Here is a 69,362-nt window from a genome sequence, read left to right as displayed (position 1 = left end):
TGCCGTCTGTTGCCCCACCGCAGCTCAGGAACCCCATAGCTGCAAATCCATCCACTATGTCCTGCACATTGCCAAGAGTCACAGTCCTGTATAGCAAGAGGCAATTAACGACCCTACACACTTGCATGACACCGGTCCCCGCTGTGGATTTTCCAGCTCCAAAATGATTTCTTAACTGCGGCAGCTGTATGCCGCTGTAACTTGTGTTGACAAAACGTGGCAGTATAGACGTGAAGGAGAACCCAGCACGATCCTTGGGAAGTTGTGCCAATGGTCACTCACTGTTAAACATTTACCCCTTACTTCTCATCTGAATTTGTCCAGCTTCAAATTCTAGCCGTTGGACCGTGTTCGACCCGTCTCTGCTAGACTAAAGAGCTCATTAAATATTTCCCCCCAAGTAGATACTGGTAGACTGTGATCAAGTCACCCCTTAACCTTCCTTTTGTTAAGCTAAATAGGTTGAGTTCCTTGAGTCTGTCACTACAGGGCAGGTTTTCTAATCCTTTAAGCATTCTCATGGCTTTTCTCTGAGCTCTCTGCAATTTACCAACATCCTTCCTGAATTGTGGGCACCAGAACTGGACGCAGGATTCCGGCAGTGGTTGCACCAGTGCCAAATCCAGAGGTGAAATCACCTCTCTGCTCCTACTCAAGATTCCCCTGTTTCTGTGTCCCAGGATTGCATTAGGCCTTTTGGCCACAGCATCCCTCTGGGAGCTCATGCTCAGCTGATTCTCCACTCTCCTCCCCCGGTCTTTTTCAGAGTCGCCACTTCCCATCCTGCAAGTATGGCCTGCATTCTTTGTTCCCAGATGGATACATTTAGCCGGGCGTGTTTAGCTGTGTATGTTGCCCATATCGCTGTGCCCAGAGGTCATACTGATGGTGTAGGACCCAGGGTGGATTTGATTTAAATCAAATTGATTTAAATCACTAATCAGGAAGACTCAGTTTAATCATGGATTTCTACATAAAAGTGCATTCTTGGTGGTTGTTACAACCTTAATACATATTCTTCACAACTCAGGGATAGATGTAGGTTTCATTTTTAGAAGGTACACACTAGATTTTTAAAGTGATTTATTTTGAAAACTTTTCAGATGAGTTTTACAGCTATATCAGAAAATGAATGATTGTTTGGTTATTTCATTTACCAAAGGTAATTGGAGCAGATATTTATGAAGTCACTGGGAGGTGAACTACCTCCAATTCAACAGGTTAATCATTAATATTTGGAGAATTTTCTTGCTAGGCTGTATTAGGAGGAGAACATCACCAGACTGACATTGTAATTGTTTTATTTAACTAAAACAACAACGTTATATATTCTGGATTTTTTTCTTCAACAGCAAACATATACTATTTTAACAAAACAAGCATATGAATTTTTGAACTTAAACAGTCACGTTTTTTTAAATCCGGTTTGTTTGGTTTTTTTAATTGTTTTTTAACTAAAATAGTTAAATGAAATACACCTCTACCCCAATATAACGCTGACCTTGGGAGCCAAAAAATTGTACCGCGTTATAGGTGAAACCGCGTTATATCGAACTTGCTTTGATCTGCCGGAGTGCAGACGATTTCTCAATTTGGAATGAATTAGTCCAAAGGAAGAAAATATTCTTTCTACACCGGCTGAAGAAGCTACTGCTGTTAAAAGTGAGATTATCACTTCAACAGTCTCTGAATCCAAGTGCTTAAGTGACTTCCACCAGTTCACTGGTGTGACTTTCTTTAAAACATCATCAGCAAACATATATTTCTTGATTGGTTCTTATTCCCAAACTGGGTCTCTTTTACGGCCTGCTGCCATTATAGGTTTTCCCTGCTAGTAGAGAATGGTATGGTAAATCTCAAATCAATGAAGGCTACACTCAGAAAGAACAGGAGTACTTGTGGCACCTTAGAGACTAACAAATTTATTAGAGCATAAGCTTTCGTGGGCTACAACCCACTTCTTCGGATGCATACTCAGAAAGACCTCAAGCCTTCTGGAATATGCTGCTCAAACAGTTTCACTTTTGTTTCTACTGCCTGTCCCCCCCCCCCCCCCCCTTCTCACATTTATCTCCAGACTTCTTCTCCTTGTCCAGATCTATTCCGCCCCCAACAATCTTCTCGTCATTGAACTTTTTGAAACTTTGCACTTTTAGAGAGAGGTAAGGGATTGACTCTGTGTACACAAATTTGCAGAGGGACAATCGGGTTGAGGTCTGTTATTTCTCACCTCTATATATTATTTATTTATTTATTTATTTATTTTAAAACATTTTTGCTGTTAACAAGCATGTTATCTCTGGAGACACAAATTCACAGTTTGAGAACTGCAAAACTAAGCATCTCTGATGGTAGTTTCTAGACTGAGCACTGAGTCCCATTGGGTCGATAGAGATTATTTAGGTTAATCTTTCTACAGAAGCCCCTGGAACCCCATAAGATCGGGTCCCTAATCCATGAACTATTGGAACTCATGTACAAAACTTTTCTTAAACATGACATGAATATATTGTCTCATACTATAGAATTAGAATTTATAATCACTATTCCATGATGAGATATTTTTGGGCTATAATGGATCTTAATTAAAACTATCTTTAGATAGGCTTTTTCCTCAAAAAACATTCTATCAAAAAAATCCAATTTAAATAAAAAAAAATCATTGATTTTTTTTTTTTTTACCCACCCTGGTAGGACCTGGAAAGGAACTACAGAGAGGGGTACAATGCCTCTGCCTGCCTTCCCCTGCCGTAGGATTGGTCGGTTGCCAACCTGTGAGTCAGAATGACCCCAAATGGGGTAGTGAAAGTGTAATCCATTAGCCAGATTGGCCCAGCCTCTCCGAGTTCCCTGTTTTACTCTCTAAGGCAGGATGCCAAGAGCTCCGAGAAGGAGATTGGTTTCGTTCATTCTCTTCCCGGCCCCATCAGTAAGGGGCTGTTATTGTTCATGGGCTGGAAGCACGGGAGGGGATTCAGAAGGGAGAACCCAAATGAAAATTTTCAGCTTCCTGGCCGCCTGCTTGGGAAAGTGACACTGACAAGCGCCTTCCCGCCCAGTGCCAGAGAGGCAGAGAACCTGGGTGCTCGGCTTCTCCAGCCCCGGGGCCACTGGGGAGGCCAGAGCCCGCCTGGAAAGCGTTAGTCAGTTTCGCTTTCTACTCTCTCTCTCATGTTGATTTTCCCCAACAGAAAACTGACGTTTTTCAGCAACACGGACATTTTCCCCGCGGGAAATTTCGATTTTTGCCCGAATGGCCTTTTCCGTGGGGAAATTATTCCAACTGCAAACTCCCCACAAGCTCCACTCAATAACTTGGTGTCACCTCCCCTGTCCAGATCCTTGCTAAATTCATTAAACCCCTAGTGCACAGCCTCTTAACCACCTCTTAGCTTCCTATCCGCTGGCCAGATTTTGATCCAAGACGTTACTTTGCCTCTCACCCATGACAACGTAGGCTTGATTTCAGTGGAACTTAGGAGCCTAAATACCTTTGCAGATCTGGGCCTTGGCTTCTTTAGTATCCTCTTGTGCAGGGCCTGGTCAAAAGCCTTTTGAAAGTCTCGGCAAATATAGCACCTGTCTATAAAAAGGGGAATAACAACAACCCAGCGACTTAGAGACCAGTCAGCTTAACTCCAGTACCTGGACAGATAATGGAGGAAATAATCAAACAATCCATTTGTAAGCACCTAGGAGAAAATAAGGGGATATGTAACAGTCAACATGGATTTATCAAGAAGAAATCACGTCAAACCAACCTCATATTCTTCTTGGGCAGGGTAACACATCTTGTGGATAGAGGGGGAGCGGTAGATTTGGTATATGGGGTATATAGGGCTACCTAGGGAGGTGGTGGAATCTCCATCCTTAGAGGTTTTTAAGGCCCAGCTTGACAAAGCCCTGGCTGGGATGATTTAGTTGGGGTTGGTCCTGCTTTGAGCAGGGGATTGGACTAGATGACCTCCTGAGGTCTCTTCCAACCCTAATCTTCTATGATTCTATATCTCAACTTCGGTAAAGCTTTTGATACTGTCTCGCATGACCTTCTCATAACCAACCTAGAGAAATACAGCCTTAGTGAACCTGCTATGAGTTAGGTGCCCAACTGGCTGGAAAACTGTACTCGGAGAGTAGTTCTCAATGGTCCACAGTCGAGCTGGAAGGGCATATCGAGTGGGGTCCCGCAGGGATCTGTCCTGGGGCTGGTTCTAGTCAATATCTTCATAGATTATTTGGAGAGTGGCATAGAGCGTACATGTATAAAGTGGTGGATGATCCCAAGCTGGGAGGGGTTGCCAGCACTTTGGAGGACAGGATTAGAATGATCTTGACAAACTGGAGAAATGGGCTGAAATAGGGTGACAGAGCCGTAACTAGGCATTTTAGCACCTGGGGCGAGCAAGCCTATTTGCACCCCCTACCAGGGTTTTTTTTGGTCATTTTCTGCCCCCTTTTTCCACCCCTGGGGCTTTGTGTCCTGGGTGGCTGCCCCACCCTGGTTACGAACAAATTCAATAAGGACAAATGCAAAGTAGCACACTTGGGAAGGAACAATCAATTGCACACATAGAAAATGGGGAAATGCCTGCCTAGGAAAGAGTACTGCGGAAAGGGATCTGGGGGATTAGACTGGATCACAAACTAAAAATGAGCCCACAGTGTAACACTGTTGCAAAAAAAGCAAACATTCTGGGATGAATTAGCAGGAGTGTTGTAAGCAAGACATGAGACACAATCCTTCCATTCTACTCAGCACTGATAAGGTCACAGCTGGAGTATTGTGTCCAGTTCTGGGCGCCACATTTCAGGAAAGATGTGGCCAAATTGGAGAGAGTCCAGAGAAGAGCAACAAAAATGATTAACGGTCTAGAAAACATGACCTGTGAGGGAAGCGTGAAAAAAAATTGGGGTTTGTTTGGAGAATAGAAGACTGACAGGGACATAACAGTCTTCAAGTACCTAAAAGGTTGTTAGGGGTTATACATTGTTCTTCTTAACCTCTGAGGATAGGACAAGAAGCAATGGGCTTAAATTGCATCAAGGGAGGTTTAGGTTGGACATTAGGAAAAACTTCCTAACTGTCAGGGTGGTTAAGCACTGGAATAAATCGCCTAGGGAGGTTGTTGAATCTCCATCACTGGAGGATTTTAAGAACAGGTCAGACAAACACCTGTCGGGGATGGGCTAGATTAATATTTAGTCCTGCTTCAGTGCAGGAGACTGGACTAGCTGACCTATCAACAAGGTCCCTTCCAGTCCTACGATTCTATCATTCTAGGCCACATGCCCCTTAAATGCCTTTTATAAGTTTAGGCTCAAGATTTGCTACCCTCTGGTCCTGTGCAACGGTGGCTGTGTTTAGTGAGAAATTGCTTATTTTTGTTAGGCGCTTCTTCTAAACCCTTGGCTGGACCATCTGGGCCTGGGGACTTACTGTAATTGAAATGACCAGTTTGCTCTTCTGACACTTCTCTCTCTGAGAGCACTTCATCTTTGTTACCAGGGCCTGGGCAGAAATCCCCTCCCCCCCCCCCCCCCCCAGCATCTTCTGTGGTGAAGACGGATGCAAAGAAATAATTTCGCTTCTCAGCAGACTTGTTTTCTTTCCTTGTTTGCTGCCTTTGATCCCCACGATGCAGCTGACGCCTGATTCTTTTGCGACAGACTTGGAGAATCTCTTGTTTGTTTTTACACCTTTAGCTATGTGCTCTTTGAACTCCGCTTTGGCCCTTCCGACTCATCGCCGCCTGTAACGGATGCTCCCATTGGTAGGTTTCACTTGGGTCGGTTTTTCAACTGTCGAAGGATTTTTATTTGGCTCCAACAGCTTGAACCATTTAGCCAGAATGATTTAAGTCCCTGCCTTCCTGGCTCACTTTTGGTGTGGCTGCCTTCGGGGACACTATCAAAGGCTAGAGGCTGAAGGGGTGATCGCTAGCAGCCAGCCTGGATTCACCAGGAACAAATCCTGCCAAACCAGCTTGATTTCCTTCTTTGACAGGGTAGCTGGTTTGGTGGATGGGGGGAATGCAGTGGACATCATAACCTGGACTTTAGCCAGGCTTTTGACACAGTCCCACAGGACAGTCTCATAAGTAAGCTGGAGAAATGCAGGCTCGGCAGAGCTATCATTGAGTGGATACATAATTGGTTAAACAATCACAAACAAAGAGTAACTATTAATGGAATGATGTTGGATTGGAGGGAGGTCTCCAGTGGGGTTCCGCAGGGATCTGTTCTGGGTCTGGTGTTATTTAACATCTCTATTAAAGACCTGGATGTAGGACTAAAGAACATACTGATCAAATCTGCAGACGTCACAAAGCTAGAGGGGGTTGCAAACACTTTGGAGGATAGAGCTCGAATCAAAAGGATCTTGATAAATTGGAGAACTGGGGTATAGACAACAAAATGAAATTCAACAAAGACAATTGTGAGGTGCTACGCTTGGGGAAAAACCCCCAAATGCACAAATACAGAATGGGGGGTAACTGACTTGGCAGCAGCACCGTTGAGAAGGAGCTGGGAGTTGTGGTGGATCCCAACCTCAACATGAGTCAGCAACGCGATGCTGTTTCAAAAAAAGCAAATGCAATTTTGGGTTACATTAACAGAAGCATAGCCTGCAAGGTGATTGTACTGCTCCGCTCGCCACTGGTTAGGCCTGAGCTGGAGTACTGTGTCCAGTTTTGGTCACCAATGCATAGAAAGAATATAGAAGGCAAGTGACAAAGATGATCAGAGGGATGGAATGCAAACCAGATGAGCAAAGGCTGAAGGAACTGGGTATGTTTAGTCCGGAAAAGAGGAGATTAAGGGGGGACATGATAGTGTTCTTCAAATACTTGAAAGGCTGCCATAAGAAAGATGGAGAAAAATTTTTCTCTCTTGCCACAGAGGGCAGGACAAGGGGTGGTGGGTTCAAACTATAGCCCAGCAGATTTAGATTAAGTCTCAGGAAAAACTTCCTAACTGTAAGAATAGTAGGGCAATGGAACAGACGCCCAGGGAGGTCGTGGAAGCTCCTGGAGGTTTTCAAAAGGAGGCTGGAGCCACCTGTTCAAGGCATCAGTGGGCAGAAAGTTGTTGATTTGGGGGGAAATTGGAAAAACCAAAAGAGGGAGATGGGGGACACACAGAGCCCTTTGCACCTGGTTTCTTCTTGATCGGGACAGTTCTGCCCTAGAACATTCCCTGGGATTTTGGAATTGCTGGGCTGTGGATTTGAAGAGTTCTCACGTTACAGACAAGCGGACAGAGCAATGCTGTGGCGGTGAGTGTAAGGTCTTCGCAAACTCAGCCAACAAGCTGTTCCAAACAGCAGCCACTGAAAGTGCCAAGGAATCGTCCTCTCCACTGGGTCCTGCTGGGCTGTTTGATCAGTGCATGATCCTCTGTGCTCAGAATTTCTCTCTCTTGATTCTATGTCTCCCCCAGCTCCTCGTCAACTCCGTCTCTCCTGGATCGCTTGTCACCAGGTATCCCAGCCCCCACTGGGTTTTGTCTTGCCACCACGTTTCCGTAATGCCTGTAGCACCAAGCTCCGTCCATCGCCAGGCGTCTCGTCTACCGCAGTTTGGCTGCGAGCTTCTCCCATGAGGACCCAGACATTTATCGCTTTGATTCTTGGCCAGGTTTAGCATTGATCCAATTTTATTTGACACCTTAATCCAACTCCTGGGCCGGGCACATGCTTCCTTGCTTATGTAGGCTGAGCTGTACCCCCTGCTAGCTCTGAAGTGAGGGACCCAGCTGGGTGGCGGGGGGGCTGGCTGTAGTGGGGCGGAGGGGCCCAGCAGGAGGGATGGTCATAGTGGGGGGTGAGGGGTCCAGTTGGGTGTACAGCTCGGCCATAGCAATGAAGCGTGTGACCCCTGTGTGTAGACAGCAGCAGAGAGTCACCGCCTAGGCCCCCACTGTGGGCTAGGCCCTGATCAGCAGAGAAACATCCCTGCCCCAAACAGCTTTCTAAGTGACTCTCTTGCGTGGCCTCAGCCCTTCCCTGCTCCAGGCCAGCCGTGCTTTGCTCCCTACCCGGGACTGGGCACTCGGAGACGGCTGGCTGTGTTACTGCCGTCTTTAGCCACCGCCTCTGCCTGACTCAGGTGCTGCCACGCCGCCCGCCCGCCCCCAGCTCTTCCATCAAATGCACCCCTGACACATGCCAGCTGCCTGGCTCCACTTTGCTTCATGGGGGTCCCTTCCTCCTCCCCATGGACTGCCCCTGCCCCAAAATGTTCCCTGGAGGCCAATGAACGGAACCCTCCTCACCTGTTTTCCCAGCATGCAGGGGGACCTGACAGCCCCCTCTCCCTGACTGCACCTGCCGGCCGCCTGAGGCAGCTCCCCCAGCATGACACCCAGGTCGGCTCTTGGCTGCTCATCTCTTTACCCGTGAGGTCAGGATCTGCCAGGGGGGTTGTGCGGGTTGACAGGCCCTTGGAGGATCCAGCCAATATGGCAGGGTCCTGCTCTTCCTCCAGGGCAGGCCCCACAGCCTCTGGGCTCCAGCCCGCCTGCTTGGCACCCTGAGCTCTACCTCCGTTCGCTGTCCCTGCTCAGAGGTGGGGCGGGGGACCCTTCCGGTGGCTGGGTGTGAATGTTCTCGGATGCTGATACGGGGGCGCTTTCAGCAGGTTCCAACCAGCTCCTTAACGACCCCTCCATTGCGCCCCAGACCGCCAGGCAACCCCCACACCTCCCGTCTCCTGCGCCGGCCCAAAGCAGACTTACCCCTTCTCCCCGCACTGGGGAGCAGTGCAAAGCCTAGCAGGAAACTGAGGCACACATGGGATCCATAAAAATATTACCAAAAATTCCCTCTTCATCCTAGGAGCATTAGTCCCATTCTGCAGACAGGGAATCTGAAGCTAGGAGAAGGGAAATGACTCCCCCCAAGCTGGGAATCAATCTCTGGATCCAAGTCTAGTGCTCTAGTCATTACTGACACTGCCTCCCTATACAGTGGGGGGTTCGTGCTAATGTGTTTTAAGAGATTTGGGCCCAGCTCACCCAGAGCAACTCCTGCTCCCGCTGAGTCAGACCTGAAAACCAGGCACCATGGAGGGGTGGGACTGGAATTTCCCAGCACCCTCTGGGGCATCTCTCCAACTCCATATGCCAGCCTTCCAGGTGCTACAGAACTCTGGAAAGAGAGGCCCTCTGGGTGCCCCTGGTGCTGCTACTGGTCCTGGCTGGCATTGCCACAGGCCACCTCTTCCCATCCAGTAGCCAAGAAAGCAGCTGCGGCCGGGTGTGTGTGTAAGTCATTATTCAGGAGCGGAGCTGGCTAGAACGCGGGGGATGGCTCCCGAGACTTTTTGGTATCCCAGATGTGATCTGAGCCAGAACGGAAGCAAATTTACCAACTTTCTTGGCCAGCCAACGAGCCCATCAAATGTTGTTTTGTAAACACCAAACTAGGGTGGTCCTGGAAGGAACTAGGTGAAAGCTGGTCTCTCTCCCCGACAGACATGGGTCCAATAAAAGATCTTCCCTCCCCCACCTTGTCTCTCTTAGAATGTCAGTCACATCACAGGCATCTGCTCCGTGGCTGGGTTCCTGCCCTAGAGCTGGGAGCCTGGAGGCCCTGGGACTGGCTCCCAGGATCTGCAGCTCTGGGGCCTGCCCCTGGCTGGGGACCCCAGAGCTTTCAGACTCCCCACATGCTTCCAGCATCCCTGCCATGGAGTGTGGAGTTAGCAGCCCAAAAGACCCAACTCCAGCCAGGACGCCGGGGCAGTGGCAGACGCTGGGCTGAGGAGCTGTCGACCCTCGCATCCTGGCACTGTCCCAAGGGAAACGTGGCTGTGTTTGGCAAACGTCTGCAGTCGATTCAGTAAAACATTTCGCTTCCAGTTTTGTTGAAAACTGTCTGTGCAGCTCTATTCAGGGCTGGTCACCAGGGAAAACTCTCCTGGATCCTGGCCAAGTGGAGATGCCGGAGGGATCCAAACTAATGGATGGGAGAGAGAACGAGACCGGGCTTGGGCTGAGCCCATCTGCCTGCGAGGACATGGGCTCTGCAGCACTTTCACTGCTCAGTGGGAATGCATAGGGCAGAATGAGCCTGCGGAACCTCATTGCCACCAGATACTACTGAGGGCACAAGCTTGGGTGGCGGGAGGGGAGGAGCAGACTTTGTCTGGAGGCTGAGATGGCCGGGTACATCAGACACAATTTATAACAGGCCCAAGTCACTGGCTGGGTCAGAAGGGAACAGCCCCCAAGGCCAGGTTATTCCAGGACTAGCCACTAGGGGGCTTCATTGCACCTTTCTCTGAAGCAGACAGTCCCAGTCACCATCAGAGCCCAGATACCAGGGTAGATGGGCCCCTGGGCTGATCACACATGGATGTAAGCACAGTTAATACCCCTCTTTCCCCCAAGCCTGTCTCTTCGTGGGCGACACCGTGTCTTTGGTACGGGCTGTCTGTCAGCTGGCCCTTGCCGCTCAGTTTCCTGTCAGACGGCCAATCAGAGAATGGAAAAATGTGCCCCATGACGCAGCAAACAGCCTGCTCGGTGAGAGACGCCTTCTGGGCCGGCCACTCGGCACGTCTCATCAAACCCCGACTGCCAGAGTCACAGGATTCCCTAAGAAACTCAGTGGGATTGTCAACCAAACTGCCGTCTGGCTGGGGAGAAAAGCTGGGAAAGGCTCCAAAACTCGATAGCAAAGAAAATGAGTGCTCCCCCCACAGACCCATTCCCTCCTGCACCCCCCCACGTATCTCCCCTTCACATCCCTCCTTCATCCACATCCCCTCAACTGCCTCACCCATCCCCACCTCACATCCCTCACCCCCACCCATCCCCCTCTGACCCCCTACCTCACCCCCACCAATCCCCCCTCCCCCTTACCTCACCCCCACCCATCCCCCCTCACCCCACCTCACATCCCTCACCCCCACCCATCCCCCTCACCCCCTACCTCACCCCACATTCCTCACCCCCACCCATCGCCACTTCACCCCGCCTCACCCCCTACCTCACCCCCAACCATCCCCACCTCACCCCACCTCACAACCCTCACCCCCACCCATCCCCCTCACCCCCTACCTCACCCCACATTCCTCACCCCCACCCATCGCCACTTCACCCCGCCTCACCCCCTACCTCACCCCCTACCTCACCCCCAACCATCCCCACCTCACCCCACCTGACATCCCTCACCCCCACCCATCCCCCTCTGACCCCCTACCTCACCCCCACCCATCCCCTCCTCACCCACCTCACCCCCACCAATCCCCCCTCCCCCTTACCTCACCCCCACCCATCCCCCCTCACCCCACCTCACATCCCTCACCCCCACCCATCCCCCTCACCCCCTACCTCACCCCACATTCCTCACCCCCACCCATCGCCACTTCACCCCCTGTCTCACCCCCGCCTCACCCCCTACCTCACCCCCAACCATCCCCACCTCACCCCACCTCACAACCCTCACCCCCACCCATCCCCCTCACCCCCTACCTCACCCCACATTCCTCACCCCCACCCATCCCCACTCCCTCACATCCCTCACCCCACCCATTCTCCCCCTCACCCCCTACCTCACCCCACCTCACATCCCTCACACCCATGTGTCCCCCCATTGCACCCCTATACCCTAACACTCCTTCACCCACCCCACACATTTCTTCTTCTTCTTTTTTTTTTTAAACCCCTATGCTATTAAACCCATTTTCCAGCTCTGTTGAGGTTGGGGCTTGCCAAGGGGGCTGAGTGGGCCGGCTGGGAGGGGAGGAGGTGCAGATGGGTCACCAGAGCCTGGAAAGGAGCCAAATTCAGAACAACCAGCCTCTGACCAGCCACAACCACTGCCAATGCCATCCTCAAATCACCCAGCCTGGCCCTATGGGCCCTCCCAACCACTAGACCCCCCCCCTCCCCTCCAGAGCCAGGGAGAGAACCCAGGAGTCCTGGCTCTAGCCTCTCCCCACAGCCCACTAGACCCCACTCCCCTCCAGAGCCAGGGAGAGAACCCAGGAGTCCTGGCTCCAGCCTCCCCCCACAGCCCACTAGACCCCCCTCCCTTCCAGAGCCAGGGAGAGAACCCAGGAGTCCTGGCTCTAGCCTCTCCCCACAGCCCACTAGACCCCACTCCCCTCTAGAGCCAGAGAGAGAACCCAGAAGTCCTGGCTCCAGCCTCCCCCCACAGCCCACTAGACCCCCCTCCCCTCCAGAGCCAGGGAGAGAACCCAGGAGTCCTGGCTCCAGCCTCTGCCCACAGCCCACTAGACCCCACTCCCCTCCAGAGCCAGGGAGAGAACCCAGGAGTCCTGGCTCTAGCCTCTCCCCACAGCCCACTAGACCCCCCTCCCCTCCAGAGCCGAGGAGAGAACCCAGGAGTCCTGGCTCTAGCCTCTCCCCACAGCCCACTAGACCCCACTCCCCTCCAGAGCCAGGGAGAGAACCCAGGAGTCCTGGCTCCCAGCCCCCCTTTATGACCCTCCCGGTGCTGCTGGGCCCAGGCACTGGGAGGGGGGGATCCAGCCCCAGCCCCTCCAGCCGCTGATTCAGCCCCTGCGCCGCTGCCGTCATCGCCCGGCCTCTGGCTCGCTGCTATTTTTAGCCGGGCTGCGCCAGGAATAGCGCGGGGGCCGCTGCGCGCTGGGCCGGAGCCGCGTCAGCGCAGCTATTCTGGGCCCGGCCGGCGCCCCCCCGCCCCGCGGAACCCTGCGCCTGCCGCCCCTTGCCCCCCCTCCCCTGCCTCCAGATCTCTGCCCCCTCCCCATGTCTCCCCTGCCCATCCTCTGGCCCCTCCCCATCCCCTGCCCCCTCTCCCTATGTCCCCCCTCCCCTGCCTCCAGCCCTCTGCCCCCTCCCCATGTCTCCCTTGCCCCCTCCCCCTATGTCCCCCCTCCCCTGCCTCCAGCTCTCTGCCCCACCCCATGTCTCCCCTGCCCCCTCCCCATGTCCCTCCAACCCTCTGCCCCCTCCCCATGTACCCTCTCCCCTGCCTCCAGCCCTCTGCCCCCTCCCCATGTCTCCCCTGCCCAGCCTCTGTCCCCTCATCTCCCCCTCTCCTGCTCCCTCCCTCTATGTCTCCCCTCCCCTGCCTCCAGCCCTCTGCCCCCTCCCCATGTCTCCCCTGCCCAGCCTCTGGCCCCTCCCCCTCTCCTGCCCTCTCCCCATGTCCCCCCTCCCCTGCCTCCTGCCCTCTGCCCCCTCCCCATGTCTCCCCTTCCAGGCCACTGGCCCCTCCCCTCCCCTGCCCCCTTCCCCTGCCTCCAACCTCTGTCCCCTCATCTCCCCCTCCCATGCCTCATCCCCCTGCCCTGCCTCCCCATTGCCCCTCCCCCCATCTTCCCTTCCCTGTCCCTCTGCCCCTGTCTCCCCCTCCCCAGCCCTCTCCCCCTCCCCCCCCCCCCCCCCGCTGTGACCAATTCTCCAATGTCTCAGGAGGTTCTGCATGGTGCTTCTGGCCCCTCCCAGCGCGGTGCAGCCTGTTACACAGACTCCCCACTCCGCCCTCCCCCTCTCGGGGAGCACCGCCCCCCGCCGGAGCCCTGCGGGACCCACTCGCGCTGCGTCCCAGGCTGACAGTGACCCACGGAGGGTGGTTTTGCAACCAGTTGCTCCCCCGCTTTATCGTAATGGCCCTTAGGCTTCATTTCCCTAGTGAGGTCACGAGAACGTCGTGGGGCCGTGCGAGATCGCCACGTGCCAAAAGCCGTACTAAAGCCCAGCTACGTCACAGCTATGGGTCCCACCAGCTGCCAGGGGGGCCCGGAAGGCAGCGCAGCTGAACCGGATTCAGGTCATGAGCCGCCCTGCCTGGAGTGCAGGGGACTGGACTAAGTGAGTGCTCGCTGTCCCTTCCAGTCCTCCACCTCTGGGAGTCTGCGCTTGGAGGCCAGAGAAAAGGCTTGGCAGGGCGCGGCCGGCAGAACTCAGCCTGGGTAGCTGAGCAAAGGGAGGTGAGGCCATCACCCCGGCTAAGCACCTTTGTGAGGAGATCAACTTGGACCCAGGCGAGGCAGGACCAGAGCCCAGGGCCGGGAGCTGCAGCCGGACACGTTCGCACTGGGACCGAGGCCCAGATGTTCACCAGGCAGGGGGATTAACCCGGGGTGGAGGCTCCATCTCTGGGTGATCCCAGGCCAGTCTGGCTCCAAGCCAAGCCCGAGTGATTGGGCCCAGTGCAGAGGGGCCGGGTGAGATGTGATGCCCTGCGTTACGCTTGAGGCCAGGCTAGAGGGTTTCATGGGCCCATCTATCAGAGCGGGGGGGGGGGGGGGGCTTTTTTTGGCAACTAGCAACTTTGCTGAAAAATGCAGTTTTCAGGGCCCCCAAAATGATTTACAAATTCCAGTCACCTGGTAAATAGCTTTGGACAAAAAACTAAACAGGGTTTTTAAATGTTTCAAAAGGGTGTTTTGCTTAGGAGTTTATTTCCCACAGAGACAGCAGAGCCCATCCCCTCTAGCCGGGGGACACACGCACACACACACACACACACACACACACACACACACACACACACACACACACACACACACACAGCAGGACCCATCCCCTCCAGCAGGGGACAGCAGTGTTATGTGCGCTCACGCATGCCCACCCACACACTTGTAAAACAACTCAGCGTGGAAAACCAAACCCCAACCCATTCCAGGTGGTCTCAGGACCCAACAGCCAGCAGCCCCCAGCCCCCCGCCTGTGCAGTGCCATGGCTCCCACGGTATAGAGGAGGAAACTGAAGCAAGGGAAAAGCCTTGTCGGTGTCACAGCTGGGGCTAGAGCCCTGGAGTCCTGATTCCCAGCCCCCTGCTCTAACCACTAGGCCCCCCTCCCCAAGCAGGGGATAAAACCCAGGAGTCCTGGCTCCCAGCCCCCTGCTCTAACCACTAGGCCCCACTGCCCTTTGATTAGCACTGCTAAGAGGCACTTGGAGGAAAGGGGCCACTGGAGGAGGTACTGTCAGGGGTGAGTGACAGCCCCCCACCCCCAGGACCCTCCCATGAGGGCGACACTTTGCTCACTGTGACAGAGGCGTTGGGGATTGGCTGGTGTGAGGTCGCCACCTAATGGGTGATATCGGGAGTGCGGAGAGCAGCCAGCTCCCGCTCACCCAGAAACACGCCCCCCCACCCCCCCCTTCTCCAGGGAAAGGGGGGCTCGGCCCCTGCCTGAGACAGAGCGGAGTCCCACGAGCGCTTCTGCCCCCACTTTGCAGGGCGTGGCAGAGGCTCCCCCACCCTGGGTGCCCAGCTGTCCCATTCGTTGCCCCGTGCGACACCCAACTCTAGTGATCCGGGTGCCAGAGCTCTAGGGGGGACCTGCTTTCAAGGCCCCTCTTCCATCAGCCCCATGAGGGGCTCAGTGACAGGGTTAAATTGGCAGCAGTCTAGACCCTCCCCCCCCCCATGTAAGGAACTGATGAGGCACCCCCCCACACCTCCAGTGTCAGACTGGGAGAGCCAGGCCTGCCCACACCTCAGCCCTGTCTAGAGGGTTTGGCCCTGGGCAGAGGGCTTGGCTGCTCGTTCCAATGGGGGTGAACGCCAGCTCCCTGGGGCATTGCCCGTTCCTGGCACCCCAGACTCCACCCAGGGCCCTGATGGAGCCAGGCAGGTGGATGAGGGGGTAGCCAAGGCACAGTGGAAAAGGACATTTGGGTGCACGTCTGTGTGACAATGCGGTTCTGGCGGAACCCAACGGAGAGTGCCAACTCAGGACAAGTTGCTCGAACAGGGCAGTTATAGCCCAAGGCTGGGGGTTTTTCCACCTCTAAGGCAAACCAAACCAGCCAGACTAAGAGGACTTCGGTCTCACCCCACTGGCTAACCGCAAGTCTCACAAGCAATCTCCTTAGACACTCCAGTTTCCCAGTATCACCACCAGTGCCACTCGTTATGGGGACAAATGGTTATGAAAACCAAGACCCCAGTAAAAGAAAAAGGTTCTCCTGATCCCAAAGGACCAAGCCCCAGACCCAGGTCAATATACAAATCAGATCTTACCCACAAATCACGCTGTTGCCAATCCTTTAGAATCTAAAATCTAAAGGTTTATTCATAAAAGGAAAGAGATAGAGATGAGAGCTAGAACTGGTTAAATGGAATCAATTACATACAGTAATGGCAAAGTTCTTGGTTCAGGCTTGCAGCAGCGATAGAATAAACTGCAGGTTCAAATCAAGTCTCTGGAATACATCCCCAGCTGGGATGGGTCCTCAGTCCTTTGTTCAAAGCTTCAGCTTGTAGCAAAGTTCCTCCAGAGGTATGAAGCAGGATTGAAGACCAGATGGAGATGAGGCATCAGCCTTATATAGTCTTTTCCAGGTGTAAGAACACCTCTTTGTTCTTACTGTGGAAAATTACAGCAAAATGGAGTCTGGAGTCACATGGGCAAGTTCCTGCATACTTTGCTGAGTCTCAAGGCATATTTGCCTTCTCTCAATGGGTCCATTGTATAGCTGATGGTCCTTAATGGGCCATCAAGCAGGCTAGGCAGAGCTAACACTAGTTTGTCTGGGATGTCACCCAGCAGCAGAGCATAAGTTTGAAATACAGACAGTATAGAGCCAATATTCATAACTTCAACTACAAAATTGATACACCCATATAGACAGCCTAATCATAACCAGTAAACCATAACCTTGTCTTAGACACCCCATTTGACCCCCTTTATACAAGATTTGCGTGCCACTACAGGACCTTGATTGCAGGAATGATCTATATGGTCCCAGATTATATCAATAACGTCACAGCCTGATGTGGTGGGCATCATTCCAGCCAGGGAGGCGCTCCATCAGCTGCAGAGAGGGAGCATCTCCCAACCCCCAGCTCGACCCGATGTCCAGGCTAAGCCCAGTTTGGGACTCAGGATCAGCCCCTCATGGACATCGATGCCCCCTCTACGTTTGGTCACCAGCCACAGGAGACCTGGGCTCAGTTGCCTGCTCTGACACGGCCCTCCTGAGCGACCCCATTTCTGTGCCTCCAGCCCCATCTGTCCACTAGGGTCACAGCCCTGCCGGGAAGTGACCCACTTCACCCCAGATCCCTGAGCTCCTTGAACCCTCTGCACCCCAGATCCCTTAATTGGATGAAATTCACCCTGGGCTATTTAAGGAACTGACCGTGGCCATCTCAGAACCATTAGCAAAGCTCCTGGAGGGTGGGTCAGGTCCCAGAGGACTGGAGAAGGGAAAACACATCGTACTTATCTTCCAAACGGGAACAAAGACCCCAGGAATTCTAGACCATCTCAGAACCATTAGCAAAGCTCCTGGAGGGTGGGTCAGGTCCCAGAGGACTGGAGAAGGGAAAACACATCGTACTTATCTTCCAAACGGGAACAAAGACCCCAGGAATTCTAGACCATCTCAGAACCATTAGCAAAGCTCCTGGAGGGTGGGTCAGGTCCCAGAGGACTGGAGAAGGGAAAACACATCGTACTTATCTTCCAAACGGGAACAAAGACCCCAGGAATTCTAGACCAGGCAGCCTAACTCTGATACCTGGAACAAATTATTAAACCCTGTTCACACTGGGAGGATAATTCAGTGATAAGTTACAGCCAACATGGATTGGTCAAAAGCAAATCATGCCATAGGCACTGACTCCTGGGGTGCTCCGTGGCTGGACCACCCAGGGAAAAAAATAGTGGGAGCTCAGCACCCTCCAACCACAGCTGTTTGGCAGCACCCCATATCAGCTAATCAGGGGTGCCACCAAACAGCTGTTTAGCTGCTCAGGGAGGGGCTTGGGGGAGGGTGGAGAGCAGCAGAATGGTGGGAGGCGGGGGCTTTGGGGAGGGCAGAAAGAGGCGGAGTGAGGCTGGGGCCTTGGGGAGAGAAAACTAAAAAGTTGGCACCTTCAGCTGGGCCACTACAGGTCAGTTCCCCTTCTTGGGTGCCTCAAAGTCCATGCCACTTTCCTAGTGGCTGGTGTGGGGGGAGGGTGTACTAGCCGCTGCAAAAGTCACGGAGGTCACAGAAAGGCCTGGAATCCGTGACTTTCCATGACCTCTGTGACAAACTCGCGGCGTTACTTATAATCACTTCAAATCTATCTTTTGTCGTTAATAAACTTGGTTTTGCTCTATCTAAACCAGTGAGTTGGAGTGAAGTGTGTGGGAATCATAGCTCAAGGGGCAAAGGCTGTTGCATATTCCTCTCCACATTGAGGGAGGGGGCGAACTTTATGAGCTGACGCTGTACAGTTCCCTGTGCAGCGCAAGACAGTATTATTTTGGGGTTATACTCCAGAAGGGGTGCGTGCCTGGGAAGCTGGGAGCTGTAGCCTTTCTATGCAGGGGCTTGTCAGAGAGTCTGCATGCAACTGCAGCTGGGGGTGTGTGAATGCTGGGGAAAGTGCAGGCTGGAGGGAGCCCAGGCTGATGGGTCAGGGGGCTCAGCGGTACCCCAGTTCCAGGTGGCACCCTGGGGAAAACCCTGTCACAGTAATATCGGGTTGTTTAAGAAGGTGATCCTGTCCTAATAGCACCCATCATCACTAGATAAAGAAACAATTCTTAAGATGGTTAAAGAAAACTTTGTTTGATGGCATCCTGTCTGGCAAGAAATCACTTATCAACAAGCTGTGGTTGTGAAATCCCATTTCTCTATTGTTTTGTCTTTATGGCCCCACTTCCCTGTTGTTTGTCTGTCTGGTTCTTTGATTGTTTCTGCCTGTTGCATAACTAATTTTGCTGGGTGTAACTCAATTAAAGTGGTGGGGTAGGATTGGTTAAAAATTGTTTTACAATATGTTAGGATTGGTTAGAAAATTGTTTAATAATATTTTAGTAAAATGATTGGTTAAGGTCTAGCTAAGCAGGTCTCAAGTTTCACTATATAAACTGGGGTCCAAAAGGAAGTTCTTTGGGAACCAACTCCAGGACACAGCCCCAAGAACAGAGCTGCCAGACCTCAACACCCTGCCAACCACACCGTGCAAAAGTGGGACTCCCCCAGCCCAGATGATCTGATCCTGAAAAAGTTCATCTGCCTTATTGGGAGTGGTGAGCACTGTATGTGTAACGTGTGCAGTCTGTTTGCTGATTGTTAATAAACAGAGGTTAAGTAGGATATTACTGTGTAAGGTTCTTTCACTGGTAAAAGACTCTGCAAACCCACAGAGTGTAAGGTTATGCCCTGAGCCCTAGGAACACGGTAAGGGTGGTGCCTAAATTAAGAGGGTTACACTTTGAGCCCTAGGAACTGGGTAAAGGTGGGTGCCCCTAGAATGTGCAAGTAACAGAGAATTTTGTGCGGGTAACACCGGGACTCACCTGCCGCCCGCAGAGCCGGGTCGGGAGGAGCTGACGCAGAGCCTGCCTGCCTGCCCAATTGGGGCATGGCGGGGAGAGAGCCGAGGCCCTGGGAGGCTGAGAAGGTGGGACGGGCTCTCATGGGAGGCGAACCCGACCACCGACCCTGCTCCTCAAATGCCAGGCACTGTCAGGATCCCTCCTCCTCCAGCAGTAGCTGCTCTTCCCGCCCTGCCGGTGGCGGAGGCCAATGGCAGTTACTGCGGGAACCGGACATTTGGTGTCCAGTCAACATAACTGACTGGACACTTCATGGGTCTCCTTTTGACCAGACTTTCCAGTCAAAAACCAGACCCCTGGCAACCCTAGGACTGAGCAGACCTGGGCTGCTCGTTGTAGGGTCCCTGGGCTGGAACTCAGGGTAGCGGGTGGGCCCGGGCTCCCCTGCCGGCCATAGGGATAGTGGCCCTGAGTCTGAGGAGGGGCTGAGCACCGTATGGAGACGGCCTTTGGACAGGGGTCCTGCTGGACTCTGTAACCCCAGAAGGGGTGGACTAAATGTTGCGCTGGCCGGAGGGCCGAGGGCCTGGGAGTAAGGCTGTTGCAGAGCGAACAGCGAGGGGGCACCCACCGCAGCAAGAGCCCCATTCCCTGATCTAGACACAAAGAGGTTCTTTAGCGGTGAGTAGCAACCCCGTGACAATAGGTGGGGAACGCGGGCAAAGGCTCGCCACGAAACAAGGGGAGAATAGGGGCCGTCGGTTAGAAAATGGAGCCACCGTATGTGGAAGCCTTCACGGGAGGAAGGGCTGCGCTCCCAAGCTGCAAACGGAGGGGCAGGCTTGGTTACTTGAGTCCCCTTGTCAGCTCGGAGCAGCAGGAGCAGGTCCAGGCACAACCCCTGGAAAACCAGCACAGACAGAGGTGGGGCAGGTGGACCTGCGGAGACACCTGCTGCTCTTGGAGGTGTAACAGTGGTGCCTGATGGGGATCCTGCAGAGGGAAACCCCCACAGGCCAGGGGCATCCAGGAAGGGAACAGCAGCAGGGGCCAGGAGCCCAAAGGCACAGACTAGGGTATGTTTGGCCTGTGGCAGGCCCTTATATGGACCATGAGGAGCACGCCAGCCCCGGCGGGGTGGGGGTGGGCAGCTGGGTGAAAACACCGAAGAACGGCCTGCTGGCAGGGCAAGGCTGAGGGTGTGGTCTGGATGCCAAGAAGCCAGGTCAAAAGGTGCTGCCTTCACAGGAAACAGAGAGTGGGCAACGGAAAGGCTGCAGGGCTGCTACTAGTGAGGGAGGCTCCTGTGCGGATACGGACGGGCTACAGGGCGTGATTCCCAGAGACCCCCCAGGGCAGGCTCCTGTGCGGATACGGACGGGCTACAAGGTGTCCCTCACAGACAGACCCCAGCTGTAAGACCCTTTAATGCTCTGCCAGATATGGCCAGGTTCGCTGAAATAAGGTCAGGGTGCGCTGCGCCACCTGGTGGCAGAACCATACAGTACAGTTTAGCATCCCATTGCAGCGTGGACCCCAGGAGGGGTGGCCTGTCGCAGGACCGGGCAGGAGGCAGGACATGTGGAAGTGGCGGCAACGCCCACGGACCTCGTAGTTCACCCCGCAGCCCCTCGGAGGTCACGGAGGGCTGAAAACCAAGGGTGGTCGAGACAGAAGAACAGGCTGCAATTGGGCTTGGCCCAGACACAGGACTGGCCCCGGTGGGCACACAGCCCCGGCTGGGACGGGGTCGGGCGGTGGCAGCGGAGGATTCAGGTGACACTAGTCACCGCAGCCCAGGCCTTGCCAGCAGAGGCCCAAGTGTTCCTGCAGAAGCAGCACCGGGCATGAGGGAAGAAAATGGGCAAGGGCAGCTCGTGACGGGTAACCCAGAGCAGAAATGAGATGCCCTGTGGGCCCAGCAGAGGGCATCTTCCCCCACGGGCTAGTCCTGCGGGCAGGGTGTGTGATGGGCGTTACACCTGAGAAGGTTAACAAAGGGCTGAGAGGTCAGTTGTTCCCTGGCCTCTCCTGGGTGTGGGAGGGCCCAGGTGAATGGAGACGGGAGCCGAGCTGGGCAGGGCTGGGCCGCACTCGCCAGCCAGGAAGCTGCGAGCAGAAGGGGGCGACCAAGCCCTGACAGGCTGCCCTGGAGCAAGGAGTCAGCCAGAGGCTGGGAGGGGCGAGGGAGCCCTGGGGGGCAGAGTAGCTCCCATGACGGAGAGACTGGTAGGAGGCAGTCCAGGGAAACAGCAACAGGGATGGGGCCTGAGCAGACCTGGGCTGCTCGTTGTAGGGTCCCTGGGCTGGAAGCCGGGGTAGCGGGTGGGCCTGGGCCCCCCTGCCAGCCACGGGGATAGTGGTCCAGAGCCCGAGGAGGGGCTGAGCAACGTCTGGAGACGACCTTTGGACAGGGGTGCTGCTGGACTCCGTTACCCTGAAGGGATGGGCTAAATGGTGCACTGGCCGGGGGGCCGCGGGCCCGGGAGAAAGGCGCTTGCAGCGTGAGCAGTGAAGGGTTCCCTAGTACGGTGCGAGCGACGTTCCCGACTGAGCTGTTCTAGCAGTGAGCAGGACCCCTGCTGCAGGGCCAGTGACCCCCCCACTCTCCATTCCCTGCCTCCCCATGAACAAAGGCTGCGAAGCACCTACCAAGTAGCCCGAGGCACTCTGGGTAAGAGAAGCACGCAGCGTGCCAGGTTCTGACAAGCTGGAGCAGGGTGCGGGCACATGGGGCGGGGGGGGGGGGGGGAATCGCTCCCAGGGGGCAGCTGGCTGGGAGGGGGGAGCCATCGCTGTTCCCCTGGGTTGGTCTTTTTGAGGATGTTGGCGCCAAGCCCTGCAGTCGTCTCCCTGGGAGCAAGTTGCTCTGGGGTGGGTCTGGCATCGCTGGGCGCCAGATCAGCACCATGGAGAGACAAAACCAGCACCAGGTAAAGCCTCTGACACCCCCACCCCCATGCTCCAGCCCCGTGGCTTGCACCCGTCAGACAGAACCCCCAGAAGCTGGGGGAAGGTGCTTGAGGGGCTGCCCCATCCTGCTGCGAAAGAGCCACCCGCAGGGACCAGGCTACACTTTCCATCCCAGATACAAACCAGCCGCTGCTCCAGACCAGCGTCCTGGGCTGCCGGGAAGCCTCCGGCACAGGGAGACGCCCAGGGAAGTGGTGTCAGTGCTCGGATTAGAACCAGGAGGCTTGGGAGCCGTCACCTTTCTCATGGCCAGGCAGTGCAGGGGCTCAGGCTCTGGGCAGGGAGCGGTGTCTAGTGGTTAGAGCTCAGTTCACCACAGACAGCGGCATCACATGGTCACTGTGAAAGGCTGCCAGAGACCTGGGCTCTCTGCCCGGCTCAAGTGCCCCTGCACCAGCTGGTCCTGTCCTTGGCTCAGTGTGAAGTGGGGGGTCAGCAAAGGAAGCCACTTGGCTCCTGTCGGTGGGGTGGGGGGACAGGGCCTTACTCAGGAGTAAGGACTGTGCAGGGCCGGGGGCGGGAAGCTCCTAGATGCCACATTCCCAGCTTAGGGTGCCAGCTGCCACGGGGTTGGTGATGCCAAGTGCAGGGGGCACTTGAGATACAAACCATGGTGTAGCCCGTGGGCCATGACCCGGCCCTGCTGGTCCTGCTGGCCCCCACCCCCCGTCCCGCCGGTTCCCATCTCCCCTCGCTCTGCCCTGCTGGCCCCCACTCCCCGTCCCGCCGGTTCCCCACTCCCCTCGCTATGACCTGCTGGCCCCCACCCCCCTCCTGCCGGTTCCCCTCTCCCCTCGCTCTGCCCTGCTGGCCCCCACCTCCCCTCCTGCCGGTTCCCCGCTCCCCTCGCTATGACCTGCTGGCCCCAACCCCCCCTCCTACCGGTTCTCCGCTCCCCTCGCTCTGCCCTGCTGGCCCCAACCCCCCCTCCTACGGGTTCCCCGCTCCCCTCGCTCTGCCCTGCTGGCCCCCATCTCCCCTCCTGCCGGTTCCCATCTCCCCTCGCTCTGCCCTGTTGGCCCCAACCCCCCCTCCTACCGGTTCCCGTCTCCCCTCGCTCTGCCCTGCTGGCTCCACCTCCCCTCCTACCGGTTCCCCGCTCCCCTCGCTCTGCCCTGCTGGCCCCCACCCCCCTCCTACCGGTTCCCCGCTCCCCTCGCTCTGCCCTGCTGGCCCCCACCCCCCCTCCTACCGGTTCCCCGCTCCCCTCGCTCTGCCCTGCTGGCCCCCACCCCCCCTCCTACCGGTTCCCCGCTCCCCTCGCTCTGCCCTGCTGGCCCCCACCTCCCCTCCTGCCGGTTCCCCGCTCCCCTCGCTCTGCCCTGCTGGCCCCAACCCCCCCTCCTACGGGTTCCCCGCTCCCCTCGCTCTGCCCTGCTGGCCCCCACCTCCCCTCCTGCTGGTTCCCCGCTCCCCTCGCTCTGCCCTGCTGGCCCCAACCCCCCCTCCTACCCGTTCCCCGCTCCCCTCGCTCTGCCCTGCTGGCCCCCACCTCCCCTCCTGCCGGTTCCCCTCTCCCCTCGCTCTGCCCTGCTGGCCCCAACCCCCCCCTCCTACCGGTTCCCCGCTCCCCTCGCTCTGCCCTGCTGGCCCCAACCCCCCCTCCTACCGGTTCCCTGCTCCCCTCGCTCTGCCCTGCTGGCCCCAACCCCCCCCTCCTACCGGTTCCCCGCTCCCCTCGCTCTGCCCTGCTGGCTCCATCTCCCCTCCTGCCGGTTCCCCTCTCCCCTCGCTCTGCCCTGCTGGCCCCCACCTCCCCTCCTACCCGTTCCCCGCTCCCCTCGCTCTGCCCTGCTGGCCCCAACCCCCCCTCCTACCGGTTCCCCGCTCCCCTCGCTCTGCCCTGCTGGCCCCCACCTCCCCTCCTGCCGGTTCCCCGCTCCCCTCGCTCTGCCCTGCTGGCCCCAACCCCCCCCCTACCGGTTCCCCGCTCCCCTCGCTCTGCCCTGCTGGCCCCCACCTCCCCTCCTGCCGGTTCCCCTCTCCCCTCGCTCTGCCCTGCTGGCCCCCACCTCCCCTCCTGCCGGTTCCCCGCTCCCCTCGCTCTGCCCTGCTGGCCCCAACCCCCCCTCCTACCGGTTCCCCGCTCCCCTCGCTCTGCCCTGCTGGCCCCCACCTCCCCTCCTGCCGGTTCCCCGCTCCCCTCACTCTGCCCTGCTGGCCCCAACCCCCCCCCTACCGGTTCCCCGCTCCCCTCGCTCTGCCCTGCTGGCCCCAACCCCCCCTCCTACCCGTTCCCCGCTCCCCTCGCTCTGCCCTGCTGGCCCCAACCCCCCCTCCTACCGGTTCCCCGCTCCCCTCGCTCTGCCCTGCTGGCCCCCACCTCCCCTCCTGCCGGTTCCCCGCTCCCCTCGCTCTGCCCTCCTGGCCCCAACCCCCCCCCACCGGTTCCCCGCTCCCCTCGCTCTGCCCTGCTGGCCCCCACCTCCCCTCCTGCCGGTTCCCCGCTCCCCTCGCTCTGCCCTGCTGGCCCCAACCCCCCCCCACCGGTTCCCCGCTCCCCTCGCTCTGCCCTGCTGGCCCCCACCTCCCCTCCTGCCGGTTCCCCGCTCCCCTCGCTCTGCCCTGCTGGCCCCCACCCCCTCCTGCCGGTTCCCCTCTCCCCTCGCTCTGCCCTGCTGGCCCCCACCTCCCCTCCTGCCGGTTCCCCGCTCCCCTCGCTCTGCCCTGCTGGCCCCAACCCCCCCTCCTACCGGTTCCCCGCTCCCCTCGCTCTGCCCTGCTGGCCCCCACCTCCCCTCCTGCCGGTTCCCCGCTCCCCTCGCTCTGCCCTGCTGGCCCCCACCTCCCCTCCTGCCGGTTCCCCGCTCCCCTCGCTCTGCCCTGCTGGCCCCAACCCCCCCTCCTACCCGTTCCCCGCTCCTCTCGCTCTGCCCTGCTGGCCCCAACCCCCCCTCCTACCGGTTCCCCTCTCCCCTCGCTCTGCCCTGCTGGCCCCCACCTCCCCTCCTGCCGGTTCCCCTCTCCCCTCGCTCTGCCCTGCTGGCCCCCACCTCCCCTCCTGCCGGTTCCCCGCTCCCCTCGCTCTGCCCAGCTGGCCCCAACCCCCCCTCCTACCGGTTCCCCGCTCCCCTCGCTCTGCCCTGCTGGCTCCATCTCCCCTCCTGCCGGTTCTCCGCTCCCCTCGCTCTGCCCTGCTGGCCCCCACCCCCCTCCTGCCGGTTCCCCGCTCCCCTCGCTCTGCCCTGCTGGCCCCCACCTCCCCTCCTACCGGTTCCCCGCTCCCCTCGCTCTGCCCTCCTGGCCCCAACCCCCCCCTCCTACCGGTTCCCCGCTCCCCTCGCTCTGCCCTGCTGGCTCCATCTCCCCTCCTACCGGTTCCCCGCTCCCCTCGCTCTGCCCTGCTGGCCCCCACCTCCCCTCCTACCGGTTCCCCGCTCCCCTCGCTCTGCCCTGCTGGCTCCATCTCCCCTCCTGCCGGTTCCCCGCTCCCCTCGCTCTGCCCTGCTGGCTCCATCTCCCCTCCTACCGGTTCCCCGCTCCCCTCGCTCTGCCCTGCTGGCCCCCACCTCCCCTCCTGCCGGTTCCCCGCTCCCCTCGCTCTGCCCTGCTGGCTCCATCTCCCCTCCTACCGGTTCCCCGCTCCCCTCGCTCTGCCCTGCTGGCCCCATGCCCTGGCCAGGGGGGCAGTTTCTCATTTCCTGCTGCTGGTGCCAGGGGTACCCAGCTCTGTGCTGGGTAAAGGGATCACATCTAGGGGGGCACCGCAGGGCCAGCCGCTGCCCAGACAGTGGGGGATGGGCTCCACGCAGCTCCCCCGTCTTGCTCCTGCACCGGCGCCCCCCTGCCCTGCCACGCCTGCTCAGGGGCTGGGTGGGCAGCGATTACGGGGCGTGGGGGGGGGAGGAGCCTAGCGTTGGCCCCTGCTGTGACCCCCCTCCACCTACTCTCCCAGCCTCAGGAGCTCCCCCTGCTGGTGTCTGGGTCTTTCCCGCCCCCTGCACCCAGCCGTGGCCACAGTGAAGGACCCTGCCCGGCGGTTTTTTCCACCAGCGTTTTTATTAAAGTGTAAATCTGAGTGGAGCTTTGCGGGCGCCCGGGCGGCGCCTGCCCCACGGCGCCAAGGGGTGGCCCCAGGCCAAGTCCAAGAAGGGGCCACCGGACTAAAAACAGTGGGGGGCTCGGGCGGGAGGGGGGGGGCTCAGACACAACAGGCTGCCAGCCCTTGGGCTCCCAACCAATCACAGACCGTGAATTCACTTGGGTCCGAGCCCCCCGGGAAACCAGACCCCTCCAGCCCTGAGGAGCCAGGGGCCTGCCCCTTCCCCACCCCCACCCCACAGGGCCAGGCCCTGCCGGGCTCATGCTGGGGCTGCGGCTTGGAGGCAGGAAGCAGGCAGGGCCCAGCAGGCCGTGTGGCTCGGCCCACGGCGTAGGGTGGCATGCAGGGGCCTCTTGTGGCAGGCTGCACCCGGTGCTACAGCCCAGGGTGGTGGCCGAATCGCGGGGGCCCCTCTCAGTCACCCCCACACCCCCGTAGCCCTGAATGTCCAGGGAGCTGCCTCCTGTCCCAGCCCCACAACACGCAGGGCCGGGGGGGCAGGGCAGGGGCTGAAGTGTAGGCGGGTTCCTGACCAGGAGAGGGGCCGCGGCCCCTTTCCCTGGGGTGGGGGGTGTCACCAGCGGGGGTGGGGGTGGTTCTGGGGTGAGGGTGGCAGCGGGGTGGGGGGGCAGGGGCGTCGTTGCTGTGAGTCGGGCCGGGGCAGTCACTCATTCTGGCTTCGCTTTGGCACTTGGGAGCTTGGCCTGAATCCTAAAGGGGAGAAAGAGAAACATCACCACGGAGGTTTAATCCCCCCGGCCCGGGCTGGAGCCCCTCCCCCTCCTCCTCGGCACCCACGCGTGGCAGGGCGGGCACAGGGCGGGTTACCCATGCTCCAGCCCTATCTCCCCAGGTCTGACCCCCGGCACTCAGCCCCCAGGGCCAGCCCTAGAGGGGAGCACGCTCACACCCCGCAGGACGCCTGGGCTGGGCAGGGCTGGACGGGCAAAGGAGTCAGTGGAGGGCCTTCAACCCAGCACCCCCGCAGGGAAATACCGTGGGGACGTCGTGCTGCAGGAGCTCGCCCCCAGCCTTCAGGGCTGACCTCAGTACCCCAGAACCGTGGTAAGGGCGCTGTGCTGCAGCCGTGGGGCAGGGAGCTCGGCAGGGGGTGCTGTGCTGCAGCCGTGGGGCGGGGAGCTCGGCAGGGGTGCCACGCCAACGGGCGGGGGGCAGGAGGCTTCCGGGGGCGCCGCACCGACGGGAGGGGGCGGGAGGCTCAGCAGGGGGCGCCGTGCCAACGGGAGGGGGAGATCGGGGGGGCGCCGCGCCGACAGGAGGGGGGCGGGGGGCTTGGCAGGGGGGGCGCCGTGCTGACGGGAGGGGGGATTGGTGGGGGGCGCCGCGCTGACGGGAGGCAGGCGGGGGGCTGGGTGGGGGGCTCGGCAGGGGGTGCCGTGCTGACGGGCGGGGGGCAGGAAGTTCGGGGGGGCACCGCGCCGACGGGAGGGGGGCGGGGGGCTCGGCAGGGGGCTGCGTTGTGGGGTCACTATGGCTGCCTGGGAGATGATGAGCTGTGGCCCGTGTGGCTCCTGGCAGAGCCGGGAGTTCGTCCCCTCCCCCCATGGCAGACACAAGGGGTGCGGGAAGCCCTTACTTGGCTCTGAGTTTACTCAGCTGGTTCCTCACCAGCCCCACGTACTGGTCGATCTGTGCCTGGAACAGATGAAGTGAGAGGTAAACGGGAGGGGGAGGGGTCTGGGCAACCGCCCCCACCAGAGACCATCGCGCAGCTACAGGGCCCCCGGAGAGCTGGAAGTCGCTGCCTGGGGTCCCCCCCGACGCCTCCGGGGATCCCTGAACAAAAGTGAGAGCTCCAGGGAATGTGGGGTTGGTCCTACTTCGAGCAGGGGTTGGACTAGAACCTCCTGGGGCCTCTTCCAACCCTCATCTTCTATGATTCCATGAATGGGACACGGGGCCTTTCCCCTCTAGGGGGCGCCATCTCCCATCCGGCCCCAGGGCGGGGACTGGCTGGCTCAGGGAGTGGGGAGCGGGACATGGGGCCTTTCCCCTCTAGGGGGCGCTGGATCCCAGCTGGCCCCAGGGTGCTAGCTCAGGGGGGCAGGGAATGGGACATGGGGCCTTTCCCCTCTAGGGGGCGCTGGATCCCAGCCAGCCCCAGGGCGGGGGACTCCCTAGTTCCCCTCTAGGGGGCGCCGTCTTTCTCTCTCTCCTGCCCTGGGGGGGGTGCAGAGCCGCCAGCAGCAGCCCGTGAGCTCGGGTGCGCTGGCCCCGCTAGCCCATCCCAATGGCACACGTGGCCCTGAGCCACCCCCCGGCCACTCACCTGGTGCTGCCGGTAGAGCAGGGGGAAAGTAAATGCACTTATCACACCTGGGGGCAGAAAGGGGCAGGTCAGACACACACACACACACACCCCGCTGCTGCCAGCGCCCCCTGCTGGGGGAGGCCCCCACAGCCAGCGCTACCCCCCTGCTGCCTACACGCTGGTCCAGCCCCGCACCCCCCCTCCCCGACCCCCCTTCACCCCCGCCCGCCCTTACCCAGGATGAGCAGTGTCAGCCCGTTGAACACGGCTCCCACGTAGGTGAGGATGTAGAACAGGAAGGCGAACTGCAAGCAGGAGAGAGTGTGGTGAGAGCGAGGTGGGCCTCCCTTCCCCCCGCCCGCCCAGGGGCTGCAGCCGGCCCCAGCCCCCCAAGGGGCAGCAGCCCCACGTGTGGGGAGGGAGCCTGGCTGGTTCTACTCAGCAGAGACTCACGCGGGCCCCTGCTCCCAGCCTCCAGCCTCCGGGGAAGTGGGAGCAGTTCCCTGCCAGCCTTGTGGGTTCGTGGCCATGGCTCTTGACCTGACGCCTGAGACCCACAGAGACCAGCCATGGGGCCAGCGTCCTGCTGCGACCCACTCTGTCCTCGGCGCATCCTTCAAGGTGGGTGTTTGATTTTTGTGAGATTAGAAAGTTGGCAACCCGAAATCCAACTCTCAGAGTCCCAGGGCCCAGTTGCTGCAGGGGCAGGGGAGGGCTGTGCGCAGACAGGCCAGCGCTGGGACCTGCCACAGGGGACCAGCAGGGTCAGAGCCCGGGGAGGAGTGGGGAACGACCGGCCTCAGCTGGCTCTGTGCTGAGCCTGAGTGCCGGAGCGGGAGCAGCCCCACCACCTTCCGGCTCAGGCAGGGGCGTGGGAAGAGCAGCTGGAGGCCTGATCCCTGCGGGCGAAGCCGTGGGGTCCAGTTCTGGTGCTTCAGGGCCAGCTGTGAGTGTGTGGCCCCCTGGGGCTCGGGCGGTGCCTGCGTCTTCCCAGTGCCCTGGCCTGGAGCCCACCCTGCACCGGCCCCACCCACCTGGCGTGGCCATCACCTGGCCGCCTCCCCACCGGCCCTACCCACCTGGCGTGGCCATCACCTGGCCGCCTCCCCACCGGCCCTACCCACCTGGCGTGGCCATCACCTGGCCACCTCCCCACCGGCCCTACTCACCTGGCATGGCCATCACCTGGCCGCCTCCCCACCGGCCCTACCCACCTGGCCTGGCCATCACCTGGCCGCCTCCCCACAAGCCCCACCCACCTGGCCTGGCCATCACCTAGCCACCCCCTCACCGGCCCCACCCACCTGGCGTGGCCATCACCTGGCCGCCTCCCCACCGGCCCCACCCACCTGGCGTGGCCATCACCTGGCCGCCTCCACACCGGCCCTACCCACCTGGCATGGCCATCACCTGGCCGCCTCCCCACCAGCCCCAGCCACGTGGCCTGGCCATCACCTGGCCGCCTCCCCACAAGCCCCACCCACCTGGCCTGGCCATCACCTAGCCACCCCCTCACCGGCCCCACCCACCTGGCGTGGCCATCACCTGGCCGCCTCCCCACCGGCCCTACCCACCTGGCCTGGCCATCACCTGGCCGCCTCCCCACAAGCCCCACCCACCTGGCCTGGCCATCACCTAGCCACCCCCTCACCGGCCCCACCCACCTGGCGTGGCCATCACTGGCCGCCTCCCCACCAGCCCCACCCACCTGGCGTGGCCATCACCTGGCTGCCTCCCTACTGGCCACACGGCCTGGGCATTGCTGGGCCATGTCCCCAGCCTCAGGCTCTGGCTCCCCCTGCACCCCCAAAACTCTGCAGAGTGGGCATCCCCCTCCAGCAGGCATGGGGGGCCCTTCGCCCGCTCCCCAGAACCCCCTGCTAATCACTGCCCCCCACCCCCATGGAAAGGAGTCCCCACATTGCTGACTATCCCCCCAGTTCCTGCTCCCTCCTGCCAGACCCAGGGGTAGATACCACCCCCGACCCTCCATGACTCCCTAACAGCCAAGGGGAGCATATAACGGGGGGCGAGAACCCTCCCCTGCTGTGCCCCTGTCCCCATGGGACGGGGGGTAAACAGAGGTCAACACTTCTCCCACCCCCACTCCAGGATGCTCACAGGGGGCCCAAGGCCCCCTACACCAGCAGGGACAGGGAGCTGGGGTGACCCTTCGGGGGGAGGGAGGGGCAGCACCCACCTTGATCGAGTCCACCAGATCCTCCACCAGGAAGAGGCGGCGCAGGGTGTGGGCGGCCGCCAGGATGTCCCGGCTGAGCTGCGTGGCGAGGCGCTCCAGCTGCTCCTGGGACAGCGGCAAGTCAGCGTCCAGCTGAGCCCTGAGCACATGGGGGGGGGGTTAGCGAGTGGGGGGGACCCCAGCCCAGCACCCACCCCATACCCCACAGCACCCCCTGGGAGAGGCCAAGGATGGTGTAGCAGGGAGCTCCCCACACAGCCAGCGCCCCACCCCACTCCCCACAGCACCCCCTGCAGGGAGAGGCTGGGACTGGCATAGCTGGGGGCTCCCCACGCAGCCAGCGACCTGCCCTGGTCCCCACAGTGCCCCCTTCTGGTGGAGTTGGGTGGCTGCTGAGGGAGGAATTCACTGCAAGGGGGAGGGGGTACTCCTGGGGAGGAGGTGTTGGGGGTACTCATTGAAGTGGGAGTCGGGGGGGGGGGGGTTAGACCCACTAGAGAGGGGAGGCTCTGAGGGTTAATCTCTGGCTGGGAGGATGGGGGGCTGGGGGGGGATCATTCACTTGAAGGGGAGAGGATCGGGGGGTTGGCCAGTGGTGTGCTGGGGGACCAGGGGGACTCTCTGGAAGGAGGATGTCAGGATGGGGGTACTCCCTGAAAGGGGGGAGGGTGTGTGCTTGGATCACACTCCCTGGCAGAGGGTCTGGGGGGGGTCACACTCCCTGGCGAGGCCCCGGGGGGGTCGCACTCCCTGGCGAGGCCCCGTGGGGGGGTCGCATTCCCTGGCAGGGCCCCGGGCTCACACTCACTGGAAGGGGTTGGCGCCGTCGGAGCGGCGCAGGGCCTGCAGCCCCTTGCGGCACAGCCGCAGCGTGATGGTGATGCCCAGCACGGCCAGGGCGCCGTAGGAGCCCACGCTGACGATGCTGAAGTGCAGCAGGCTCAACAGAGTCACCATGATGCCGGTGAAGACGAGCGCCGAGGTGCGGGTGTCCCGCCAGTACACCAGGTCCGCCACTGCGGGGGAGAGCGTTAGCGGGACGTGACCGGGGGGGGCCTGGAGCCAGACGTGTCCACGGCCAGGGGCTTCCCCTGGGGACCCTGTCCCCGTCCCTCAGGACCCATCCTCCTGCCTGGCCCCTCAGGGACCCCCAGATCCATCCCTGAGGACCCCCTCTCCTCACCAGACCTGTCAGGAACCCCCTCCCGCTGGGGACTCTGGCTCCATCCCTCAGGACCCCCTCCCTCTGTCTGGCCTCTCAGGGAATCCCCTACCCACCTGGGGATGTCCGGCTCAGTCCCTCAGGACCTCCTCCCCCCACCTGGCCCCTCAGGGAACCCCTCCCTGACCTGGGGGCACCCGGCTCAGTCCCCCCTCTCCCGGGCTTGACCCCCCTCCCCAGCTCCTGCTGGGCCAGAACAATGATGAGCCCAATGCAGTGAGTGCCCAGCTCCCAGGCACGGACCCTCCAGCCTGTGCCCCCATCAGTCCCCCGCCCCCTGGATATTGCAGTGCCTGGCCAGGGCTCGAGCCGCCAGCAGGGCCCGGCCAGCCAGACTCAGGCCTGGACGGTTGCTGGGGTTCTCCCCAGCAGCGCCGGGCCAGGAGAGACCCTCAGCCACACCTGGTCTGTGGGGCACGGCGCCGGCAGCGGGTGCTGGGGGGAGGATGGGACCCCGAGACCATCCCCCCCCAGCGGGCGCCCGAGCTGCAGCAGCAGGGCCGAGTCGGGAAGGCTGTGTCTGGGTCGCTGGCGGTGCCTGGGGGGGTGTCCCTGGGTCCGGGCTCTGCAGCAGGCCTGGGGTTTTCGGAGCTCCACTGGGCACAGCCATAGGGATCTGGGGATGGGTCGAGGCCTCCATAGGGGCCTGGGCTCTGCTATGGGGCCCATGGTGGGCACAGCCCTGGGGCAGGCACTCTGAGGGAGGGCTGCGGGCACACACTGGAGGGGAGGGGGTGACAGACCCTGGCAGCTGCTGCTTAGCCCAGATCCAATGCCCACCCCTGGAGGGGATCCCGAGGGCCTGTGGGCACCCTGGGGCCATGCCAGCCCTGACTGGGTCGTTCCAGGCCTCCCCACAGGCCAGGCTATAAGATACGCTTGGGGAAAAGGAATAAGGGGGCAGGGGGAGTGAAGGCGCCATCTGCTCTGGGCTCCCGTCCCACAGCGGGTCTGAAACTGGGCCAGGCATCCCACACCATCTCTGAAACCACGACCCACCAGGGCCAGATACGGGAGACTCCCTTAGAATATAGAACTTAGGTGTATTTTTATCACTTAGTTAGTTATCGAGATATAAAACAAAGAATCGAAATCACAGTCCGCCTGTGTATGGGCCTTCTCTCACTAGGATAGTCTGAGGCCTTGTTCGTAGGCTAAGGCCTTTGGATAACCAGCAGGGGCAGCCATAAACTTAGGGTCACATCCTCACATCCCAAACCAGATCCTGTCCTGATAGTGCCCATCACCACCAGATAAAGAAAAAGATCTTAAGATGGTTAAGAAAACTTAGTTTGAAAGCATCCTGTCTGGCAAGAAATCAGGTATCAGTGGTTGTGAAACCCTCATTTCTGTATTGTTTTATCTTTATGGCCCCTACTTTTCTATTGTTAATCTGTCTGGTTCTCTAATTGTTTCTGTCTGCTGTATAATTAATTTTGCTAGGTGTAAGTTAATTAGGGTAGTGGGATATAATTGGTTAGAGAATTATGTTACAATATGTTAGGATTGGTCAGTTACATTTCAGTAAAATGATTGGTTAAGGCAGGGGTAGGCAACCTTTCAGAAGTGGTGTGCCGAGTCTTCATTTATTCACTCTAATTTAAGGTTTCGCGTGCCAGTCATACATGTTAACGTTCTTAGAAGGTCTCTTTCTATACGTCTATAATATATAACTAAACTATTGTTGTATGTAAAGTAAATAAGGTTTTTAAAATGTTTAAGAAGCTTCATTTAAAATTAAATTAAAATGCAGAGCCCCCCGGACCGGTGGCCAGGACCCGGGCAGTGTGAGTGCCACTGAAAATCAGCTCGCGTGCCGCCTTTGGCACGCGTGCCATAGGTTGCCTACCCCTGGGTTAAGGTATAGCTGAGAATATTACTATATGAACGGGTCAAACAGGAAGTGGAAGGGAAATTGGAATCATGTTTGCTAAATGGGGGGGGGACGGGAACAGGGACACAGGCAAGGCTCTGCGGCACTGGAGCCGGGAAGGGTACGCGGGGTAAACGCTCTGCGGCGTCGGAGCCGGGAAGGGGGAGGCGGGGTAAAGGCTCTGCGGCCTCGGAGCCGGGAAGGGGGAGGCGGGGTAAACGCTCTGCAGCGTCGGAGCCAGGAAGGGGACACGGGGTAAAGGCTCTATCTGCATATAGAGATAACCTATATCTGGTGTGACTGGTGTGAAGGGCTTCGGAATATGCTTTCTTGGAAACTAACCCCAATAAACATCGCATTGTCTGCGCTTCGGACTTCTGGTCTTTTGCTGCTTGCTGTCTGCATGACAAGAACCAGAGGAGAGGGTGAAAGGAAAGCCCTCTAGCACTGGGCCAGGCATCCCACACCAGCTCTGAAACCAGGACCCACTGGGGCCAGATATGGGAGACTCCCCCACCCCCACTCCAACAGAGCCAGTGCCCACATCTCAGCACCCCCTGCAGTGCCAGTTCCCTAAGCAGGGCCCACATCTCAGGACCCTCTGCAGGACCTGACAGCCCCCTGCCGTGCCAGAGCCCCCTGCCGTGCCCGCATCTCAGCACTCCACCGTGCCAACGCCCCAGAAGGGCCATCTCTGCGCCCCTGCACAGCCAGTGCCCAGACCCCCCCAGTGCCTCCTCATGCTCAACCGCGCCCCACTCAATGTCCAAGACATGAGAGTGCCCCAGCCGCTGGCCCTGCTTGTGCCGTGGTAACGCCTCACTCCCTGAACGGCTGCACGTGCCAGCTTCCACCCCTCTGGGCGCGCCACATACTGTCCCCCATCACTGCCCACTCCATGCATGTTCCCAGTGCCTTTCTTCCTCGTCCTCCTCCCCTGGCAGAGCCACTCTCTGTCCCACGAGATGCCCTGGAGCTGGGGACACCCTGTTCCCCACCCCTATCCCCCATCCGGCTAAGTGCCACCCCCAGCCCTGCCCCTTTAAATGGTAGTGGGGGGAGCCTTGCTTCCCAGGGGGTTGGGGGGGTCACCCCTTTGTGGGCGGGTCGTGGCTAAGTTTAGCTGCCGTCCTGCAGCTGTCGGGATGGTGCCGCTCCCCCTCCCCCACCTGGTAACTGACAGGCCCAAGTGCCAGGCTGGGGGCACGTCGCTCACAGGCACGGACTGGGGGGGGGCGGTCACAGCCCTGAGGATTGGGCCCCCCCCAGCAATCACTACGACCCCCAGCTCTGATCCCAGCCCCCCCAGAGCCTCCGTCCGCCCTGCTCTCACAGCCCAGCCCTGCCCACAATGTCCCCCCAGCCACTCCCCGGCCCCCAAGAATGACCCAGCCCCAATCCCTGTCTGAGCCCAGCCCCCCAATGCCCCCAACCATCCTCAGCCCTGTGATGCTCCCCCCCCCCCCCCCCCGATGGGGCGTCTCTAACCTGCGCTGCCCATCGCGAGCCCTTTGCCTGCAGCGTGGTGCGAGGGTCCCGTCGCCTCGGCGCACCGTCTCCGGGTGGGGGCTGGGGGCTGCAGGGCTGCGCAAGGGGGGAGCCCGGGGGCTATTTATAGACAACTAATGCCAGCTGCTGTCTCCCATCACCCATCCCCCTTCCTGTCCTGCAGGGGGGCTCGGCCGCACCAGGGATGGGAGGGACGGTGCCGACAGGCAGCGGTGGGGGGCAGGTAATAGCCAGGGGGGCAGGACTAGGAGCCAGGACTTCTGGGTTCTGCCCCTACCTCTGGGAGGGGAGTGGGGTGCAGTGGTCAGAGCGGGGGGCTGAGAGCCAGGACTCCTGGGTTCCATTCCCAGCTTTGGCCCAGACACTGTGACTCTGGTCAACCTTTTCAGAAGTGGCCACTGACTCTAGGCACCTGAATTTTTGGTACTGAACTTGACACACACACACACCCCGAAATGGGGAGCTGAGCCCTGCACCCTACATCCCAGCACCGCTCCCCACTCGTTCTCCCTGACCAGAGTAACCGAGCAAGTCAGGGTCGCTTTCCCCATTGCACAGAGGGGAAACTGAGGCACTGAGTGGGGAAGGGACTCGCTCAAGGGGAACAGCAATTTGGGGCACGTCTGAGGATAGGACCCAGGAGTCCTGGCTCCCAGCCCCCCCAGCCCCGACAGTGAGACCTTGTTCCCTGTAGTATGGAGTCCCTAGTTTGACCCCACAGGCAGCCTGCAGCTGTGTGTGTCTCAGCCCCGACCCCCAGTGCCACCCACGGATTGGCAGGGTTCAGGGACCCTGTCAACGGACAATCCCCAGCCTCTGCCGCCAGGGCCATGGGGCATCAGGACGGGCCAGTGGGGCAGGTGGGAAGGAGCAAGGGAGACTTGCTCAGCTTCCTCCCACCCCACCCCTCAGGTTGTCGGATCCCTCCAGGCAAAGCCAGGGAGCTGCAGTGTGGGGGTGGGGGCTCACTAGGGGTGCCCCCCCCAAGTCAGTGCTGACCCCAATGCCCCAGTGTGGCACTAGGGGGCGCTGTGCTGCAGGGAGCGGGACAGGGGACTTCGGGACCTGGCAGTCAGTGCTGACCCCAGTGTGGCTCTAGGGGGCGCTGTGCTGCCAGGTTAAGCTATACAAGAGAAGCCCACAGCCCTGGGGGTTATTACAGACCAGTGGTGTCTCATTCAGGGGTCAGTGTGAACCCCAGAATGCTGGGCTGACTCCAGCTGTGATGGATTCTGCTAACTAGAACCCCCCTTCCCCTGCGGGGTCACTCGGAGACACCCCGTTCTTCAGTGCTGCACGGCTGTGTAGCACCCCCTACACACCACCCCAGAGGTGGCTGCATTACAGCACTGGGCGAGGGATCCCTGTATAACCCGCCCCTGCGCCCCAGCCCAGAGGTGGCTGCATTACAGCACTGGGCAAGGGATCCCTGTATAACTAGCCCTCGCGCCCCACCCCAGAGGTGGCTGCATTATAGCACTGGGTGAGAGATCCCTGTAAAACCAGCCCCTGAGCCTCAGCCCAGCCTGGCCCTGCAGGAGGCTGGAGCGTCCCAGTTCCAGCTGCGTCATTCTCTGGGAGCATGTCCCAGCCACAGTCCCTCCTCCACTGCTCCGGGACGTGCTGCTGTCAGCACTGGGGCTAATTTTACCCGCTGACTCGCCTGCCCTGGGATCCCGCTCGGGCACCAGCCCAGAAGCTGGGAGCAGCTCTTGGGGCAGGGGGCTGAGGCAGCCCTGCCAGCACCCAGCTGGGGACTCTGGGCACTGAGAGCTTCCCCAGGGCAGTGCCCCACCCAGAACACCAGTGCGGCAAGCTTCCCCGGAGCAGTGCCCTGCCTGGGACTCCAGTGCTGTGAGCTTCCCCAGGCAGTGCCCAGCCACAGCCCTGTTATTCACCTGTCCCTTGCCCCCCACCTCGCTCCCAGCTTCTGTGTCTTCATTGGCTGCTCACCTATAATGTATACTCCCAGAGTGTTCCCGGATTGGTCCAGCCCATCCAGCTGCTGTTCTGTGATTGGTTCCGTATCTGCCTGCTCCCCCTCCTCCTGTGGCTCCAGCTCCTCCTCCCTTGGGCTGGGGGCGGCGGAGGTCTGTGGTGGGTGCTGGCTGCCCTCGGCGTAAGCGAGCCCGGGGGTGCCCCCTGCAGGACATGGCATTAGGGCCTTGGGTCGCGGGTGGTCCCCTGGCGCCATTTCCGGAGCAGCCTCTGCCACAGAAAGGGGAGTGGAGGGGTCATCGACAGCCCGAAACCCCATGAGCCCAGCTGCGGTCCCCCTCCAGCAACGCAGCCTGCCCTGGCCCCCCAACAGAGCCCCTCCCTCTATAACCCCCAGCTACCTCCCTTCCCTTCCCCCCCAACAGAGCTCCTCCTCCATCCCCCCCAGCCACCTTTCTTCCCTTCCCCCAACAGAGCCCCTCCTCCATCCCCCCAACCACCACCTCCCTTCCCCCCAACAGAGCCCCTCCCTCCCTCCCCCCAACCACCTTCCTTCCCTTCCCCCAACAGAGCCCCTCCATCCATCCCCCCCAGCCACCTCCCTTCCCTTCCCCCCCAACAGAGCCCCTCCTCCATCCCCCCAACCACCTTCCTTCCCTTCCCCCAACAGAGCCCCACCTCCATCCCCCCAACCACCACCTCCCTTCCCTTCCCCCCAACAGAGACCCTCCCTCTATACCACCCAGCCACCTTTCTTCCCTTCCCCCCCAACAGAGCCCCTCCTCCATCCCCCACCCACCTCCCTTCCCTTCCCCCCCAACAGAGCCCCTCCTCCATCCCCCACCCACCTCCCTTCCTTCTCCCCCAACAGAGCCCCTCCCTCCTTTCCCCCATCCGCCACCTCCCTTCCCTTCCTCCCAACAGAGCCCCTCCTCCATCCCCCAACCACCACCTCCCTTCCCTTCCCCCCAACAGAGCCCCTCCCTCTATACCACCCAGCCACCTCCCTTCCCTTCCCCCCCAACAGAGCCCCTCCTCCATCCCCCACCCACCTCCCTTCCCTTCTCCCCCAACAGAGCCCCTCCCTCCTTTCCCCCATCCGCCACCTCCCTTCCCTTCCCCCCAACAGAGCCCCTCCTCCATCCCCCCAACCACCACCTCCCTTCCCTTCCCCCAACAGAGCCCCTCCCTCCATCCCCCACCCACCTCCCTTCCCTTCCCCCCAACAGAGCCCCTCCTCCATCCCCCCAACCACCACCTCCCTTCCCTTCCCCCCAACAGAGCCCCTCCTCCATCCCCCCAACCACCTCTCTTCCCCCCAACAGAGCCCCTCCTCCATCCCCGCATCCGCCACCTCCCTTCCCCCCCAACAGAGCCCCTCTCTCATGGTCCCTACCTGAGTGTGCGGTGAGGGCTCCCGGCTGCTCTGCTGCCCCAAAAGGGGGGGCACGGTGCCCACCTCCGCCTGGCACGACTTGTGGCTCCTCCCACCCCAGGGAGCAGGGCTCATCCGCGTAGCTCAGCGGGGCATCCCAGGCCGAGAAGGGTTCCAGCCCCTGGTACTGCCCGGCCGGCAGCCCCTGCTCGCCCTCGGGCGACTGGCACAGGCTGGGGATGTTCTCCAGGCTGTCGCCCAGCGTGGGCACCAAGGTCTCGCAGGTCTCGGGGCGGGGCAGGGGGCCCCTCATCCGGCGGGCCAGGGAGTCCCGCTGCCCCCGGGGGCCGGGCTCGCTGGGAGGGATGGCGTCAGGCCCACCCGCGAAGGTGATGTAGGAGAAGGTCAGCTCCCTCGGGGTCCCCCAGTCCAGGGACGTCTCCTCCTCCTCCTCGTCCTCGGAGAACTCCCGCGCTGTCTGCAGCTCCGGGAAATCCGACTCATCATTACCGCCTGCCGAGGAGGCGCGGGGGTTACTGGGGCAGAGAGGCCGGGCAAGGAGGGAAAACGAACCTCAGACCCCAGCGAGGGACTGGACTATGGGGGATCCAACCCCCCAAACCCCGCCAGGGACCGAGCTGTGAGGGGATCTGTCCCCCCTCGCCCCCCCCCGATGGGGACCGGACTGTGGGAGATCCAATCCTCCAAACCCCACCAGGGACCGGGCTGTGAGGGGATCTGCCCCCCCTCAACCCCCTGTTGGGGACCGGACTGTGGGGGATCCAAGCCCCCAAACCCCACCAGCGACCGGGCTGTGAGGGGCTCTGTCCCCCTGTGATGCAGTGGGGGGGAGTTTCTTATTTTTTTCAATGGTTTGCATGCAGAGCGGGTGGGACTCAGTTTCCCTGGGTGTTACTGGTTTAACAAGGTGATGGGAGAGGGAGTTTGTTGTTACAGAGGACCCGCGAGGAAACTTGGGACTCCAGCCAATGGCCTGGAGAATGGAGACCCCCAGCGACTGGTGACCGGCAGGCCCAGCTCGGGAGTCACAGCCAGTTCTGGCCAGTGGGAGGACAATGGGCTGTGAAGAGAGGACCCCGGTGACCTGACCAGCTGGTTCCAGCCAGAGGGGGACAGAAGACGGCTGAGAGGAGAGGAGACCCAGGCGACCCTGTTTACCTGGAGAGAAGACAATGGACAGAGGCGGGGCTTGGGGGAGGTGATAGCAGATGCCCAGCTGGGAAGCAGGGGGGCTCGGGACTGGAGAGAGAACAGGCAGAGCCCACCTGGATGCAGGGGAGACTTAGATGTGCTGTGCTGAGGGAGGCCAGGCCTGAGGGCCCTGAGAGTTTCCTGCGCTGTGTTCAAACGCTCAGTAAACCCTCCTGCTGGCTGAGAGTCGCTCCGGGCTAGAGAACAGGGTGGCATTATTCCCTCTGGGACCGTACGGGGCCAGGAGTGGGCACGGCCGGTGAGCCCGTGACAACGTGGTAGCAGAGGATGGTCGGCAGATGCACCCTGTAGACGGTTGGCTGCGAGTGCAGGCACTTTGCAGTGAGTGGCTGCCAGCGATAAAACGAGGGAATTGAAGGAACTAGCATGGAAATGGCCTAGAACCAGCACGTCTGTGCAGGGAGAGAGGGCTGAGCGTGGAGAGGCTCACTGAGGAGCAACTGATGGCTCAGCTTGTAGAGAATGACCGGTCTGCGGAACAGGCTCCAGATCCCCGGGGTGCCCGGAGAGCCGGGGAGTAGCCGTGGGGGCAGTCCGTGTAGCAGCCGGGAGTCTATCAGACCCGACTCCCCAGTCAGCACAGGGGGGCCCCAGTCAGGTTTCTCCCTGGAGGAGCTGTGGAGACTGGAGCTGGAGGAGCGGAGGCTGGCGGACCGTGCAGAACAGCGGAAGCACGAGTCGGAGTTGGAGGACAGGTGGGCCAAGAGGGCCTGCCGGGGGGTAAGTGGGGAAGGGCCTCGAGACGCCAGCTTTGTGGGGAATCTAGACACCAAACTGCTGCCCCAGTTCCAGGAGTGGGGGGATATTGATGCCTACCTCGCAGCCTTTGAGAAGGCTTGTGATCTGAACCAGATTGACCCCACAGACAGGTTTCGCTGTCTGACCCCCCTGCAGGGTCCCAAGGCCATAAAGGCGTTCAGCCAAATGGATGGTATTGAGACAAGGGACTACGACCTGTTCAAACAGGCTTTGCTGCGGAAGTTTGAACTGACCCCCGAGGCGTACAGGAAACGATTCCAGGGCGTACGCAAGACCTCAGGTGTCACTTACAAGGAGGTCGCCAACCTGCTGGGGGAATATCTCCGCAAGTGGGGGAAGGCCGCAGGGGCCACTACCGCAGAGGACGTGTATAACCTGGTGGGGTTGGAGCAGCTGTCTGACATCTGCCCTCCAGACCTTAAGATGTGGTTAGTGGACCGGAAGCCCAAAGATCTGCGCCAGTGGGATGAGTTTGTAGAAAGCAGATCAGGGGCAGGAGGGAGACCCGCATCGGGGGCTCAGAAGAGAAGTCACTCAGAGACCTCTCAAAAGGGGGACTCCAGGAAGCACAACTCAGGAGTGCCCGTGAATGCCAGGGCAGGCCGACCCCCCTCGTGGGACTTGAGGGACCTGAAATGTAATTACTGTGGCCAAAAGGACACAAGGTGGCACAATGCCTGAAGATGAAAGAAATGGCAGCCAAGCAGAACCTGCGGGGTGTCAACTGCGTGGAAGCCCACCGAGAGGGGGCACTGCCAGTCCAGGGGTTCTGGGACACGGGTGCAGAGGTGACACTGGCGTGGCCCGAGGTGGTGGACCCAGACCAGCTAGTGCCCAATGCATACATGACCCTGAGGGGAGTGTTCGGGCCCCCCATCAAGGTGCCTGTAGTGCACCTGAAATGGGGGGCTGAGGGACCCAAAGATGTTGGGGTGCACAATCACCTGCCTACCGAGGTGCTAATGGATAATGACTTGGAGAACTGGCTGGATGGCACTCAGAGTGCCCTGGTCCTTACTCGGAGCCGGAGCCAGAGCCAGCGAGGGACGCGGGACCTCCTGAAGCGGGGGACCGAAGCACCGAGGGTAGGGCTTGACAGGGCTGGGCTGGAGCCTCCCTCCCAAGGTGGGGAAACTGAGGAACCGCCAACCACGGATGGACCCTCAAACCCAGCAGCTGAATTCCTGACGGAGCTGCAGGAGGGTCCCTCCTTGGAGAAGCTGAGGGCCCTTGCTGGCCACAGCGGTGCAGGGTCCAGGGGGGAGAACCGTTGGGACAGATTCCTGTGGGAGAAGGGATTCCTGTACTGGGAATGGGCTGGTTCGGGGCAAACTGAACCTTGGAAGGCCAGGAGGCAGTTGGTGGTCCCCCAGAGGTACCGCCACAGACTGTTCTACTTGGCCCACAATATCCCCCTTTCAGGGCATCAGGGCATCCGGCGCACCAGGCAGAGGCTGCTGCAGAACTTTTACTGGCCCGGGGTCTTTGACGCTGTCCAACAGTATTGCAGGTCCTGTGACTCCTACCAGAGGGTGGGGAAGGCCCGGGATAAATGTAGAGCAGCTCTGAGACCTCAGCCCATCATAGAGGAGCCTTTCCAGAAGATGGCTATGGACATAGTGGGGTCCCTCAGCAGGGCGACCTGGTCGGGGAAGAAATACATTCTGGTGGTGGTAGATTTCGCTACGCACTACCCCGAGGCGGTGGCCTTGTCGTCTATCGAGGTAGACACTGTGGCAGACGCGCTGCTGACCATTTTCAGCAGAGTCGGGTTCCCGAAGGAGGTCCTTACAGACCAGGGGTCCATCTTCATGTCAACCCTGCTCCAGTGCTTGTGGGAGAAGTGTGGTGTCCAACACACCTGGGCCTCAGCGTATCACCCTCAGTCCAACGAGCTGGTAGAGATGATGAATGGGACCCTAAAGATGATGCTGAAAACATTTATGGACCAGCATCCACAGGCCTGGGACAAGTATTTACACACCTGCTGTTCGCATACAGGCAAGTGCCCCAGGAATCCACAGGGTTTTCCCCATTCAAGTTGCTGTATGGGAGGGGACCCCTGGACTTGATGAGGGACGAGTGCAAGGGGAAGGCCTCTCCCGATGGAGAATCAGTGGTGGAATATGTACTGACCTTCCAGGAAAAGCTCACAGAGCTCATGGGCTTGGCCAGGGGAAACCTAGCCAGGGCACAGAGGAAGCAGAAGGTCTGGTACGACCACTCAGCACGTGCCCGCTCCTATGCTACCGGGGACCAGGTGATGCTTCTCATCCCCGTGAGGAAAAACAAGCTGCCTGGGACGGCCCCTTCAAGGTCATCAGACAGGTAAACGAGGTGAACTATGTAGTGGAATTGTCCAACTGGGCACACAGCCACCGGGTGTACCGTGTCAACATGATGAAGCCGTACTGGGACAGGGAGAAGCTGGTGCTGGCTGTGTGTACTTGAGCAAGAAGCTGCTGCCTCGGGAGCAGCACTATGCGGCCATGGAGAAGGAATGCCTGGCCATGGTGTGGGCCCTTAAAAAGCTGCAGCCGTATCTATTTGGGCGGCGCTTCACCGTGTACACCGACCATTCGCCCCTGACGTGGCTGCACCAAATGAAAGGGGCTAATGCCAAGCTCCTGAGATGGGGCCTGCTCCTCCAGGGTTATGACATGGAGGTGGTCCATGTGAGGGGGAGTGCCAGTGTTATAGCCGATGCTTTATCACGGGGCGGGGGCCCTGAACTTCCCCAGGTCACTGGCTAAGTGACCCCGCTCCGTTCAGACTCGAAGGAGGGAAAGATGTGATGAGGGGTGAGTGGGGGGGTTCTTGTTTTTTTCTATGGTTTGCATGCAGAGATGGTGGGGCGCAGTGTCCCTGGGTGTTACTGGTTTAACAAGGTGATGGGATACGGAGTTTGTTGTTACAGAGGACCAGTGAGGAAACTTGGGACCCCTGCCAATGGCCTGGAGAATGGATACCCTCGCGACTGTGACCTGGTAACCGGGAGGCCCAGCTCAGGAGTCACAGCCGGTTCTGGCCAGTGGGAGGACAATGGGCTGCAAAGGGAGGACCCCGGTGACCTAACTAGCCGGTGCCAGCCAGAGGGGGACAAAGGATGGCTGAGAGGAGAGGAGGCCCAGGCAACCCTGTTTACCTGGAGAGAAGGTGGGGCTTGGGGGAGGTGATATCAGATGCCCAGCTGGGAAGCAGGGGGTGGGGGAATGGCTCGGGACTGGAGAGACAGAGCAGGCAGTGCCCACCTGGATGCAGGAGAGACTTAGATGTACTGTGCTGAGGGAGGCCAGGCCTGAGGCCCTGAGAGTTTCCTGTGCTGTGTTCAGACGCTCAATAACCCCTCCTGTTTTACGCTGGCTGAGAGTCGCTCCGGGCTAGAGAACAGGGTTGCATTATTCCCTCTGGAGTGGAGGCCCTGGGGGTCCAGAGCGAGTGGACTCCCTGAGGGGGCCCACGGCGAGAGGCAGGCATGCTAAGACTCAGAGAGGTGCGGTTCCAGGAGGTGGAGGGACTTAACCCCCGGGAGAGAGTGGACCCCTGAGAAGGGCTATCACACTGAAGGGGGTTCCCCCCAGGGACCGTACGGGGCCAAGAGTGGGCATGACCTGTGAGACCGTGACACCCCCTCAGCCCCCCAATGGGGACCATACTGTGGGAGATCCAACCCCCCAAACCCCACCAGGGACCAGGCTGTGAGGGGATCTGTTCCCCCTCATCCCCCTCATGGGGACCAGGCCATGGCGGATCCAACCCCCCAAACCCCACCAGGGACCAGGCTGTGAGGGGATCTGTTCCCCCTCATCCCCCTCATGGGGACCGGGCCATGGGGGATCCAACCCCCCAACCCTCATGGGGGACCAGGCTGGGAGGGGATCTCCCCCCCACCCTCAGCCTCCAGGCCATGGGGGATGCAAACCCCATCAGGGATGGGACTGTGAGGGGCTCCGCCCCCTGTGCTGGGAGCTCTGGGGACAGGGTGTGGGGGGCAGAGACTCACCATCTGTGGAGTCGGGTGTGGTGGAGACAGTAGAAGGAGATTCTTCTGCAAGAGACAGAGGGAGGCATTGGGGTCAGTCCACTCCTGAGCCCCGGACCAGCAATGAGTCCACACACCCCTGAGCCCCCCAGCCCTCCACCTCACTCCCTGCAGCACAGCCCCCCCTAGCACTGCACTGGCACATCAGGGCCAGCACTGACTGCCAGGGGAGAACGCCCCCTAATGAGCACCTCCCCCCGCTCCCTGCAGGGCACTGAGCAGTCCTGGGGGCTCAGCCATTTTCATAGAATCATAGACTTAAAAAGTCAGAAGGGACCATTATGATCATCTCGTCTGTCCTCTTGCACAACGCAGGCCACAGAATCTCACCCACCCACTCCTGTATCAAACCTGTGTCTGAGCCACTGAAGTCCTCAAATCGTGGTTTAAAGACCTCAAGGTGCAGAGAATCCTCCAGCAAGTGACCCGTGCCCCACGCTGCAGAGGAAGGCGAAAACCCCCCAGGGCTTGTGCCAATCCGCCCCGGTGGAAAATTCCTTCCCGACCCCAAATATGGCGATCAGCTAAACCCTGAGCATGTGGGCAAGACTCACCAGCCAGCACCCAGGAAAGAATTCTCTGTAGTAACTCAGCTCCCACCCCATCTAACATCCCATCACAGACCATTGGGCATATTTACCGCTAATAGTCAAAGATCAGTTAATTGCCAAAAGTAGGCTATCCCATCATACCATCCCCTCCATAAACTTATCAAGCTTAGTCTTAGTCTTGAAGCCAGATATGTCTTTTGCCCCCACTACTCCCCTTGGAAGGCTGTTCCAGAACTTCACTCCTCTGATGGTTAGAAACCTTTGTCTAATTTCAAGTCTAAACTTCCTGATGGCCAGTTTATATCCATTTGTTCTTGTGTCCACATTGGTACTGAGCTTAAATAATTCCTCTCCCTCCCTGGTATTTATCCCTCAGATATATTTATGGAGAGCAATCATATCTCCCCTCAGCCTTCTTTTGGTTAGGCTAACCAAGCCAAGCTCTTTGAGTCTCCTTTCATAAGACAGGTTTTCCATTCCTCGGATCACCCTAGTAGCCCTTCTCTGTACCTGTTCCAGTTTGAATTCATCCTTCTTAAACATGGGAGACCAGAACTGCACACAGTATTCCAGATGAGGTCTCACCAGTGTCTTGTATAACGGTACTAACACCTCCTTATCTCTACTGGAAATATCTCGCCTGATGCATCCCAAGACCGCATTAGCTTTTTTCACGGCCATATCACATTGGCGGCTCATAGTCATCCTGTGATCAACCAATACTCCGAGGTCCTTCTCCTCCTCTGTTACTTCCAACTGATGTGTCCCCAGCTTATAACAATAGTTCTTGTTATTAATCCCTAAATGCATGACCTTGCACTGTTCACTATTAAATTTCATCCTATTACTATTACTCCAGTTTACAAGGTCATCCAGATCTTCCTGTATGATAGCCTGGTCCTTCTCTGTATTGGCAATACCTCCCAGCTTTGTGTCATCCGCAAACTTTATTAGCACATTCCCACTTTTTGTGCGAAGGTCAGTAATAAAAAGATTAAATAAGATTGGTCCCAAAACCGATCCCTGAGGAACTCCACTTGTAACCTCCCTCCAGCCTGACAATTCACCTTTCAGTATGACCCGTTGTAGTCTCCCCTTTAACCAGTTCCTTATCCACCTTTCAATTTTCATATTGATCCCCATCGTTTCCAATTGAGCTAATAATTCCCCATGTGGAACCGTATCAAATGCCTTACTGAAATCGAGGTAAATTAGATCCACTGCATTTCCTTTGTCTAAAAAATCTATGACCTTCTCAAAGAAGGAGATCAGGTTGGTTTGGCACAATCTACCTTTTGTAAAACCATCTTGTATTTTGTCCCAATTATCATATATCTCAATGTCCTTGACTACTTTTTCCTTCAAATTTTTTTCCAAGACCTTGCATACTACAGATGTCAAACTAACAGGCCTGTAGTTGCCTGGATCACTTTTTCCCCCTTTCTTAAAGATAGGAACTATGTTAGCAATTCTCCAGTCATACGGTACAACCCCTGAGTTTACAGATTCATTAAAAATTCTTGCTAATGGGCTTGCAATTCCATGTGCCAGTTCCTTTAATATTCTTGGATGAAGATTATCTGGGCCCATTGCATTGCTGCTCCGAGGCCGGCTTACCAGACCAAACCCTGAGCCGTGATTCCAAGCAGCGCAATCTAACCCACAGCCTCACCCGATGCCCAGACTGTGGGCAGGTGCCGACTAGAACATCCATTGCAACAAACTCTCTCCTGTTCCCGGCCCTGCTGACCAGCGTCCTCACTAACCCAAGGGGAGGATGCCCCCTTCTGCTGCTGGATATAAGTACCTGTGTGCAAAGACCCAGGGGATCTCTCCAGCGCCCGAGCTGCATCCTTCCCCCCCCCTGCTGTCCCTCACTCTGCTCCTCTCCCTCCCCCAGACCCCTTCCGCCCATCACCACCCCCCTTGCTCTAACTGCCCCCCAATACACGCAGGCTTGTCTGTCTCTAGCAGACCCTTTGCATGCAGGGGCAGTTTGCTGGGGAGATTCAGAGATGGGTTGATCTGAGCTGGGGTCCTTGGGCTGGCTCTACCCCACAACCCCTCTGCTGGGACATTGACCCTTGGGGCAGCCCCTAGCCAGACCCAGAGGGCCTATTTCAGGCTGCGCAGCAGGGGGCACCACTGTGCGAGCCCCACTGGCCGAGGCAGGTCTCTCTCCCCACAGACGGGTGGGCGGGCAGGTGCTGTCACCTCCCACCACAGTCTGTTCCGGGGCCTGACATCACCCCCTCCCCACAGCTGCTCAGAGCCCCGCCATGTGGAGGCCAGGAGGTTAATGCAGAAGCTGGGCCAGTGCCAGGGCCCTGGCGGGTGAAGAAGCCTCCTCCTGCCCCAAACTGTCTGGCTCCCTGGCAGGTCTGGTCAAGACGTGGTGGGGAGGGGTCAAGGCAAAACCCAGCTGCTGTGAGGAAAGGGCCGGGGGTGCGGGGAGGGGCACTGTGCTGAAGGGTTCGGTAGGGGGCGCCGTGCGGCCGGGGCAGGGCTTGGCAGGGGGCCCCATGCGGACAGGGGCAGGGCTCGGCAGAGGACGCCGTGCGGTTGGGGCAGGGCTCGGCAGGGGGCCCCATGCGGTTGGGGCAGGGCTCGGCAGGGGGCACTGTGCGGTTGGGGCAGGGCTCGGCAGGGGGCCCCGTGCGGTCGGGACAGGGCTCGGCAGGGGGCTCCGTGCGGCCAGGGCAGGGCTCAGCAGGGGGCGCTGTGCGGTCGGGGCAGGGCTCGGCAGGGGGCGCCGTGCGGCCACGGGCAGGGTTTGGTAGGGGGCCCCATGCGGCCAGGGGCTGGGCTCAGCAGGGGGCGCCGTGCGGTATGGGGCAGCGCTCGGCAGGGGGCACTGTGCGGTCAGGGGCAGGGCTTGGCAGGGGGCCCCGTGCGGCCAGGTGCAGAGTTCGGTAGGGGCACCAGCGGTCGGGGCACAGCTTGGCAGGGGGCACCGTGCAGCCAGGGGCAGGGCTCAGCAGGGGGCGCCGTGCGGTCAGGGGCAGAGCTCAGCAGGGGGCGCCGTGCGGTCAGGGGCAGGGCTCGGCAGGGGGCACCAGCGGTCAGGGCAGGGCTCGGCAGGGGCCCCCATGTGGCATGGGGCAGGGCTCAGCAGGGGGCGCCGTGCAGTCAGGGGCAGGGCTCGGCAGGGGGCGCCGTGCGGTTGGGGCAGGGCTCGGCAGGGGCCCCCATGTGGCCAGGGGCAGGGCTCAGCAGGGGGCGCCGTGCAGCCAGGGGCAGGGCTCAGTAGAGGGCGCTGTGCTGCTGGTGGGAGATTGGTGTCCTTTGAATCACTGAGGTTAAAGCCCTGACTCATTCACCTTCCAGTCCCCCAGGCTCCTCCCCAAAGGGCTGAGCCCCGACCCCAGGGCTCTGGCCAGCCTCTCGCTTGGGGAACGGTCAGTAACGCTGGCGCCCTGGGGTCAGCCCTGCCTACAAGTGTGCCCCAGAGCACAGCGCCCCCTCGTGCGACTGCGGGAATGGGTCAGCCCTGCCTGTGCCCCAGAGCACAGCGCCCCCTCATGTGACTGTGGGAATGGGTCAGCCCTGCCCGTGCCCTATAGCACAGCGCCCCCTCATGCGACTGTGGGAATGGATCAGCCCTGCCTGTGCCCTATAGCACAGCGCCCCCTCGTGCGACTGTGGGAATGGATCAGCCCTGCCTGTGCCCTATAGCACAGCGCCCCCTCATGCGACTGTGGGAATGGATCAGCCCTGCCTGTGCCCTATAGCACAGCGCCCCCTCGTGCGACTGCGGGAATGGGTCAGCCCTGCCCGTGCCCTATAGCACAGCGCCCCCTCGTGCGACTGCGGGAATGGGTCAGCCCTGCCCGTGCCCTATAGCACAGCGCCCCCTCGTGCGACTGTGGGAATGGGTCAGCGCTGCCCGTGCCCTATAGCACAGCGCCCCCTCGTGCGACTGCGGGAATGGGTCAGCCCTGCCCGTGCCCTATAGCACAGCGCCCCCTCGTGCGACTGTGGGAATGGGTCAGCGCTGCCCGTGCCCTATAGCACAGCGCCCCCTCGTGCGACTGCAGGAATGGGGTTAGCTCCAACCACGCCCCCTGATCGAGTCCCTGTGAATGATGGCTGGGAAATGAAATTCCTGTTTTACCAAATACTTAAGAGTTTTTGGAACTTTGTTTTTAATCCATGACTGGGACCAAACGCCTCCCGCATGTTCCTGAAGCAGCAATGAAGTCGGCTCCCTGGGGCGCGTCTAGGGAGCTGCCCGGAGCCAAGCACCATGAAGCCGCGGCCACCCAGGGGCAGAGGAGCCAGGGGGCTGGGAACGATTTTCTGACAGAAAATGGAAAATTTGCAGCAAAACGGACATTTTCCTGAGAAATGTTCAATGTTGCCGAAAGTGAATTTCCCTTCAGAAAGTCTCAGTGGTAAATTCCCAAGAGGGATGTTCGGCACTGTGTGTGTGCAGGGCCTGGCACAGTGGGGCCTGCCCCATGGCTGCAGGTCCTAGGCCCTACCATAATACACCTAATAGCAATAAAAATGTACAGCACCTGACACAATGGGGGCCTGCCCCATGGCTGGAGTTCCCAGCTGCTATAGTAACACACCCAATAGCAATAAAAATGTACAGCCCCTGGCACAGTGGGGGCCTGCCCCACGGCTGGGGCTCATAGATGGTACCGTAATACACCTAATAAACGATAATCGTTCCCGCCAGCACCTCTTGTACCCTGCTGCTTCATCCTTAGCAGCCTCAGGCCTGTGACTCCCCCCAGCTCCCGCAGAGCCCCGACCGCACCTGGCCCTGGGTCCTAGGCCGGAGTGGGGGGTGGCTGGGTCACCCACTGGCCCCGCCATCGGATTTCAGCAATAATCCCCGGCCCCCCCAGCTCCCCAAAGCAAAGCGCTCAGCAGCGCAATCCCTGGAGGGCGGGGAGCGGAGCCCATGGGGGCACCTGCTGCGGCACGGGCCTGGCACCCGCCCCAGGCACCTCCCGCTCAGCCCCAGGGCCCTCGGCTGCCGCTCTCCGCCCAGCCCAGGTGCTGAACCGGCCCGGAGCCCGCGCCGCGCCCCGCCCAGGGGCCCTGCAGCCCCGGGGAAGCCGCCTGCCGCCGCGCCCGGGCCATGGCCAGGCCCCGGGGCGCAGGGCAGCCGCCAGCGGAGCCGGAGAGAGATTCCCCCGCGGCGGCTCCCCAGCGGCCCGGCTCCGTCCGGGGACCCCGCGAGCACGAGCCGCTAGAGCGCCCGGCCGGGCTGGGGGCGCACGGGGGCACCGGACCCGATCCCGCCACGCCCGGGCCCGATCCCCCCCCCCGCGGGGCCGAACCCCCACCCTGCCCCTGGTCCCCACGCCCGGCCGGGCTCGATCCCCCCGCCCAGTCCCGATCCTCCCCCCCGGGCCCGATCCTCCCACCCCCCCCCGGGCCCGATCCCCCACCCTGCCCCAGGTCCCCTCGCCCGGCCGGGCCCGATCCCCGCGCCCCGCCCCGTCCGGCCCGCTACCTACTGCAGTGGGCGAACCCCAGGACCTGCCCCATCGCCCCGCAGTTCCCTTCATGGGGCTCGCGGTGCGCTGCGGCGGCGCTGCCCCCCGGCGCCCCCCGGCTCTCATCTCCCCGGCCCCATGCTGCTGCCGCCGGCCGGCCGGGTGGGGAAGCCGCGGCTCTGCAGCTCGCTGCCCCCTCCGCTCCGCGCCGGCCCGCGAGCGATTGCGGGGGAGGGGGGGGCTGCGGAGGAGGGCGGGCGGCGGCTCACAAAGGCGAGGGGCGGGGAGCGTGTGTGTGGGGGGGGGGAGACGCAGACAAAGGGGGACGGAGACAAAGGCGCAGGGGAAGGGAGAGAACGTGGGGGGCAGATCCTGGTGGGGATGGAGATGGAGGGGTGGCGGGGTAGATCCTGGAGGGACCTGGCTGGGATGATTTAGTTGGGGATTGGTCCTGCTTGGAGCAGGGGGTTGGACTAGAACCTCCTGAGGTCCCTTCCAGTCCTGATCTTCCACGATTCTATGAGGGTGGAGAGGGAGGGGTGGGGTATCTCCTGGGGTGGGTAGAGAGAGAGGGATGAGGGTAGGTCCTGTGCTGGGTGGAGAGGGAGGGGTGGGAGTAGGCCCTGGGGTGGGTGCAGAGGAAGGTGTGGAGGGTAGGCCATGGAGGGGTGGAGAAGGAGAGGTGGAGGGTAGATCCTGGGGTGGGCAGAGAGGGAGGGGTGGGAGTAAGTCCTGGAGGCGTGGAGAGGGAGGGGTGGGGGGTAGATCCTGGGGTGGGCAGAGAGGGAGGAGTAGGGGGTAGGTCCTGGAGGGGTGGAGAGGGAGGGGTGGGGGGTAGATCCTGGAGGGATGGAGAGGGAGGGATGGGGGTAGGTGGAGAGGGAGGGGTGGGGGTAGGTCCTGGGGTGGGCAGACAGGGAGGGATGGGGGTAGATCCTGGGGTGGGCAGAGAGGAAGGGGTGGGGTAGATCCTGGAGGGGTGGAGAGGGAGGGATGGGAGTAGGTCCTGGAGGGGTGGAGAGGGAGGGATGGGAGTAGGTCCTGGGGTGGGTGCAGAGGGAGGTGTGGGGGTGGGGCGTAGCTCAGAGCGCTCTGGGGAAAGAGGAATTAATGGCGTGATGGGATGGGAGTGTGTGTGGGGGTAGTCGTGGGGGCCATGCTGGGCGAGGGTAGGCTCCCCTCCTCCACCTGGTCACTCCAAACCGCTGCCCCCCACCCCATGCCATGCCCCCCTGGCACTCTGAGCCCCTCCTCACTCATTCTCATGCCACCCCAAGCACTCAGACCTGCAGCCCCTGGCTCAGCACCCAGGCTGCAGGTGGCAGGGCCTGTGGGGACGGGGCATCTCCATGGAGATGGTGGTGGGTGGCACAGTGGGACACCGGGCATCACTCCCCCTGGCGGGTTGAGGGCGAGGCCAGAGCTGAGCATCTGCCACAGGTGTAGCCCAGCCTGGGACTTAGCGCTGCCCCTCGCCAGGCTGAGCGGGGTGGCACGGACCCTGTGCTGCCCCACGCCCTACCTGGGAACCACCAGGGACAGCACCGCCCCCTTCTGGGCATAACAGAGTCACCACATTAGTAACGACCCAACGCTTCTCTAGCACCAGGCCCCCAGCATCCGGTGCTGCCAGAATGCCATGCAGCCACCTCTGGGGTGGGGCGTGAGGCTGTTTATACAGGGATCAGTCGGTTGGTGCTGAGATGCAGCCACCTCTGAGGGGAGGTAGGATATATAAATACAGTCACCCAGCAACAGTGCCCAGCAATTTGGGACAGGAAGTGAAAACAAGTCAAGTTTCTATGTGAAGCTATGTGGGGAGAAGCCCTGAATTCAACCTGGGAGAAAACCAGCCTAGGCCAGGTGGGCCCTGATGCTCCCCCTCCCCCCCAACCCCAGCTGGGCCCTGCTGCTCCCCTCCCACCCCCAACCCCAGCTGGGCCCTGCTGCTCCCCTCCCCCCCAACCCCAGCTGGGCCCTGCTGCTCCCCTCCCCCCCCAACCCCAGCTGGGCCCTGCTGCTCCCCTCCCCCCCAACCCCAGCTGAGCCCTGCTGCTCCCCCCCCCCCAACCCCAGCTGGGCCCTGCTGCTCCCCCGGCCCTGAAGGGAATGGCCCCCAGACAGCTTGGCCTACGGGAACATGGACACTTTAGTGATGGCATCCTGGGCCTGGTCCCCTCCTCGCTTGCGTCTCACCCCCTGCCCTCCCCCACCCCTTCCAACCGCTCTCTGTCACCGTAGCCCCGTCCATCTCCCTGGTCCCTCTCCACCCCCCACCCTGTCCATCCCCTCCACACCCATTCATCCACCTCCTCCTGCTCTGCATTCCCACCATCCCCCTTATTCCTGGCCCCTCCCCATCCAGCCCGCCGCTCGCTTGCCAACCTGTCTGCACTCTGCAGAACACCCACGGCGGCTAGGGTGGGGCTGGCCCGGGATCCTCGCATGGCCCAAGCTGCCTGCTGGGTCATGGCCAGGCAGGCATTAGGAGATTTAACGTTCCATATTTAGCTGCAGGATGAGGAATTACGGTGCCAGGGAGGACAGAGCCGCTGCAGCCCCTGCAGTGCACGTGTCCCTGGGTCTGCCAGGGGGGGAGCCGGCCGCACAGCACCATGGGGGGCGCCAGGAAGGCCCCGGGGAGTCGGCAGGTGCAGGGGTCAGCCCCTGGGGCTGAGAAACTGAAACTTGCCAGAGATCAGAGGGCTGGTGCCGAGTGGTGACGGCCCAGGGCACCAGGCCCGGGCACCGGGTGATTCCCCAGGGCACTTGGTCGGGGGCACCAGGCTTGGGAACAGGGTGAGTACCCAGGGCACGGCATGGCCACCTTTGTGCGGTTGCTGGTGTCGCAGGCGGAGCGGGTGGTCTCACGTCTCTTCAAGGCAGAGCGTGGCGAGGGGCCCGGCTCCTTCCTGGAGGCGCCGCGGACGGAGAAGCTGCTGCAGCGGGGCGAGGGGGGCGGGCTGCGCTATGGGCTGGGCGCCATGCAGGGCTGGCGGGCACACATGGAGGACACTCACACGGCTCACCCGCAGCTGCCGGGCGCCCTGGCCCCCTGGGCCTTCTTTGCCGTGTACGACGGGCACGCGGGCGGCACGGTGGCGCAGTTCTGCGCCCGCCATCTGCTGGGGGAGGTGGTGGTGGGCGAGGCCTTCACAGGGGAGGCGGAGTCACCTGAGGCCGTGAAGGAGGCGGTGCGGGAGGGCTTCCTGCGCATCGACAGCCGCATGCAGGCACTGGCCCGCGCCGAGGGGTGGGAGCACGCCGGCTCCACTGCTGTGGCTGTGCTGGTCTCGCCGGGCCACCTCTACTTCATCAACCTGGGCGACTCGCGGGCCCTGCTGTGCCGGGCTGGCCGCCTCACCTTCTACACGGAGGACCACAAGCCCAGCCGGCCGCGGGAGCGGGAGCGCATCGAGAACGCCGGCGGCACCGTCCTGCTGCAGCGCGTCAATGGCTCCTTGGCCGTCTCCCGCGCCCTGGGCGACTTTGACTACAAGGCCGTGGCCTGGCGGGGCCAGACGGAGCAGCTGGTGTCGCCCGAGCCCGAGGTGTACGAGCTGGCGCGCTGCCCCGGCGAGGACGAGTTCCTGGTGCTGGCCTGCGATGGCGTCTGGGACGCCTTCGACACCGAGGGGCTCTGCGCCTTCGTCCGCTCCCGCCTGCTGCTTGGCGGGGACCCGCAGGCCGTGTGCGAGGAGATCCTGGACGCTGGGCTCTACAAGGTGAGGCAGGGATGGGGGGCAGGGCTGCTGGGCTCTAGCGGTTGCTGGCTTCCAGCCAGGTGCAGGGTGGGGTGGGGCAGGGAATGGGACATGGGACCTTTCCCCTCTAGGGGGCACCGGTTCCCATCCGCCCCCAGGGCAGGGACTGGCTGGCTCAGGGAGCGGGGAATGAGGCATGGGGCCTGTCCCCTCTAGGGGGCGCTGGCTCCCATCTGGCCCTAGGGCAGGGACTGGCTGACTCAGGGGCGTGGGGATTCCCCACCATGGAATGAGGCATGGGGCCTGTCTCCTCTAGGGCCCCAGGGCAGGGACTGGCTGGCTCAGGGGGGCAGGGAGTGAGGCACAGGACCTTTACTGTCTATGGGGCACTGACTCCAGGGCAGGGGACTGGCTGGTGCGGGAAGGTGGGGTGGGGAATGGGACGTGGTGATTTTCCACTCTAGGGGGTGCCAGCTCCCAGACAGACAGCCACAGCGTGGGGGGAGGGGAGGGCAGGCGAATGGCACATGGGGCCTTTTCTCTCTAGAAGGCGCTGGCTCCCATCCGGCCCCAGGGCAGGGACTGCCTGGTGCGGGGAGGCGGAGGGGAGGGAATGAGACATGGGACCTGTCTCCTGTAGGCACCGGCTCCCATACAACCCCAGGGCAGGGACTGCCTGGCTCAGGGGGAAGGGAGTGGGACATAGGGCCTTTCCCCTCCAGCAGACAGTGGTTCTGTTATCTCCGCCTGGCCAAAGGTTTGGTGCGGGGGTGGGGGGAGATGAGGGACACCCCCCCCAACACTGTCTGGTTCGATGGATTTCCTGTGCTGGGCTGGGGAGGTGCAGATCAGGCTGCTCTCCTTATCTGGCTGTTGTATGGGCCCGCGGGCTCCACACTGGACCGTATCTGGGCATAATGCCCCCATGGGCTCCCACCATTCTAATGACCCATCAGGGCCCCCTACAGCCGCCTGTCCCCACGCTCGCTCCCCCCCTGACCCGGTTGGTTCTCCCCTGCCCAGGGAAGCCGCGACAACATGACCTGCATGGTGGTGTGTTTCCGGGGGGCCCCTGGCACCTCCCAGGCCGCCCTGCAGAAGGAGAGGGAGCTGGACGCCCACCTGGAGAGCCGGGTGGCAGGTGGGTGAGGTCGAGCCCTGGGCAGCACCAGGCCTTTGGCTATGGGGCAGCTAGACCATGGGACCCAGAGCGGGAGGCGCCCACGCCTGCCTGTGCCAGCTACTGCCCCTCAGGCCATGGGGGGGAGGGGCAACAGGGAGGGGAGTAGGGGGAGGGCAGGGGCAGCAGGGGAGGGCAGGGGTGCGAAGGGGAGGGGGAAGGCAGAGGCAGATGGGTGAGAAGGGACGGGGGCAGGGACAGCGGGTAACCAGGCGCAGGGGGGGGGGCAGAGCGGGGCTTTGAGTGCCCGGACAGAGCCAGTCACGTGCCAGCCCTTCTCCCCACAGAGCTGTATGGGGAGCTGCAGGAGCAGGGGGCTGCCAGCCTCGTGGCCATCTTCCGGTGCCTGGCGACCGAGGTGAACCCCAGCCTGCCCCCCGGCGGGGGTCTGGCCAGCAAGTGAGTACAGAGCCCCCACAGCGAGCGCCCCCCACTACATGGTGCCCCCGGCACATGGTGCCTCCACCCCAGGCTGGGGTCTGGCTCACAGCGCCCTGAGGGCCTGCCCTATGGCTCCATGGGATGGGAGGGGGTGAGAACCCCCTGGCCCTCAGGGGACCCCGGGGGTGGGGTAGCGAGGGGGCCAGGCACTGCCTCCGGGCTGACCCCTGCTGTCCCCTTGCAGAAGGGCCGTGATCATGGAGGCCTACGAGCGCCTGCGACGGAGCTATGAGGCCCAGATGTCGGTAAGGACTGACCAACCCACGGCCCCCAGCCCCCGCTCCCTCTGCCCCCAGCTTCCAGCCCCCGCCCCCACTGCCCTGCTGCCCCCACCCCAGCCCCCTCCATCCCAGGCCCCCAGCCCCCGCTCCCTCCGCCCCCAGCTTCCAGCCCCCGCCCCCACTGCCCCGCAGCCCCCACCCCAGCCCCCTCCATACCGGGCCCCCAGCCCCCGGCTCCCTCCGTCCTGCGGCCCCCACTCCCTCCGCCCCACAGCCCCTGCCTCCTCCACCCCGCGGCCGCCCCCACCCCAGCCCCCTCCATCCCAGGCCCCCAGCCCCCGCTCCCTCCGCCCCCAGCTTCCAGCCCCCGCTCCCGCAGCCCTGCCCCCTCTGTCCCGCGGTCCCACCCCAGCCCCCTCCATACCGGGCCCCCAGCCCCCGGCTCCCTCCGTCCCGCGGCCCCCACCCCCTGCTCCCTCCGCCCTGCAGCTCCCACTCCCTCCGCCCCACAGCCCCTGCTCCCTCCACCCTGCGGCCGCCCCCACCCCAGCCCCCTCCATCCCAGGCCCCCAGCCCCGCTCCCTCCACCCCATGCCCCCCAGCTCCCTCCACCCCGTGACCCCCACCCCAGCCCCCTCCGCCTCGCGGCCCCCAGCCCCTGCTCCCTCTGCCCCGTGGCCCCCAGCCCAGCTCCCTGCCCTCTCACAGCCCCCAGCCCCCTTCCCCTCACCCCATGATCCCCTTCTCTCTCCACCACACAGCCTCCAATCCAGCCACTCCCCTCCCCACCCCAGCTACTCTGTTCCCCATCCCATTCCCCCCCCTTGCACTCCCAGCATCCCCTGTAAACCCCGGCCTGTAGCCTCCACACCCCCCCCCGGGTCTGGGCCCATGTAACATCCCTCTTGCTGTCTGCTCCATTGCAGGGACCCTGTGAGAGCGGCGCCCCCTGCTGAGCAGACCTCTTGGGGCAGAGGCGCCCATGGGACGAGGATACTGGACCACTCCTTTCCCTGACAGCTCCACGTGCCCCCCCCCAGCCGGCTCTGACAGGCCCCCCGACATTCCCCATCCCCAACGGCTCTGCCGGGCTCTGCGCTGGCGCCAGAGGAAATGCCACAGCACAAGGGGACGGATGCTGCCAGGGCCTGTGCGTGTCCTCCCATCGCCACACTGGAGTGCGTGGCACGGGGGGGGGGGGGGGGTGTTGGAGGTTAGGGGGCAGCCTGGGGCTCAGGGGCAGGGCTGAGAGCAAAGGACTCCCCCACCCCAGCAAAGACCTGATGCCCATTGCCAGGCACTCGGATCCTGCCTCAGCCTCCCCTCAGGGCAGCTAGAAACCTCCCCCCGCCTGGTGCCCCCCAAGGGGCCGCTCACAGGTGGAGCAGCCGCCCGGTCACCCGCTGGCTTCCACCACCCCGTCGGTGTTTGCAGTGACCCCAGCGTCCCCCCCATCCCGAATCCCCCCAAAGCAGCTCCCAGCTGTGCCCAGCCCTCGCCCGGTCGCTGCGCCTAGAGCTCATCGATGTAACGGGGCTTGACAAACGCTCTGAGCTCAGGCCCAGCCCGGCCCCGGTGTGCAGGAAAAGCCCCCCAGAAAGTCCCGGCCCTGCGGGATCCCCGGCCTGAGGACGAAGCGTGAACCGGCACAGGCAAAACGCACTTCTGTTCGGCACGTTTCTCACCTCGACCAGTTGCTGCCCCATACTCGGCTCCCCAAGACTCCAGCCCCCCTTGGCTGAGGGACCCACAAAGTTCTGTGGCTTCAGGGGCTCTGGTCCCTCGAATCCCCCCCATGATGGACAGCTCCAGACGCTTTGTGCTCCCCGCCTGGCACACCAGAGTGGATTGTCTCTGTTTGGAGAGCCAAGGAGGCGTCCTCTTCCCGGCTGTGGCGTTCCCATCCCCCTCCTGAATCATACGGAGACGGGGGCTGCTTGGTCTCACTGGGGACAGGTAGGCGGTCGTGCCTGTCCCTCCTCCCTGGACCACCCTGGGCTTGGCCACAGCCATCCAAGCAGCGTGTCGGTGAGCGTCCATAACTGCCCAAGCAGCGGGAGCCAGGATCCCCCCAGCTTTACAGCCCAGTAACACCGCGGGGAGCCAGGATCCCCCCAGCTTTACAGCCCAGTAACGCCGCGGGGAGCCAGGATCCCCCCAGCTTTACAGCCCAGTAACGCCGCGGGGAGCCAAGATCCCCCCAGCTTTACAGCCCAGTAACGCCGCGGGGAGCCAGGATCCCCCCAGCTTTACAGCCCAGTAACGCCGCGGGGAGCCAGGATCCCCCCCAGCTTTACAGCCCAGTAACGCCGCGGGGAGCCAGGATCGCCCCAGCTTTACAGCCCAGTAATGCCGCGGGGAGCCAGGATCCCCCCAGCTTTACAGCCCAGTAACGCCGCGGGGAGCCAGGATCCCCCCAGCTTTATAGGCCAGTAACACGCAGGGAGCCAGGATCCCCCCCAGCTTTACAGCCCAGTAACGCCGCGGGGAGCCAGGATCCCCCCAGCTTTACAGGCCAGTAACGCCGCGGGGAGCCAGGATCCCCCCAGCTTTATAGGCCAGTAACGCCGCGGGGAGCCAGGATCCCCCCAGCTTTATAGGCCAGTAACACGCAGGGAGCCAGGATCCCCCCCAGCTTTACAGCCCAGTAACGCCGCGGGGAGCCAGGATCCCCCCAGCTTTATAGGCCAGTAACACGCTGGGAGCCAGGATCCCCCCAGCTTTATAGGCCAGTAACACGCAGGGAGCCAGGATCCCCCCAGCTTTACAGCCCAGTAACACCGCGGGGAGCCAGGATCCCCCCCAGCTTTACAGCCCAGTAACACCGCGGGGAGCCAGGATCCCCCCAGCTTTATAGGCCAGTAACACGCGGGGAGCCAGGATCCCCCCAGCTTTATAGGCCAGTAACACACAGGGAGCCAGGATCCCCCCAGCTTTATAGGCCAGTAACACGCAGGGAGCCAGGATCCCCCCAGCTTTACAGCCCAGTAACACCGTGGGGAGCCAGGATCCCCCCAGCTTTATAGCCCAGTAACACCGCGGGGAGCCAGGATCCCCCCAGCTTTATAGCCCAGTAACGCTGCCACGGCTGGTCACTCGAGTGTCAGTCTGTCCCGGACTCATGGGTCGTGCCCACTCTTTGCCCCGTGCTGTCCCTGGGGGGAACCCCCTTCAGTGTGACAGCCCTTCTCGGCGGTCCACTCTCTCTCGGGGGTTAAGCCCCTCTGCCTCCTGGAGCCGCAGCTCTCTGAGCCTTAGCAAGCCTGTCTCTCGCTGTGGGTCCCCTCAGGGAGTCCACTCACTCTGGACCCCCGGGGCCTCCACCCCCGAAGGGGTTGATGCAACCCTGTTCTCTAGACCGGAGTGACTCTCAGCCAGCGTAACACAGGAGAGTTTATTGAGCATTGAACACATCACAGGAAACTCTCAGGGCCTCAGTCCTGTCCTCCCTCAGCCCAGCACATCCCAGTCTCCCCTGCATCCGGTGGGCTCTGCCTGCTCCCCCTCTCCAGCCCCGAGCCCCCCTGCTTCCCAGCTGGGCATCTGATATCACCAGCCCCAGGCCCCGCCTCTGTCCATTGTCTTCTCTCCAGGTAAACAGGGTTGTAAACCGGGGCCTCCTCTCCTCTCTTCTGTCCTCTGGCCCCCTCTGGCTGGAACCGGCTGGTCAGGTCACCGGGGTCCTCTCTCCGCAGCTCATTGTCCTCCCACTGGCCAGAACCGGCTGTGACCCGTGAGCTGGGCCTCCAGGTCACCAGGTCACCAGTCGCTGGGATGTCCGTCCTCCAGGCCATTGGCTGGGGTCTCTCTCCGGCCTCTGTAACAACAAATTCCCTCTCCCTTCACCTTGTTAAACCAGTAACACCCAGGGAAACTGAGTCCCACCTCCTCCGCATGCAAAGCATTGGAAAAACAAGGAAAAAATAAGAAAATCCCCCACTTCGTCACACAGTCCCCGGCTTTAAAGCCCAGTGACCCTTTGCAGTGGATTCTTTGGAAAGGAAAACGCAGACCAAGCTGCTCTCTCTGGCTGGGTCGATGTCTGGCTGGCTCCTCCCCTGCTCGAGAGCTCTGGTTACCTGCTATGTAAATGGTACTCCCGAGGGCCTCCTGCACCAAAAAAATACAAATTCTGTGCACAATATTTTAAAATTCAGCAAGATTCTGCAAATTTTATTTGTCAAATATGGCGGCTGCAGCATGGCATTGGGGAGCACAGGCCACTGGCTCCACAGAGGTGGGAGATCACACTGCTATACTCAACCCTGACACAGCGCAAGGACCGGGCCTGTCCCAGGAACACCTCAGGGCCCTGCCCCTCTGTGCCAGGAGCACTAGATGTGGGCAGACAGACTCAGCCCGGCAGGATCCAAGCGTGGAAGCGTTTAGTGTGGGGGGGATCCAGGTGTGGGTTGAGAGGATTCTGTGGGGGGCAATCTGGGTGCAGGCGGCTCAGTGGGGAATCTGGGTGTGGGGAGGGATCTGGATGCACAGGGGCTTGTTGGGGGGTTCTGGTGCAAAGGCAATGGGACTCTGCAGGGGGGTCCAGGTAAAGGTGGTTGGGGCTCAGCAGGGGGGGTCTGGGTGTGGGGGGGGATAGAGCTTGGCAAGTGGGTCTGGGTGTGGGGGGCTTAGTGGGGGGTCCAGATGCTGGGGGAGTGGGGCTCAGTGGGGTGGGGATTCAGGTATAGCTGGTTGGGGCTCAGTGAAGTTGGGGATCCGGGTGGCTCATCGGGGTCATCCAGGCATAGAGGGAGTGGGGCTCATCGGGGGAGTTTCTGAGTGCAGGGGGGGTGAGGCTCGGCAGGAGGGTCTGAGCATGAGGGGGTCTGGATGCACAGGGGTTGGGCGGATGCAGGAGCAGCTTCCTGTATAGGTATCCCTCCCCCTGCAGCTGACTAGTGATGGGTGCAGGAAACCGGGGTGGGGGATGTTTGCAGAGCTTCCTGCAGCCAGGGGAGAAATCTGGGGGTGAGTCTGACCCGGCTCCGGATGCCATGCAGGGGAAGAGGAAGTCCTGTCCTCCCCAGCCCAGCCGGGACTAGCAGCTGAGCCTGACACAGGGTAGGAGCCACCAGCCAGGTGTTCCCCATTCCCGCCCCCTTCCCCACAGTGATTTACCTCTCTGCCGGCTGCCCTGGGCCCACAAAACATACTGCGGGGGCAGGGTCGCATGGCCACTCTTGTGGCTTCCCTTTGCTTCCCCATCAGAAAGTCATTATTCTGTGGGGAAGCAAAGAAATCTGTGGGGAACATAAATTCTGCGCATGCGCAGTGGCTCAGAATTCCCCCCCGGAGTAAAATGGGCCTTTGGCAGCTCTGCTTGACAAGCGGGTTGGTCAGAGAAGCAAATTCAGGTTCCTGGGGCTAGGGCAGCCTGGGCTTGCGCATTGGTTGCCAAACACATTTGAAGCATGTGATTGTAGCCCATACCCATAGCTCTTTGTACACACGCTGTACACACACACACACACACACACACACACACACACACACACACACACACACACACACACACACACACACTGTATACATACACCCTGGGCACACACTCTACACACACACTGTACACATACACCCACTGTACACACACACACTATACATACACACGTACACCCCCCCCACACACACACACCATATACCGCGTGCATGTGGGGGGCTGGGTGGGTGTGTGGGGAGGCCATGGGGGGTAGCGTGTGCATGTGGGGGACTGGGTGTGTGTGCGTGTGGGACCATAGGGGGCAGTGCGTGCATGGGGGGTCTATGTGTGTGTGTGTGTATGGGGGCCATGAGGGGGGGGGGCAGCATGTGCATGGGGGGGGCTGGGCGTGTGTGTGTGTGATGTTATGAGTGTAATATAATATCTCATTGAAAGGTGACAGGGCCAGAAAGAGTTAATTAACTCATGGACACTGACCTGACCCATGGCGGAACTTTAAAGACTGGTTAGGAAGCTACGTAAGTGAATAGAGCTTTGAAATGCAGTCTGCGTTGTTAGAGATAGAAGGGTAGGTGTTTGCTCAGGTCTTGTGATGTAAGCAAACAAGTCTTGTCTATTGCTATAGCTTTGAGTCAAACATCAAAAAAGGAGTAGTAATATTTAGGAAGATTCTTGAGGGAAATAGTATTATTGTCTCTATGTCTCTTTGAAGGTTGTGGTAACCTGTATCTGAACTGTTTAATGGATAAATTATCCTGTGCTAATTGCCAGGATGTTTAGGAGAAGGAACGTTGAGCCTATTGTTTTCTCAGGCCGAAAGGCTGCTGGAAATGTATAAGAACCCTGGGACACAATCCTTCTGCATCTCAGATCTGCTTTGGGTTTCAAGAGGGGGAAACCTTAAGCCACAAGGATTGAGATCCCCAGTCACTGACTGGTGTCATCCTGAGCATGGACATTGGACTATAACCTATGGACTATTTCCAAAAGCACTTTTGGCAACTACAAGCTCATCTCTGCTATGTGTCTGAACCGCAAGAATTGAATTCAAGTCTGTCTGTATATTGATCTTTTAACCAACTCTCTCTCTTTTCTTTTTTTAATAAATATTAGTTTAGTTAATAAGAATTGGCTATAAGCGTGTATTTTGGGTAAAATCTAGGTTATCATTTGACCTGGGTCTAGGGCTTGGTCCTTTGGGATCAGGACAACCTTTTCTTTTATGATGAAATAAGTTTTTCAGAATTTATCATCATATGTTTGACAGGTGTGTCTGGACGGAGGCCTGAGGCTGGGCACTTTAAGGGAACTGCGTTGTTTGGACTTCTGAGTAACCAGTGAGGTGCTACAGAAGCTGTTTTGTGCTGGTTGGTAAATCGAAATATTGGACTATCCACCAGCGTTTGGGGTTTGTTTGCCGCGTTCTGTTTGCAGTTCACCCTGATTGAGTGACCTCAGCTGGCTCCCACGGGCCGCATCGTCACAGTGTGTTGGGGGCCTTGTGTGTGTGTGTCTGTGTATGGGGCCGTGGGGGCAGCGCAGGCATGGGGGGGCTGGGTGTGGGGGGGCCGGGGGGAGCAGCGTGTGCATGGGGGGCTGGGTGTGTGTGCATGGCAGGGGGATGTGTGGGGGGGGCCTGTAACATATAGGCCTGTGCTCTGGAGCGTATGCTGGGGTCACCCACCCGCCCACCTCGTGGCCTGGGGAGAGGGCGGGGCAGGGCCCTGGGGCCGCAGGGCTGGCCTCACCTGGCTCGCCCATCCCACGTGCCCTTCCCTTCACCTAGGAGGGTCCAGCCCAGGGTGGTGGGTCCTTTCCCTGCCCTGGGAGAGAGGAAGGTCTGGGCGGCTGGGCCACGCAGCTGGCGCTGGGGCATGGGGTGCAGGACATGTTTGGACTGGGGCGCTGGCTCCATGACTCCTGACGCGCCAACCCAGAGTTCCCAGCTGTGTGTGGGGGGGGGGTCTGTCACCCAGCCCAAATCTCCCCTCAATGCAATAGACGGGGGCTTGGGGCACCAGGGGTCTCTGGCATGGAAACAAGACTGGAGTGAGATGGGATCATGCCATGGGGGTGAGGTGGGGGCTCTGGGACTTTGCCTGTCTGGGGGGCAGGGAGTGGGTGGATTCCTGCTACCTCTGGGAGCTTAGATCTAGGACTGAAGGCATCCTGTGGACAGGGGCGGCTTTAGCTTTTTTGCCGCCCCAAGCACGGCAGGCAGGCTGCCTTCGGTGGCCTGCCTGCGGGAGGTCCCTGGTCCCGCGGATTCGGCGGCATGCCTGCGGGAGGTCCGCCCTCGCAGGGGCCGGCAGGGCGCCCCCTGCGACTTGCTGCCCCAGGCACGCGCTTGCTGCGCTGGTGCCTGGAGCCGCCGCTGCCTGTGGACTGACATTCTCAGCCCTGACACAGAAAAACAGCTGTGCTCCATACATATTTTGTGGTTTGGTACGAATCAGGATGGGGCTTCCCCACCTTACAGTGATGAGAACACCATCCTATTCCATCGGGAACTAAAGTGAAACACCTGTTTCAATTGGCAGGACCAGATAACTTGCACCCAAGAGTATCGAAAGAATTGGCTGAGGAGCTCTCAGAACCATTCGTGGGGTTTTCTAACAGATCTTTGACCTTTTGGGGAAGGTCCAGGGATCTGGGGAAATGCCGCGGTTATAAACAGGATGATTTGCCTAATAGGCCGGTTAGTGGGACATCGATCCTGGGCAAAATCCTGGGAAGGCTGATCTAGGAGACGATCAGTACGGCACTGAAGGGCATCAGTGTAATTAACATGGAGCACATGGGACATAGGGCTTGGCAAACACTTGTTATGGCTTTTTGATGAGGTTATTCATTTTGTAGCTAAAAGCAACTGTATTGGCAGAAGTGGGTCAGCCTGTGTCAGGCACTTGACTCTGTATGATGGGAAATTTCCACTCTCCGGGATCCATAGACTCCATATTATACGTTGGCTAGCGCTCAAAAAGGCATTGGAAAGGGGGACTTGTCCCCTGTGGGGCGTGTCTACTAGGGGATTGGGTCTCAACCCGACGCATGTCAGTGTCTTTATCAATGATCAGGAGGAAAATATCAACATGTGGCTGGGGAAAGCTGCAGATGCCGCAGAAGCGGGGGCAGTAAACGATGGCGTCACACGGGGCCAACCTGCGTTTTCACCCCCAAATGCAAGGTCGCCTCTAGGAGCCGGGGCTGTTGGTCACGTAGCCAGGATGGGGAGCACGCCCTCAGGATTAGAGACTCTAGAAGCATGTGTATAGGGGGGTCCCGGTGAACCAACTGACCTTGAGCTCCCTGGGGTGCCCGAGCAGAGAAATTGTGACCTGGCCTTCACTGCACCAGCCGCAGGGTTACGAACCCATACTTAATGGGGCTCTAACAGCCACACACTGATGCAGACAGTTTTGCAAATTGCTGGGCTGCACCAGGGCCAAGGGGAGGGTTAGTGGGGCAAATCTGGGGCCATTTGAGCTGGGGGTCCAGAGACAAAGTGCCTGGAAAAAAGGAGGGTCGGTATGTTCTGCCCATTCTAAAGTTTTGGGGCGCACACCTGGGGTGCGTATTCCGGCTCGGCGCTGCACCAAAGGGCCTTCCCCAGCAGGTGTGACTGGCAGCACCAGGCCAGGGAACCTATATCTGCAGCGATACTCAAGGCATTTTCTAGGAATTGGCCCAGCATCGGGGGGTCCGTTGGAGAGACAGCTTTGTGCAGGTGCTGGGAGCCCGTGGGTGATCAGCAGGTGGAGACACAGAGCTGGTGTTAGGATCGATGACATCACCACTTGGCCTCTCTCCTCCCCCATCTCAACATCTGGAAGACAGAGACTTTGAACTGGGGAGATTGGTCCCAGGCTGGCAAGGAACCCAGCCTGTGGATTGAGACCTGTGAGCTGCCTTTAACGTCTATGAGAGCGAGACGCTGCTTGATTCAAATCTTGCTTAGTCTGTAGAATTTACACTGCGAATTAGCTTTTTCCTATGTAACCAACTTGGCTCTCTCTGCCTGCTACCTAGAATCATTTAAAATCTGTCTTTCTGGAGTTAATAAATCTGTTTTCTATTTTACCTAGAACAGTGTGCTCTCGGCTGAAGTGCTCGGGGAATCTCAGCTCAGATTACAAAGGCTGGTGCATGGCCACTTCCCTTGGACGAACTGGCTGTCAAGGACTCACAGGCCCCGTGCCCTCTCGGCTCCGTACGGTCCCCGGGGGGAACACACTTCAGTGTGACAGCCGTTCTCGGCGGTCCACTCTCTCTTGGGGGTTAAGCCCCGCCGCCTCCTGGAACCGCACCTCTCTGAGCCTTAGCACGCCTAGCTCTCCGCGTGGGCCCCTCAGGGAGTCCACTCGCTCTGGGGCCTTCACACCCAGAGGGAATAATGCCACCCTGTTCTCAAGCCCGGAGCGACTCTCAGCCAGCGTAACACAGGAGGGTTTATTGAGCACCTGAACACAGCACAGGAAACTCTCAGGGCCCTCAGCACAGCACCTCTAGGTCTGTCCAGCCTCCAGGTGGGCTCTGGCTGCTCTCTCCCCAGTCCAGCAGCCCCCTCCTTCCAGCTGACCATCCTATTTCATCTTCCCCAACAGCTCCTCCCCTGTCCTTTGTCTTCTATCCCAGGTAAACAGGTCGCTGAAGCACTCTCTCCTCCGTCCTACGTTCCCCCCTGGCTGGAACTTGTTGGTCAGGTCACCGGGGTCCTCTCTCCTCAGCCCTTTGTACTCCCACTGGCCGGAACCGGCTGGCTCCCAAGCGGGTCTGGGCTGGGCCTCTCAGTCACCTCTTGCTGGGGTACCCAGTCTCCAGGCTGTTTGTCCGGGGGTCCCGGCTGCTAGTCAATGTCACATCCTCTCCCACCACCTCGTTACACACGCAGCACACGGGGAAACCGCCTTTGCCCACCAGAGGCCGCTGTGGCGCCATAACAGGCAGCGGCGTTCATGTTACAAAGGGCAGCTGGAGCCTCTTCACCCCCCCTTATTCCCACCACCTAGGCATTGGTGCAGCACACAGGGAAACTGAGGCACACGCAGTATTCAGGCAAAACAGTAAGACTCACATAGGCTCCCGTACAACATCATCAGGAGGAAAAATCCACTTTGTCACAGGGGCCCTGGCAGAGCTGGGGGGAGCCCAGGGCTGGGCTGGCAGGGGGCTGCTGGTTGGGAGTGAGGGGCATTGGCAGAGCTGTGTCTGGGGAGGGGCACTCTGCACTCTGCTGGCCCCGGCCCTGGGCTGAGCCCTGTGCCTGGGGGTGCAGGATTCAGCCTCTTCTCTTTGCCCCTTAGCCCTGCAGTGGCCGTGCCCCCTCTGAGCCAGGCCGGAGTGTGGCTGCCCTCCCAGTGGGTGGCTGGAGCAGCTGCGGCAGGTCCCGGTGCCGCAGGGTCCCACCAGCTGAGCAGGGGGGAGGGGGAGGGTCAGGGTGGCATTCACATGACCGAGCTCTGTCTCGGGGGGGGGGTGGGGGAGAGATAGGGGCCTTCATCCACCTCCTGCTGGGCACCATCCTCTTCACCCATCTGCCCTGCCCACCCACCCCCGCCATGCCTTGAGGCAGAAATCCGCCTTCCACACCCCCGTCTCCCCTGACTTGGGTGGCCAGGGTTGCGGGGAGCTGGGAGGTGAGTATGGGGCCTGCGGGGGGCAGCCAGGGACCCATGTGGCCCCAGAGCAGGGGGCGGGTGGTCAGGGTGACCAATGTCCCAGCACTGACCCCACTAAGGAATTGGGAAGCAGCGAGGGTGCAGACATCCCCCCTCCTGCCCCAGCCCACAGTGGCAAGAGCCTGTTGGATTCAGGGGGGGGGGAGCCCCCAGTCACAGTTGTGGGACCAGGTGGGGGTAGGGCCTGGGGGTCCCCTAGAAGCTGCCTTCTAGGAGGGGTGAGAATCAGGGTGGGGCCCCCGAGGGGTAGACGAAGGGAGGAGGCTGTTCCTCGTGCGCCGGAGAGGCCGGGCGAGGCGGGGAGTCAGGGTCAGCTGGCGGGGAGCGGGGCCTGGGGCAATAGGCAGGGGTCGGCCCGCGGCTGCCCTCTTCTGCCCCCTGTGTTTGAAATCAGCAGGAGGGACAGGCCAGGTTAAGGGGGCTGAGGGAGGCCAGGCCCACAGCCAGCAGCGCCTGGGGGGCGGAGGGAAGGGGGGCATCACAGGAGGGGCTCGGGTGCCCCAATCAACATCCTCATGAACCGCGACCACCATCAACCCCCTGCCCCCCAATCAACATCCCCCTGAACCTGGCCCCCCATCAACTCTCTGCCCCCCAATAGACACCCCCTGAACCTGGCCCCCATCAACTCCATGCTCCCCAATGTCCCCCTGAACCCCGGCCCCCATCAACCCCCAGCCCCCCAATCAACATCCCCCTGAACCCAGCACCCCATCAACTCCCCCAATCAGGGCCGGCTCTAGGCACCAGCAAAACAAGCTGGTGCTTGGGGCGGCACATTTTTAGGGGCGGCATGGCCGGCGCCAGAATGCTCTCAAACCTGGGAGGGAGGGGGAGATCCCGAGCGGCCGCGGCGCGGGCGCCGCTTCTCCCCCTCCCTCCTAGGCTTGAGAGCCTGGGGGGAGGAGGCAGGGAAGGGGCGGAGTTGAGGCGGGGCCGGGGGTGGGGTAATTAAAAAACGGGGGGGGGGGGGGCAAAATTGTTTTTGCCTTGGGCGGCAAAAATCCTAGAGCCGGCCCTGCCCCCAATCAACATCCCCCTGAACCCAGCCCCCCCATCAACTCCCCCAGTCAACATCCCCTGAACCCTGGCCCCCATCAACCCCCTGCCCCCCAATCAACATCCCCATGAACCCTGGACCTCATCAACTCCCAACCCCCCAATCATTGTTACCCTGAACCCCGATACCATCAAACCTCTGCCCTCCAATCAACATCCCCCTGAGCCCTGGCCCCCCATAAACCCCTTATCCCCAATCAACGTTCTTTTAAACCCCGACTCCCATCAACTCCCTGCCCCCCAATCAACATTTTCCTGAACGCTGGCCCCCATCAACCCACTTCCCCCCCAATCAACATTCCCTTGGCCCTCCCATCAAACCCCTGCCCCCCATTCAGCAATATCATCGGCGGCACTGTATGCAGGACGTGAGTGTTCCCAGTTGTGGATTTTGGGCGTGATGGGGGTCGCTGGGGCCGGGGGGGGGGGGGTGTCTGGTTCTGCTTCTCTAGCAGGTCCAGCTGGTGTTTTCGCTCTTTCTCTCTTTCTTCCATGGCCCTTCTGTGTGCAGCCTCCTCTCCTTTGAGCCTCGTTTCTGCCGGACACATTTGAAACTCCCGGTCCTTTGCCTTCTCTTCCGCGTCCAGTCTGGTTTTGTAGCTGTGTCACTGGGAGTCGTTTTCCTGCTTCTCTGTTCCTACTTCCCCTTCCCAAAATAAGCAGACAGAAAATAACAAACCGGTGACTTCCTCCAGACTGTCCTTAGCCACTGCACTGAAAGTGCTCAAAGGGGAACTTCACTTGGAGTAACGCGCCACACACACACCCTGCTCGCTGCGCCACTGGGACGCGCCCCTCTGGTGCCAGCTGGCCCGGAGATCTGCTGGGTACTGCTGTGCTTGCGTCTGGCAGCCTTACCCTGCTCTGCTTCCCCCGAGGTACAGCGCATCACCCCCCCGAATCAATGTCCCCCTGAACCCCAACCCCCTGCCACCCAATCAACATCCCCCTGAACCCCTGCCAC

The 69,362-nt window shown here is 60.7% G+C and overlaps 2 protein-coding genes across 2 annotated transcripts; one reads left to right on the top strand and one right to left on the bottom strand.

Annotated features, from left to right (window-relative positions):
- Positions 1–26,913: 26,913 nt before the first annotated feature.
- Positions 26,914–46,814, bottom strand: RTN2 (reticulon 2). The gene is given in 10 exon segments (XM_065420960.1): positions 26,914–26,956; positions 27,843–27,901; positions 28,536–28,582; positions 28,753–28,822; positions 30,718–30,856; positions 31,526–31,733; positions 37,275–37,529; positions 38,656–39,170; positions 44,630–44,674; positions 46,756–46,814. Coding segments are annotated over 10 exon segments (1,440 nt in total).
- A 6,680-nt stretch (positions 46,815–53,494) lies between these two features.
- Positions 53,495–57,177, top strand: PPM1N (protein phosphatase, Mg2+/Mn2+ dependent 1N (putative)). The gene is made up of 5 exons (XM_065420927.1): positions 53,495–54,400; positions 55,403–55,520; positions 55,847–55,958; positions 56,185–56,245; positions 57,148–57,177. The coding sequence occupies exons 1-5, from the start codon at positions 53,495–53,497 to the stop codon at positions 57,175–57,177; spliced, it is 1,227 nt and encodes a 408-aa protein (XP_065276999.1).
- Positions 57,178–69,362: the final 12,185 nt, after the last annotated feature.

This window comes from Emys orbicularis, chromosome 21, assembly GCF_028017835.1.
Source record: "Emys orbicularis isolate rEmyOrb1 chromosome 21, rEmyOrb1.hap1, whole genome shotgun sequence".
NCBI classification, from domain to species: domain Eukaryota; kingdom Metazoa; phylum Chordata; order Testudines; family Emydidae; genus Emys; species Emys orbicularis.
This window is presented reverse-complemented; position numbering and strand designations above follow the sequence as displayed.

Bases quoted from the DNA above. Each gene is read 5' to 3' on its own strand.
- PPM1N (XM_065420927.1), top strand. From the start codon at position 53,495: ATGGCCACCTTTGTGCGGTTGCTGGTGTCGCAGGCGGAGCGGGTGGTC. The intron at 54,401-55,402 runs GTGAGGCAGGGA...TCCCCTGCCCAG, and splicing joins TGGACGCTGGGCTCTACAAG to GGAAGCCGCGACAACATGAC. The intron at 56,246-57,147 runs GTAAGGACTGAC...GCTCCATTGCAG, and splicing joins GCTATGAGGCCCAGATGTCG to GGACCCTGTGAGAGCGGCGC.